We start from the raw sequence: 72,089 nt of genomic DNA on the forward strand, positions 1-72,089 counted from the left end.
AAAGGAACGATGAAATGAACAGAAACTTTCTCAAAGAAGAAATCTGAATGGCCAAAAGACACAGGAAAAAATGCTGCTCATCACTAATCATCAGGGAGATGCAGGTCAAAACAATGAGATACCATCTCACCACATAGACTGGCCCATATCCAGAAGAACAAAAGCAACCAGTGTTGGAGCGGATGTGGGTAGAACGGGTCTTTCCTTCACTGTTGGTGGGTTGCTGACTGTTTCAGCCCTTTTGGAAATCAGTATTGACGCTTCTCATAAAATTTAAAATTGAGCCCCCATTTTACTCAGCAATACCACTTCTGGGAATATACCCTGAAGATGCAAAAAGGTATAGTTGAAATGACATCTGCACTTATATTTTTATTGAAGCACTGTTTACAATAGCCAAAATCTGGAAAAAACCCAAGTGCCCGAGAACAGATGACTAGCTAAAGAACCTTTGAAACATCTACACAATGGAATACTATGCAGCTGTTAGAAAACGTGACGTCATGAAATTTGCATATAGGTGGATCAACATGAATAGTATCATGTTAAGTGAAATGAGTTAGAAAGAGACAGACAGACATAGAAAGATGGCACTCATTTGTTTGTTGAATGTAAAGTAACAAAATGGGAGACTAACACCCAAGAATAGAAGAGGTAAGTACCAGGAGGATTACTCCAAAGCTTAGAAGCCGGCCTCAAATTCTGGGAGAAAAGGCAGCTCAGATACAGCGAGACCACCAAGCAAATGGTGCTAGGAGGGCCCACTTGGGATTGGAGATATGGACTGAAAGTAGACTATAGACCCAACATGATGGCCACTCAATACCTCTATTGCAAGCCACAACACCTAAAAGGAGAGAGAACAAAAGGGAATGCCCTGCCACAGAGGCAGAGTGGGGTGGGGGGAGTATGGGTTGGGGTGGTGGGAGAGATGCTGGGACATTGCTGGTGGAGAATGGGCACTTGTGAGGGATAGGCACTAGACCATTGTATGACTGAAATACAAGCACAAAAATTTGTAAGTCGGTAATTGTACCTCACTGTGATTCACTAATAAAAATATTTAAAAGATATTAATAATAGTTCTTTAGGACTTTAAATGTAGCCATTTTCATTATCAAATTCTTTTTGCATATGTGTGTTTAAAGATGCTTATATCGGTATGAACTTTAATGAAATGAATACCCAGTGATTGAAGATTTAAGAAGTGACTATAAAGAAATAGCATATAATGGGAAGGTCTAATTGGGGATCATACATATTGGGGATTCCTGAAACGTTGTATATAATGGGGGAAATACTGGTATTTTGTATAGAAGGAAGAGGAATTTTGCAAATTCTAGAATATTTTAGAAATGAATTCAAATCAGCCTTCATATCATAACAGAATTAAGACAAACATGCAGATTTGCTGGACTGAAGCAATAGCACAGTGGGTAGGGCGTTTGCCTTGCACATGGCCGACCTGGGTTCAATTCCTCCGTCCCTCTCCGAGAGACCAGCAAGCTATGGAGAGTATCCCGCCCACACAGCAGAGCCTGGCAAGCTACCCGTGGCATATTCGATATTTCAAAAACAGTAAAATCAAGTCTCAGAATCTGTGGGGCACAGCTAAAGCCGTTTTAAGGGGAAAATTTATAGCTCTGCAAGCATATCTCAGGAAGGAAGAAAGGGCCTGCATAAATAACTTGACTTCACAGCTCAAGACCTTAGGAAAGGACCAACAAAACAAGTCCAAACCAGGCAGAAGGAAAGAGATAATAAAACTTAGAGCAGAAATTAACGACATGGAAACCCAAAAGACAATTCTAAAGATCAATGAAACCAAGAGCTGGTTCTTTGAGAAAATAAACAAGATTGATAAACCACTAGCAAGACTCACAAAGAAAGAGAGAAAGAGAACACTTATAAGTTGAATCAGAAATGAAAAGGGGGACATTGCAACAGTAAACAATGAAATTCAAAAGATCATCAGAGACTACTTTGAAAATCTGTATGCCACGAAATAAGAGAACCTAGAAGAAATGGATAAATTCCTGGATTCCTATAATCTCCCAAGGCTGAACCAAGAAGACCTGGAGTTCCTGAATAGTCCTATTAACATCAAGGAAATTGAAACGGTAATGAAAAGTCTTCCCAAGAACAAAAGCCCAGGCCCAGACGGATTCACTAGTGAATTCTTCCAAACATTTAAAGAGAACCTATTGCCAGTTCTTCTCAAGCTTTTCCAGGAAATTGAAGAAACAGAAACCCTCCCAAACAATGTCTATGAGGCTCATATCTCCTTAATACCAAAAGCAAACAAAGACACCACAAAAAAAGAAAACTACAGGCCAATATCCCTGATGAACACAGATGTGAAGATTCTCAACAAAATATTAGCAAACAGAATTCAACAACTCATCAAAAAGATCATACAGCACGACCAAGTGGGATTCATCCCGGGGACGCAAGGATGGTTTTACATTCAGAAATCAATCAACATAATCCATCATATCAACAAAAGAAAAGACAAAAACCATATAATCATATCAATAGATGCAGAGAAAGCATTTGACAAGATCCAGCACCCGTTTATGATGAAAACTCTCGCCAAAATGGGTATAGAAGGGACCTTCCTCAATATAGTCAAAGCCATCTACCACAAGCCTACAGCAAGCATTATCCTCAATGGGGAAAAACTAAGACCCTTCCCTCTGAGAACAGGGACAAGACAAGGATGCCCACTCTCTCCTCTTCTGTTCAATATAGTACTGGAAGTACTTGCAATAGCGATTAGGCAAGAAAAAGACATTAAGGGCATTCAGGTAGGAAAGGAAGAAATCAAGCTCTCACTATTCGCTGATGATATGATATTATACTTAGAAAACCCTAAAACCTCTACCAAGAAACTCCTAGAAACAATAGACTCGTATAGTAAAGTTGCAGGCTATAAAATCAATACCCAAAAGTCCATGGCTTTCTTATATGCAAATAGTGAGAGAGAAGAAAGCGACATGATAAAAGCTATCCCATTCACAATTGTGCCTCAAAAAATCAAATACCTCGGAATCAGCTAAACTAAGGAGGTAAAGGACTTGTATAATGAAAACTACAAAACGCTACTTCAGGAAATAAAAGAACACACGAGGAAATGGAAAAATATCCCCTGCTCATGGATTGGAAGAATTAATATTGTCAAAATGGCAATTCTCCCCAAAGCATTGTACAAATTCAATGCGATCCCTATAGGAATACCCTTGTCATTCTTCAAAGAAATGGAGCAAGCGCTCCTGAAATTCATATGGAACAATAAGCCCCCACAAATAGCTAAAGCAATTCTTGGGGAAAAGAAAATGGGAAGAATCAACCTCCCCAACTTCCAATTCTACTGCAAAGCACTAGTCATTAAAACAGCTTGGTACTGGAACAAAGGCAGAGCAGCAGACCAATGGAACAGGGTTGAATACTCTGACACATCCCCCCAAATATATGACCATCTAATCTTTGATAAGGGAGCAAGAAATGTGAAGTGGAGCAAGGAAAGCATGTTTAACAAATTGTGCCGGCAAAACTGGACAGCTACATGCAAAAAAATGGGCTTAGACCTCCACCTAACACTATGTACAAAAGTCATATCAAAATAGATTAAAGACCTCAACATCAGACCAGAATCCCTAAGGTACATTGAAGACAAGGTCGGCAAAACCCTCCATGACATTGAAGCCAAAGGTATTTTCAAAGCTGACACGCCACTGGCCAAGCAAGTGAAAACAGAGATAGATAATTGGGACTATCTCAAACTAAGAAGCTTCTGCACCTCAAGAGAAACAGTGACCAAAGTACAAAGACAATCTACAGAATGGGAAAGGATATTTACGCAGTACCCATCCAATAAAGTGTTGATAATAAGGATATACAATGCACTGGTTGAACTCCACAAGAAGAAAACTGCCAACCCGATCAAAAAATGGGGTGATGAAATGAACAGAAACTTTCCCAAAGAAGAAATCCTAATAGCTCAGAGGCACATGAGAAAATGCTCAACATCACTAATCATCAGGGAGATGGAGATAAAAACAACCATGAGATATCATCTCATACCACAGAGACTGTCCCATATCCCAAAAAACAAAAACAACCCGTGTTGGCATGGATGTGGGGAGAAAGGGACTCTTCTTCACTACTGGTGGGAATGCCGACTGGTTCAGCCCTTTTGGAAAACAATATGGACTATTCTAAAAAAATTAGAAATTGAGCTTCCATTTGACCCAGCAATACCACTCCTGGGAATATATCCCGGAGAGGCAAAAAGGTATAGTAGAGATGGCATATGTATTTCTATGTTCATTGCAGCACTGTTTACAATAGCCAGAATCTGGAAAAAACAGAGTGCCCCAAAACAGATGACTGGTTAAAGAAACTCTGGTACATCTACACAGTGGAATACTATGTAGCCGTCAGAAACCATGAAGTCATGAAATTTGCATATATATATGGATCAACATGGAAAGTATCATGTTGAGTGAAATGAGTCAGAAAGAAAGAGACACACATAGAAAGATTGCACTCATATGTGGAATATAATGTAACTGAGAAATGCAAGTTGGCAATGATGCAACTTCTGGCAGATATCTCTCTGGACTTAGTGACTAAAATACTAAAATACAGAAACCCCAAACCGTGAGGCTGCTAAGTGTGGTCACTCGACCTCATACCTCTTCATTCTCAGCAATGGAAAACAAATTATCTAATGCTTCCTTTTCAGCAGGTCCAACTTTAGGGGAGAGACTCTCCAAACAATAATGGTGAGTTTTGTTGAAATATTGAATGCAATCAAAGTGAAAGTAAAGTGAAATTTAGTTACACAGGCAGGTGGGGCTAAGGATGCGGGGGACTAGGGGCGTGGGGGTGCTAGGGGTGTGGGGGTTCGAGGTGGAGCTATACTGTGATTCTTGGTGGCGGAATATGTGCACTGGTGAAGGGATGGGTATTCGAGCATTGTATAACTGAGACTTAAACCTGAAAACTTTGTAACTTTCCACATGGTGATTCAATTAAAAAAATTTAAAAAAAAAGAAAAAGAAATACATGGGGGACTGGAGACTGTCATCCAGGGAAGTGGTGCTGATGATGAGCATGTTGCCATTTAAAGCCAACAAGTACAAGCCGAAGAATAATGAAGCATAAAAGAGTTCTGGTTCAGGCTTAGCAGAAAACCCCATGAGTAAAAACTGCTTATAGATAAATAAGCCACAGTCCTTTATTCTTTCCAATCGCATTGGCTCCAAGAGAAGATGCAACTTTTCAACAGAACAATTCTATTGAAAATTAAATCTAGGGGCAGGAGCAATAGCACAGCGGGTAGGGGGGTAGGGCATTTTCCTTGCACACAGCCGATCCAAGTTTTCACATGGTCCCAGGACAACTACAGCAGTCAGGAGAATTTCTCAAGAAAGCAATGCAGTGTCCAGTTAATAATGTTAGTTCCATTCTGTGTCTGTGAAAATAAAACTATACTCTACCTTACCCCATGGGCAAAATTTATTTTCCAGTGGATTATAGGAGAGAAAAGTATCTGTAACGTTTTAAATGTGAATGTCAATGTATTGACCGTGTCCTGTTCCCCAAAATTTTATTTATTAAAGCACCATGATTTTCAAAGTGTTTCATACTTGGGTTTTAGGCATTCAATGTTCTGTCACCAACCTGCCCTCTACCAGTGTTCTCAAGTTCCCTGTCCTACACATTGTCCCTTCTGCCATCTCAACAGGCCCCTTCTAATCTTGGTTACTAAAGTTTGGGTCTCATGATTTCAGTGTTGTTGACTCTGTGGTTTAGATATTTAGCTCCATGGGTCATGTACACCATGTAACACTGGTGTTACACGGAAGACAGGACACTACCCATAGCCTTGACCCTTTTGCCTGTTGCTTGTCATCGGTCTCTTCTCTCCCACCTGCTCCACAGTCTCTCTTTCCTTCTTTTCCCAATACTCTGAGACCAAGGGGATCTAGGCACCCATCCCCTTTAAACCAACATCTTTCCTTGTCCAGTGAGATCATGTAATTTGCTACAACATAGATGGACTGGAAGACATATGAAATGAAGTAGGTCAGAAGCAGAAGCATAAACAGAGGATGGTATCATTTCTATGTGGTAGAGTAAGTACCACAATGATGAGCAAAGATGATGGTTGAAAGGGGGCATGTCGGGATCACCCTTGATCCTGCAGTTCAGGGATGATAAGGAAAGACTGTCATTTTGTAGTTTCAAAAGACTATTCAATGTGTGAAATCATTTTATGAGATTGTCCAGCTGGTATTCTTTTTCTAACATGGACATAATAAATGCCAGGATTTTATTGTTCCTGGAAAACCATTAAAAATTTTTTTTCAGAGGCTAGGAGACACTACAGTAGTTAGGTGTGTACTAGGCAAGTATCTGAGTCCATATCCCATGATCTCCGAGCATTGCTGGGTGGAGCTGGGAGAGCCCTAGAGTCAGTGACACGGCAGGGCAATCCCTGAACTGCAGGGCCCAAGCAGTGCCACTAGTCACACAGACCAGGACCGATCACCAGCACTGTTGGCCAGATAGCTCCAACTGTGACCCCTGGGACACTTAAGCAAAACTTGGGAGGTACCCCACACAACAAAATAAAAGTCTTGGAAATTTTTCCCTTTTGCTTATTTTCTCAGAGCTTGTAAAGTAAATCTACAGTTACTTCAGAGAATACTTGTGGGAACTCTTACTCTCTCCCCTATATAATTTCTGAGTTAATCTTTTTTTCAAAATTGCTTTCGTGCATCCTAATGACAGTCATGTTGCTCAGTTTGGAAATTCATCATTTATTGCACGAATTCTGATAAGGCTGGAAAGAAACAATTGGAGGGTCATTTTTGCACCTGTCATCATTGTTGGTTGGTGTGATTTTTCTTACATAGGTCACGCTCAAGGAATTGCGCTGGATAAAATGACTCAAGCTGGACACAGATGCAGAGAACTTGGAAATATTTTCTACTTCGTTATTCCAAATTCCCCAGTTTTGTTACAATGATCTGAATTCATACTCTCCTTTGAAAAGTTTCCACAGCAGTCATTGATGGGACTTTCACTAATCTGTGTAATTTTTCTTTCTAAAAGATCAAGAAACTCATCAGAGTTACATACACTCAGGTAATTCTTCCCCCAACATTAGGACAAATTGTCAGTGCCACCAGCTGACACTTAGCCAAAGGTCCTGATATTTGCAATCTGCCTTTCTGAGTAAAATTAGCTGGTAGAGAGAAGAAATGCGTCCATTTCAATCCTAACTTGGCCAGAAGAGGTTAGGTTTGAAATTTGCTTGGAGGAGCAGAGCTCCTGGGTCCTTGGGAATTTGGGACTCTGGAAACACCCAAGGGACTCAAACTTACAATTACACTGAGTTTTCTAATGATCACACATAGTTATTTGGTGTGTTAGTTTTGTGTTTATCAGAAAATACTACTGCCAAAAGTTTCTTTGTTAATATATTCAGGAACATAAAATATAAGTTAATTTAAATCTGATAAATCAATGGGATATTAATAAAATCTGATAATATTGTGATTATTAGTAAAATTATTTAATAAAAGGGGTAAATATTAACATATTGCTACTGACAAAATAAAATATTATATTCCTGTTAAACCATGAATCCCAATAAAATTTTACTCTGAAAGAAGTAACAAAATGTCATTTTAAATAAATTTTTGTTTAATGGTGTGACAATTTAAAAAATTTAAATATTATAAAATTATTAGAGTCATAACAGCAAGATTGCCTGATTTTAAAATGTAACTTTTAATTCACCCCATTATCACAAATCACTTAATATTTGGGACTGTCAGTTAGATCTGCCTAGGATCAGATGGCAGCCTGTGGATGTAATAATGACATTCCCACAAAGGTCACCTTGCCCCCAGCTCAAAAGACAGGACTAATTAGCCAATATGGCAACAGGAAGCCTTCAGGCTGAGTTCCAGCTTCCTCACATCCATCCCCTACAGAAAACAGGCCAGACCAACCCCCCAGTTCCACTGCTCTTTGTTCCCTTCTCCCTTCTTCCTGTTCAAGACAACTTAAAAGCCCCCTCAGACTCTACAAGGGCACAGTCCTACCCCAGCCTAGCCCAGGAATCTAGAGCTCAATCCAGGAGAGCACCCCAATAAACTTCTCCTATTTCCTTCACTTCATTCATCTCTGTCCCTCTGTCTGCATAGGATGGGGTTCTCAAATCTATCACTATCTTTTCACAGACGTGAGATTTTCAATTTGAAAATTTGACACAAGAGAGAATTCTCTATGTAACTCTTGACTTTCAAAACCAACTTTCAGGAGCCAGAGAGACAGTTACACAGGGACCAGTGCTTGCCTTGCAAGAAACAGACCCAGGTTCAATCCCCAGCACCTCATCTAGGACCCCAAGCAACAACTGGTAAGATCCCGGAGCACAGAGCAAGGAGTAAACCCTGAGAAAGTCAATATTCTTCTGCCCAGAGCTCCAGCATAATGGGGCAAAAATGGAGCTTGTTAAGATCACACTCTCTCCCAGGAAGGGAGATTTTCCTGAATGTTGGGGAACACTTTTCCCCCAACAAGGGCATTTACACATTGCAAACCGGGTCTGGGCAGACATAGGGTGAAGGATGGCAGACACACGGAGAAGCAGTTTCCAGGAGCAGCTGATGTCTACTCCCTTTATTGCCAAATACACACGCATTTGATAGGGGATTCTCAGCTTAAAAGGATGGTCCAATCACAGAAAGTTGAGCATCATTGGCCTATCACCTCTCTCTGATAGGTCCAACCCTGCTTTGCCCTGGTCCAATCCCAATCAAGGCTAGGTGCTGTAGTTAGGATGACTTGCTAAACATATGTGACAGTATCTGGGTCTCGGGCTCATGTGACCAAGAGGTCGAGTGAGACTCAAGGCTGAACACCTGGTGCTGGCCAACACTCTGTCCTTGCCAACTTTGCCTGTATACTTCCTCTTGCGAGGCGTTGCTTCTGGGACACTTTGCAGGGTTGGGTTTTATCTGTACCACTGTCTGTTACCATGCTCCACACCTGAAAATTTCATCTTCCTCAACAAATAACTTGAGGGAAGGAAGTGTCAGGAGACACAGACAAGGGCAAAGTTGGAGCCAGGGGGTCTGGAAAGAGAGTTCAGGGCTCAGTCTCTCTGGCCCCGCCGGAGGCCCTCCCTGGTTTGACCCACAGCAGCACATAGGTACATGGCCTGTGTTCAGAGCCAGAAGGAAGCCTTGATACAGCAGGATATGGTCCATGAACAACGGTTAGAGCCAGAGATTTTATTCTTGAGTTAAACCCCGACAGACTTGCCACGACACTCCATGTTTCCTATTTCTCCTGTACTGCTCTCAGGCTACTGTGTCCAGCACACTAGAGCTGCATCAATAGTACAGCAGATAGGGGACGTGCCGGGTATGTGGCCCATCCCACTAAAACACAACTAAATTAACTCAGTTTAATCGGGTCTCGAAGGAAGATAACAACAAAAGTTTTAAATGTTGGAATGGACAAGTACAATCCTTTACAAACAGATGATAAATATACATAGAAAGTTAAAGAACCTCTCAATTTTATTGCAATTTATAAAAACAGTTAAGGTCTGTGAAGGAATTTGAGGCCAATAAAGGAAAATTCATGTCATTTCCAAGTACTGACACAAAAGTAGAGTACTTCTAACATACAATTTAGAACTAAAGTAGATATACAGAAATGAACCTACCAAAAATTGTTGTACACTTCATGATACTGAAAATACGTATCATTGATGAGACAATTATGTCTTCTTTGTTTGGGGTTCATTATTTTGCTGTGCTTTAAAGTTAAGAACTGAATCCAGGACCTCATATTGAAGATTTGGCATGTGCTTTATAGTTGGGATAAAGCCATGGATCTGCTTGATGAAAAAAAATCAAAGATTTAAATCTATGAAAGATAGAATCCTGGTGACCACTGGGAGACATTATGTATCTAAGACACAATTCTCCTCTACTTGACTCACTGCCAATTCAAACCAAAAGCTCAGTTTGTATGTTTCAGTGTGCAATGGAATCTAAAAGTGTATGGATATGTCAAGTTTCTACAGTAACTCCCAAGCTGGAAAGACAACAGAGGGAGAAAGTTAGTGCTGATATAATGTTGAGTCTGATATTATAAGCATGAACACTTCAATTCAGCAGATTAAAATCTCCCACATCTATTTTCTTCTGATTCCAGACAAGTTGCTGCTAAAATTTGCAGAAAAAACCCAAATGATTCTATGAATCCTAGTTAAAATGAGTTTTCAGTGAATAAAACGAACCAAGATTCTATAGCACACCCCAGCATATGCTATGCTATGTCCAGTGACTTATAGGATGTGAATGATAAGCAGAAAGTATGAGAAAATGTGAAAATCTAACCTTAAGTATATGCCTTGCTAGATATTCTACTTGTGGCTGTAGTTTATATACATAAACCCACTTTGTTTATGATTTCCAACAAGATTATTGAAATGTATTGCTGGGGGAGAATTGCTTCTAGGTTGTTCTTGTATACTGGCGGTTGATGGCGTCCTCCCATCAGGATAAATGGATTTAGTAGATAATTTGAAAACTAAATGGGAGTTAAATGTAACATATTTCTTTATACCATTTATGATAGATTCTTTTCCATGATTTTTATCACTTTTATTATTTCTATACAAAACATTTTCTTCCCATTTGAAAGCAAACTTTCAGTATACTCACTCTTTTTCCTAATTTTATATGCTGATATATACATGTATGAAGTTTTCCTTTTTAAGGTAATTAAGTCTATGTACCTTTTCCTTCTTTGTGAGTGATCCCTTCCATTTTTAGCAAATGAATCACTTAGTAAAATTTTTTATTTATATATTACTTTATTTCTTCTTTCATTCATTCTGCCCATTTAAAACTGGTATCTCTGAGAAGCTGACCGATTATTACTTAAAATATCCCTTCCTCATGTGTGGCAAAGAGGCCCACTACATTTGAAATGGAAAAGCCAGGGAGATCAAGAGGCCTTACAAGGGTGGCATTAATGTATGTGAACTGAAGCCCAAATAAATTGAAAAGCATGAATGGAGTCAAAGAAGCAATGAGTGCTGATTGTCAGAGAGTTTTGATCAGTTTGTAAACAACATGTAATATCTGAGAGTAGAACAGAATTTACCGAAAATAACTAAGCCTCATATGCGCATTTTTATATCACCTTGACATACAAATCATGAGTCACTAAACTGATTGCTTTTAAATTTAAAAAATCTTATTTATATTATTCTCAAAATTCAATGAAGGAATCTTAATCTGTTGTATTTACAAGTTTAGTTTAGATATTTTTGATATAGTATTACCCAGCAGTATATAAACACAACATTCCCATTCAAATGTCCTTTATAATCACTTTTTACTTACTGAAATTTCCAGTTAGGTTATGTCAAGATTGCCCATAGAATTTAAAATTCTCTCCCAAGAAAGAATACATAAAGGTCATCAATGCAGATATGCTTTATTTTTCTTAAAAACCTTTCTTACAGCTGACTTAACAGCTTTGTTTCTCAGGCTGTAGATCATTGGATTGAATGTTGGTGGAACTACTGTATACATAATAGTGAGCAGAATGTCTGACACAGTTAGAGAGTCTGAATGAGATTTTAAGAACTCAAAGGCACCTGTAGAAAGAAACAATATGACAACAGCGAGGTGGGGGAGGCAAGTGGAAAAGGCCTTGGCTCTGCCCTAAGCAGATGGCATCCGCAGTACAGAAGAAAATATGTGAATATAGGAAAATACAATAAAGGTTAAACTAAGAAATGCCATGAAAGCCAGGAAGACAGAGACACCCACTTCACTGATATAGTCATTGGAGCAGGAGAGTTTCAGGATCTGGGGAACATCACAGAAGAACTGGTGAATGATGCGGGGGCCACAGAAGCGGATGGAGAATGTAGCTGTGGTGTGCATGACTCCACAGATGGCCCCACTGACCCAGACGCCGGTGACTCCATGGACACAGGTTCTGATATCTATGATGACATCATAGCGCAGGGGCAGGCAGATGGCCACGTAGCGGTCATAGGACATCAACGTGAGCATGGCCACCTCTGCACCCGCACAGAGGGTCAACACAAAGCACTGAAAAACACATTCCCAGAAGGAAATGTCTCCTCTATGCAAGAAAGAGTTGTAGATGAACCTTGGGACAGTCACAGAAATGTAGCAGAGATCCAAAACGGAGAGATGCTTCAGGAAGAAATACATGGGGGACTGGAGACTGTCATCCAGGGACGTGGTGGTGATGATGAGCATGTTGCCAGCTAAAGCCAACAAGTACAGAACGAGGAACAGACAAGCATAGAAGATTTCTAGCTCAGGCTTGGTAGAAAATCCTGTGAGGAGAAACCCACTTGTCGTGAAATTAGCCATAGTGTTCTTTAACTTCTAACAGATGTTGGTTGCAAATCACAGGTCCTGAGTGGATGCAGTCTTCCCCAAATTCTCTAGAGTTGCAAAAAGATGGTAAATTAAACAAACAAATAAATTAATATCTAACTTTAAATCTATTTCTTCATAAGCACAAACACATTTAGTATGAGAAAATGCCTAACAAATAATGATGTAAAAGTAAAAATTATATTACCATAATCATTAATTAACCAAAACCCTACTATTAATATATTATATATTTCTTATTTAAAAATAGCTAAAAAAAAAGCTTTGAAATCTATTCTGGGGAGTGTGGCCTCTGGGGCAGCATGCCCGGAAAACAGATCCAGGGAACTGCAAGAACACCCACCCCCTCAGCCAGGGTGCTCCCTAGTGCCCGGCCAGAGAAGTTCCTCCAGCAAGCATTAGGACTCATGAGAAATGGGACTTCATTTCGGCTCGGGCACTGGTGCAGCCAACTCTCTCCCAGGTACAACGTGGCGGGGGTCATGGCCTCCGTGGCGGTGGCCACAGTTATTTTCCCCCTTCCCAGCTCTCGGGACTCACATCTCAATCTCTGTCCTGTACCTAACTCTGAGGAGAATATCCTAACTATCCCAATCACATTAGTCTAATAGTTCGGTAGCCTATTCCAACCTCACCAAAATTAAAGTGAGCACAAGAAACTGAACAAGCCTAATATAAAAGAACACACCCTCTGAAGCTTTAGTAGAGGCCTCACATAAGTCACAGAGGAACACCAAAGAGGAAGGTAGTATTCTAGAAGGGGAAAAGGGTGACCACCATTGATCGAGCTCATCCAGAGTCCTTTCTCGCAGTGAGAGGGGAACAAAGATAGTGAACTAGAAGTTCCCACCTCCATACTACCACAACAACATGAACAAACACTGAAACTCCCCACCACGAGGAGTGGATGAAGAAAAGAGTCCAGAAGCCTCAATAGGTATGACCCACAAATACAATCTCTCTGATAAATAATTTAGAGTTGAGATGCTGAGGATGATTAATGAACTCAAAGAAATGGTGGAACAGACATCCAGTAAATTAAAGGAGGACATGAAAGAAACAGTGGAATGGACACTCAAGAAAATACAGGAAGAAATGAGAGCAGAAATAAAAAAGCTACAAATGGAAGCGTCACTAATAAAGGACTCGGTGGATGAAATAAAAAAAAAAAACTCAGTGGATGTCTTCAACAGTAGAATGACTACACCTGAAGACAGAATCAGAGATCTTGAAGATGAGTTGCAGAAAGCATACAGGCAAGAACAAGCAATGGGAAAGGACCTCAAATTGGCTCTAGGGAGAGTCAGAGAACTAGGGGATGAAATCAAAAGGAACAACGTAAGAATCATTGAAGTAGTAGAAGGACAGGGAGTCAACCCCAATGAAAAAGTCACAGTTACAAGAAATCATTGCTGAAAAGTTGCCAGAGCTAGAGAATGCAGGCACCCAGATTCAAGGATCCCAAAGGGTGCCAGCTAAAAGAGATCCTAATAAAAAGTCTCCAAAGCATATCATAGTTATGATATCATAGTTATGATATAGATATGGTATCATACTTAGAATGATACATACCATGGATAGAGACATAATACTGCAAGCAGCAAGGTCAAAGAAGGAAATCAGTTACAAAGGAGCACCCCTTAGATTTACAGCAGACCTATCAGAGAAAACTCTCCAAGCCCGAAGACAATGGTGGGATATAGTGAAAAAACTTAACGAAATGAATGCCTTACCAAGAAGATTTTTTTCCGGCTAAATACTCACTCAAATTCGAAGGAATGACACATTATTTCATGGATAAACAATAGCTCAGGAACTCATAGACTTAAGACCAAACTTAAAAGAAGGACTAAAGGGGCTACTGTAAGACAAGAAAAACTCCTATATGCACAACAGATCCCTACAGAAAGACGGCATAAAACCCCATGACAATCTCTCTCAATTTCAATGGTTTAAATGCACCAATTAAGAGACACAAAATGGCAAAATGGATTAAAAACTGAACCCAACATTCTGCTGCCTACAAGAAACACATCTGAACAGTCAGAGCAAACACAGACTCAAAGTCAAAGGACATAAAACAATCCTTCAAGCAAACAACTCTCTCAAAAAAGCTGGGGTGGCCATACTTGTCGGGGTCCTGGCCAGTCAACCCCAGCACACTGGAGTATGATCCCCTGAAGATGCCGGACTTACTCCCTATGGGAGAGGGAGTGGTAAGGGGAGAAGCCTCTGCCTGGCCCTCTGCTCCCCGTGGGGTTCCTGCCTCACCACCGCAGAGAAAGAAACTGAGAAAGAAAACGCAGAGCAGAGCCGGGGAGTCTGGTGGTCAAGCAGTCTCTGTTTATTGACTCCTACACAAGGGTTTTTATGAACACAATCTGGGGGGCGCGGTGGCATTCCACACATGTATCATGCTTATCTCACTGAGCTCAGTACAGATGCTAGTTAAGGATTTCTATTCCCCAATCTCAGGGCCGGGTTAATCAGCTCAGGCAAACGTTAACTGTCACACCCCTCATCCCATTGTCTCCTCAGCCAGAGTGCCTGTGTGTGGAACACAGGAGTGTGTGGAATGCAGGGCCCCTGGGCCCCTGTAACAGGGCCAGCTCTTGCTTTCAGGGGCAGGGGGTTTAGTCAAAGTCTCAGGCCAGCTACTGAGACCCCCAACAATCTTTAAAATGAAATTTAGTGAATTTGTCTCATTTATAACATTTAACCAGCTACATTTTAGATTTAAATGATTTTTTTCCTTCTCTTAAATAGTGCAAACATATATATTTATTCATAAACTCAGGAAGGAAGAAAGGGCTCACATGAATAACTTGACTTTACAAGTCAAGATCTTAGAAAAGAACCAACAAAAAGAGCCCAAATCAGGCAGAAAGAAAGAAATAATAAAACTTAGAGCAGAAATTAATGACATGGGGGCTGGAGCAATAGCACAGTGGGTAGGGCATTTGCCTTGCACGCAGCCAACCTGGGTTTGATTCCCAGCATCCTATATGGTCCCCAGAACACCGCCAGGAGTAATCCTGGAGTGCAGAGCCAGGAGTAACCTGGGTGCATCTCCTGGTGTGACCCAAAAAGCAAATAAAAAAAAAAGAAATTAATGACTTGGAAACCCAAAACACAATCTGAAAGACCAATGAAACCAAGAGGTGGTTCTTTGAGAAAATAAATAAGATTGATAAACCACTAACAAGACTCACATAGAGAGAGAGATAGAGAGAGAGAGAGAAAGAACCTTAATAAACCAAATCAGAAATGAATAGGGGACATCACAACAGAAACCAAAAAAATTCAAAGCATCATCAGAGATTACTTTGAAAGTCCATATGCCACGAAACAAGAGAACCTAGAAGAAATGATTAAATTCCTGAAACCTATTCTGAAAAATAAGATTATCTGTCCAATTACTATTGCTTACATAAACAGTATTATTTGTAATCATTTTTATTTATAAAAAGACAAGAGAACTCTGAAGTTCTTAAGTAGTTTTGTATGTAACATATTAAGTCTTTCATACATAATATTCTCATATCATTCAACAAATATTTTATCAGGAAAGTAACCTAAAATATATAATATCATGGTCAAGTTTGTGCATATATTTTGAAGTAGATCAGAATATTTGACTGAAGAAAATTAGTCCGTAAATTAAAAGATGTTTATTTACATATGAGTAACACTTTAATGTATTTAGTGAATAATTCATATTTAAAAACTTAATTAGGACCTGGATGTTTCACAGCTCCAGAATACTGAGGTACTAACTCCCTGAGGTCATGAATTCAATTTTATGCAAAAGAAAAGAGAGAAAAATCCATCTCACAGCGATTTACTTTTTATTGAACCACTGTGAGATAGATCCTTACAAAGCTGTTCACAAGTAGGTTTCAGTCATACGGTGTTCTAACACCCGTCCCTCCACCAGTGCACATCTCCCAGCACCAGTGTCCTGAGGTTTTCTCCCATCACCCTCTCACCACCCGCCTCTCTCTCTGTCTCTCCTCTCTCTGTATTCTTTTGTAATTAGTACAGTAGTAAAAACAGACAAATCCTGAAATTAATTGAACAGAAGATTTTAGCATGCTTGAAAATGATGGTTATACATAGCCAAGGATATTATATCTAGGTAAACACGCATGAATTGATGGAACGGAAACAGACACTAAAAAATTAGAAGGAAAAAAGAACATAGCAAGTAATTAGTTCTCTGAAAAAAAGATATGATTATGTTTATGCTGATTAATAGACTTTCACCCTAAATCAGAGACACAAAGAAAAGCACTGATTCTGCTATTAGTTTTTTAGCACTGGAAAAACTCCAGGGATAAGACTGTACTGGTTTAAACAGAAGTAAATGTAGTTTACTTGTTTTGTTATAGTTCAAATATTTATATTGGGAAAGCATTCAAGTCTCAGTTGAATAAGGAAACTACAGACTCCCAGAACTCAAAAGCACTGCACATATCATATTTTATATTTCTAGAAATCAGTTCACCCTCAGTTTTTTTAGTGTGTATGTGTATGTATGTGTGTGTGTGTGTGTGTGTGTGTGTGTGTTCCACAGGACTCATAAAATAAGAGTTTAAATTAAATTACACTAAAGCATTTAGTTTTATATAGGCAATGGTATAAAAAGAATTCTTAGATAATGCTTCTTAACCTCATGACACATTTACTCACTTGGGCATCCTTCACAGAATTCTTCAACTCACAGGGTCAATTTTTGTAGCCTCCAGAAACTTCTTCCATCTCAATATGTTTGGGAGCACTTTGCTTAATTTTCTAGATGAAAATCAACAGAAATAATTTAATTTATATACATGGAAATGTTGTTCACTTATCCTAAAATATTGTACTTGATCATTAATTAATATGAAGATGAATGAGAAACTATAATGAAAAGAAACTCATTGTCTTTAGATAGGCCCAATTTGGGATGGTAACATCAATTCACTTCAAAATCACAATTCATATCTACATCTTCCATTCAGTGCATGCCTCTGTATTCCTGAAATTGAAAGATCACTGTCACTTTATCACTGTAATCCAGTTGCTCATCGATTTGCTCTAGAGGGCAACAGTAACGTCTCTACTCTGAGACTTGTTGTTACTGTTTTTGGCAAATCGAATGTGCCACTGGTAGCTTGCCAGGCAGTTTCTTGCCAGTATCTCTGCCGTGCAGGCAAGATACTCTTAATATCTTGCTGGGCATGTATATTAGATAATTTTTTTAATTCTTGGTTTCTAATACAGTTGACTACAAAAATAGATTCTTAAGTAAATTGAGTTTATGAATAAAGATGTATATTTGCACTATTTGAGTTAAGGTAAAAAAATTATATCTAAAATTTAGTTGACAAAATTTTATTAATTGGACAAATTGACTAAATTTCATTTTAATTTTAAAGATTATAATTATTTTTTTTACGTTTAAATATTAAGAAAATAAATGTATTGGGGCTAGCACAACAGTAATGGTTTGGATTCATGCAGCTGCCATCCTATGGTCATTCTTTTTTTGGATGAAATTTCAAAATGCCTCCAGCTACCTACTTTCAGTATGAATCCCAAATACTTAGAGTTTACTTAAATCAGTGTTTTCCACAGTGGAAAATACCATCCTCTGGAGGGCAGGAACTGGGGGGTAAGGGGGTTATTAAACTAGAGGGCACTAGTAGCTTTGGTTGCCATTGTGTGCAAGTTCTCTTTAGTCACTTTTAAATTTCCAGGTCTGATTTGTTTTCTGAAAAGGGGTGCTGAGTTTTGTTTGATTTTTTTTTCTGACAATTGATTGGAAAATTGAGTAGGTTTGGGAACTTTCTTCTAGGTGGTTGTGAATGATTTTTAAATATAACCAATGTTTCACAATACACTTAAGAGATTTACCATTATTTTCCTATTTTACTCTCCATTTTAAAAAATATTTTGACCATTCATATATCCATTGCAGGTTTTTTCTTAAATTTCTTTCTGTCAGTTTTCATCTCACCTCCTCCCAAGGTAGAAAAACTCAGAAACCTGAAGTTAATTGATATTAAAAGAAGCCTGATCTCTCATCATACTCTGACAAAGTTTACCTAGAGTTACTTTTGACAAAAAAACATATATATGGTTATTTGTGGAGAAGAAATGTGGTTGCCCATGCATTATCAGCTTTTATATGTGTTCATTTGAATAATACACCTGCAATCTCTAATACGGAAAACATTCAACAAGTGTTGTAATTAAGTTTACAAGCATCCATGAGCATAAAGAATTGAGGAATAACTAATTCTGTGCATTGCTCCACAAATTCACACTGAATTACTTCTTATTTATCTATATAAAGACAGAAATTCTAGGAATATAGGAATTCAAATCCACTGATCATTCCAAAGTAGGTCATTTACATTGTTCTCTTCCAACCACCTAGTTTTCATTGATGTTTCTTAGCTCATGAATTTCCTTTCATTTATCAAGTCAAGGACAATGATATTTTATCTTATCGAGTCAGAAGTTCTACCTTAGAGGCATTCCACTGTTCAACCCACTCTGTCTTTCTAGAACCTCACACTCACCAGAGGACGGTCAGAAGCCTCTTCCCTCAACATAAGGACAAGCATCAGTGTGTGTAATTCGCATGTAGTGAAGTTTTGATCTCTGTAATGAACTGACCTTAGAAAACTATCTTCTGGTGAGAGAAAGAAATCAGTCTTTTTCTATCCCAGTTGGCCCTAAGAGGTTACACCAGGAACCTATCAGAAGCAGACTTCTTGGCCTCTGGACATTTGGAACTCTTAATAAATTCCCTTGGGCCAAAACTTGAAATTATATGGTGTTTTCCCACAGAATATTCTGATGGAGCTGATTTAATGACCATAGTAAGCTATGTGAGTTTTTATTTGTTGCATTAAAGTAATTTTTTGAAAAAAAACTAATTTGTATTTATGATTCAGGAATAGACATTGATTTAATCAATTTATGTGGCTATTGTGGGAAATCACTCAGTCCTGAATGCCCTAAGATATGTGCAGTGTCCTGGGGTAAACAAGCTGACAGGAAACAGTGCTCCTAGGGTTTCTACAGGAACACTGAGAGAGGGAATTTGACACTGGTGCTGGGATTGGTGTTAAAACACTATCTCCCTAAAGCTGACTACCAATAACTTTGTAAGTCACAGTTCTTTAAATTTAAAAAACTTTATAATAAAGAAATACATTTGCTTGGTAAGACACTTGCCTTGCATGCCCATGACCGAGGTTCAATCCCCAGGACCCCAAATGGCCCCTGAGCTCACCAGAAATGAATCTTGAACGCAGAGCCAGGAGTAAGCCATGAGCCATGCCAGGTGTGGCCCCAAAAGTAAAAATAATGATGTGTTTGCTTGAGGGTATGATGCTGACAACAGGTGAACCATGTAGGGCGAGTGCATCAGCAGCCTGAAGGTGTCTTCAGGCTTCCTGAACCCCAAGATTGCCTCTTCACCTTTGGGCAGACACCAACAACTTGGAACCAAGTTTACCAAGAAATTAAGCAGCCAAAAGTCAGGTATGGGGGAGCCATGCCCACAAACCACCTCCGGCTCAGCTGCACAAGCTGGTTTATAGGCCTTATTTCAGAGATCCATAGATAAATCTTGAAAGAGACCAAAAGTCACAGTTAATCTCGGGCACGCACATGGCTGAACAGACTGGGGAAATCGGAGCGGAGAAGGTTGGCCCGTGTCTACCCAGGCAGAGCCCCCAGCAGCCCGTTGCTTCCACAATCCAAAATGTTTAGATGTCCACTCCCCTTCACCATAGACTCAGAGTCCCCTCCAGGACCCTTCTGCCTCCCCTTCTTTCAACTTCCCCTAGAAAGCGCGATTCTGTAGAGCAGTTCCCAGTCTCTGCTGCACGTCCCGTCTCAGACGCTCCTTTCTGATCTCAGGGGAGCCTGACCTTGGACCTACCAAGCACAAGTGGGAGCAGCGTCCTGGTGGCCGTGGAAGACCCTGGCCAGGAAGGGAACTAAATTGAGGTTTCCTTCCCCGAGAGTAAAACTACCTGCATGGACTGAGAAACCGCTACCCGGGAATGACCCTCCCAGGGCCTGTCAGAGGCCACCCTTGGCCCTGAGAAAGCGCAAGGCTGTGCTGTCACTGAACACAGTTCCAGCAAATGCTCTTGGGAGCTGGAGCCAAAACCGGGGAAGGCTTTTTCCACCCCTGACCTGGCCGAGGGCACTTGGGGCGCTGGTCAAAGTCACCGATTTGTGGGTGCGCGCCAGATAAAGGAGCAGTGGGGGCTGAGGCCTGTTGGTTTGACTCTTGCTCACAGCTGATGCCACCGAGCGGGGCTCAGCGCGGGGGAGGCCACGTGCACCACGTCTCCGAGTCCCAAGAACGGGACTGTCTCCGAGTCCCCAGGCAGCCCTGCCTGAGACGGGGGCGGGCGATGGCCTAGAGACCTCCCATCCCCGCAGCCTGTGAGAATTGCAGTTACGAGGAAACCTGATGAGCTGCTCCTTTAGCAGGCCCGGGTTCACTTCGGAAAGAATGAGGCGGGGGCGAGATGGTTATTCCTTCTCCCGCCCTAGGTTGCATCCTGGGGTCAAAGTCAAGATAGCCCTGCTGGCGGGGAGTCCCTCCTGGATCACTTCAGTGGTTGGGGACCAGAGGCACAGGAGGCTGGAGACACTTCGGCTGCTGGGAGCTCCCCTCTGATGAGCACCGAGAAAGGAGTCTTCCACCACCTGGAACCTGAGCCCATGCCCATTCCAGTGGTCCTGGAGCTGCCCTGTCTTGCCTGGACCGTGCTAGGGATGAGAAGTGCTTCCGTCCAAACGCACCTTCCCACCCGCCCCTGAAGATTCTTCTAAGAAGCTTTGGAGTCACCATTCTCTCAGCTTTGACAGACCTGTGATACCCGGAAGCCCTTGTTCCAAGTGCTGCACTTTCTGGGCACAGCCTGGGAGGGGCCAGAGGGGGAGGGAGCAAAGATGGGAGAGAGGCCCCCAGCTTTCTGGCAGGCCGAGAATTACAGACAATTACAAACCCCCCTTGGCCTGGAGCATTCCACCTGGGTTTGTTCCTCCCACCCCCAACCCCACTCCCAACTCTTAGCAGCGCCCCAGGGCGGGGCTGGGGTGTGGAGGGTGGGAATCATCAAAGGGGACATCCCGGTACTTGGGCCATAACTCCCAGTGAGGCCAGGCAACATTGTTGCTGGGAAATTCCTTGCTGTGAGGCAGAATCCAAGGGGCCCTCGCCTGCTTCCAAGGGCAGCGCCCGCCCGAGGAGCTGCTGACAGGCTGAATCCCACGTATCTCCCACCCCTGCAGCCCCTTCTCCGCGGGGGCTGGACATCACCCCAGGAGGAGCCAAAGGCAGTGCAGCAGAAATGCAGGAGGTGCTCTGTCCCCAAACCCTGCCTTTGAAATTGTCTCTAGCATCCGAGAAGAAGCAGAAGCCGGACTTTTGCACAAACCCAAGATGTTACATTGTTTCCTAGCGAATGAAGAAGCCTGATGAAGTGCCCTGAGTAAAAGGCAAAGTCCAGCTTTCTTCTCTGATGTGCAGATCCAAATGGCCGCTTCCTGTGCACAACGGGGGCAAAATTTGCTGCTCTTCTTTTGCTAGAGTCCACTTTAGGAATTTCCTCCTTAGGTCAGAGAAAGAAGGAGTTAGTTATCTATAAAATGGCATTTCCCCTCCCACCCAGCTTCAGGAAGATAGAGTCTAGACTGGGGCTTGGTTTAAACCTTTTGCAGAAGGGAAAATGTCCCAGCTGCTGGCCCTACTCTAACGGGCTTGCACTCCCGGCCCAAAGCTCTTTCAGTTCCTGAATTAAATGCGCCTCTTCTGCACTCCAAGCCTTAGCATAATTGATCTAAGTAACAAGAGGTGGTCACAGAGAGGTTTTCTTCCAGAAACCTGCCAAATGTATCTTTTTTCTACTTCACTATACTTTTTAAATGGAAACAAAAACCCTGGGCCAACTTTCGGCGGCAGAGCTGGCCTCCAAAATAAGGGCTGCCTAGGAGATGCTCGCCGTGTTGTGGTATGTCTACCGCTTCCTCTGTGCCTCAGAAGGCAGGGCTGTTGGAATTTGTAGTGGAGGGGGTGAAAATGGCCCAAAACAGACCCTCCCAGGAGGAATTGGCCCCGAACCTAGGACCCTTTGGCCAGATCTGCTTGCATCAGGAAACAGCAATTTCTTTCTTCAGTAACCGCTTCCATGGGTGGAAAACCATCAGATGCAAAACCAGGATCCGGCTCCAATTCAGACTGGGTGGAAGCACAGAACTGTCACCCATCCACACACCCCAAAACTAGCTTTTCAGTGCTTTATTGTCCACATTCTAGTTTTTCCCTCCCCCCGGATTCAAAGAGCGAAAATCGCCTTATAAATTTGCCCTTGTCTGTCCCTCTCTTTCTCTGGTCCGCAGTCTCCAGTCTTCCCCTGGGTGCCACACTGTGTCACTCCGAAACTGGGTCTGTTTCTGAGTGTGTGGGTCTTGAATGATTGGAATATGAAATATTTGCATAAAATTTCCAGAGGTTTGAGAAGTTATAGTTTTTTTGAGCAGTTCATGCTCATGGTTCTGATGGACTTCACTTCACTACCCCCAATGTTCTCCAGACGGTTTGCCAACGTCCTTCGATTACTCGAAGCTACCTCAGCACTCTGCCACTGTTAATTTTTTTCTTTACTTGTAATCTAAGGCCAGGGGTTGTCATCATTTACTCACTCCTGTAATTACCTTGCTTTTCTATGTACCATTAGGAGTAAGACCATCCACTCATTGTCCTTCTTTATGTCATTTTTGGTTCATAAAAATGGCATTTCTGAGCGTAGAGATACATAGTACAGCGGGTAGGTGCTTACCCTGCATGTGGCCAACCCAAATTTAGTTCCTGGCACTGCATATGGTTCCACAAGCACCACCAGATGTGATCTCTGAGCACAAAGACGGGAGTCAGCCCTGACCACTGCTGGGTATGGCCCAAGAACAAAAGACAAAACAAAACACACAAACAAAAAAAATTGGGAATCCAACTAGATACGGTTTTTAAATTTAAAGTTTGTGTAGATTGTAGTTGAAGGCCATGTGGGGGAAGGGAGTTGCGGGCTGAATGAGGGCTAGAGACTGAGCACAGCGGCCACTCAACACCTTTATTGCAAACCACAACAGCTAATTAGAGAGAGAGAACAGAAGGGAATGCCCTGCCACAGTGGCAGGGTGGGGTGGGGGGGAGATGGGATTGGGGAGGGTGGGAGGGACGCCGGGTTTACGGGTGGTGGAGAATGGGCACTGGTGAAGGGATGGGTTCCCGAACTCTGTATGAGGGAAGTATAAGCACAAAAGTGTATAAATCTGTAACTGTACCCTCACGGTGATTCTCTAATTAAAAATAAATAAATTATAAAAAAAAATAAATAAAGTTTGTGTAGAAAATATCTTTGCCTTTTGGAAAATTTTATGTTTGAAAAAAGTCACATTTCTAAAATGATAAACTAAAACTGAGACTTGATTTGTCACAATGGGATAAATAGAATTTGTTACTCCAAATTGTACCATGTGAGGCAGTGAAGCAATTTTCATAATATTTAACAAATTTCATAGGAGCCAAAGAGTTGATCAAGCTCCCAGATTTATTGTAAATGGTTATTAGTTATTTCCTCATTTAAAATATATTTTTAATTGGGATATAGTGGTATCAAAAGAAGTTATTTCTTTGATTCATTGATACTAACATATTGGTACTTATTCCTTTTTTATATGATACAGCTGAAATCTAAATAAAATCAACTTTTAATCGCCGATTAATATAATATACTCACTTTAAATCTTTTTGCTGAGTACTACTGAATCTATAACACAAATGACGATATTTTAAAATAAATTGGTCCAAATATCACTTAGTAATATTGTCAACCTCTAGGGCTTTAGTCACACACACTGAGGGCACCCTGCAAGTCTTCTTTAAACCATTTAGTTTTTCCCTACAGATACACTGGATTATTTTTGCATATAGGAAAGAGGATTTAAAAGATAATCGACGAGAGCCTCAGACATGTCCAGTTTTAAATGGCAAAATAAGAAAAAGAAGAAATAGAATAATACAAAGAAAAGCTATTGTTATGAGTCATATAAGAATAATAATTGATAACTCATAATAAGTACAAAGTTCTTATATCGATATTCCATGTAATGAACTGATGTGTTCATGGTTATGATATTAAACTCAGTCAATCGCTGCATGCTCATATCTTTGTTATAATAGTATTCTAATTTTTTAAATTTCCTTCTTCAATGTTATTTGAATACTCTAGGTAATTTATTTTACTATAAGAGTTTTTGATTCAGTTCTTTCTGTTTTTGAAATGTACCTGCTAAGATTTTCATTAGAATTACATTAAATATACGCTTCAAGCATAAGAGAATTGTGTTCTTCTCTATATTGTGTCTTCCAATTTGTTTCTAGTATAGTTAAAGCTGGACTTGAGCGATAGCCCAGCGGGTATGGCATTTGCCTCGCACACGGCGGGCCCAGGTTCAATTCCTCAGTCCCTCTCGGAGAGCTCGGCAAGCTACGAGAGTATCCCACCCATATGGCAGAGCCTGGCAAGCCCCCCGTGTCTTATTCAATATGCCCAAAAGAGTAACAACAAGTCTCACAATGGAGATATTTCTGGTGCCACTCAAGCAAATCGATGAAAATGGGGCGACAGTGTGACAGTGCTATAGTTAATTGCATATTAGTTATCTTTAAAAACTTCTCGGAACTTGAAACAGCCGCGGGATACAGGGCCAGCCCCAGCCGGGGCCGGTGCTCGGCTCCGGCCGGCCGGGTTTTCGGCCTGGGTGCCCATGCCTCTGCAGAGCCGGTGGATGTGGAATGAGCGGGAACCAGAGACAGCTTTAGGAATTGGGGTTCCAGCAAGTGCTTGCACCCATGTATGGAGACTGTGAACTAACTTTGGCTACATGCTGTTCCAGGAAGGGAAATGATTCATTTTCAAACTTAAATCTTCGCGGACTTAATTACTATAATACAGAAATTGTAAACCGCGCGGCCGCGATATTTTATCTCTTCATTCTCATCAATGGAAAACTTATTATCAAATATTTCCCTGTTAATAGAGCTGTATTCTTAGGGGATAAATTCCAACAAAAATAGTGAGTCTGTTTTGAAACTCTAACAACAATAATGAGTTATGTGTTGAAATCTGGAATGTAATCAAGGTAAAGAGAAAAGGAAGTGAAATTATCACTCACGTACGGGGTAGGTTGGGGGGTGAGGGGTGGGATGTATACTTCTTTTTGTTTGTTTGTTTTGTTTTTGCTTTTGTTTTTGTTTTTATTGGTGGTGGAATATGGGCACTGGTGAAGGGATGGGTGTTTGAGCATTGTGTAACTGAGATATAAGCCTGAGAACTTTGTAACTTTCCACTTGGTGATTCAATAAAATAAATTAAAAAAAAAAACTTCTCATAAATGAATGTACTTTTCAATGTTGCATCTTTATACAATTTTATATATTTATTTGAAAGTGTATGACTGTATGGTAATGGACTTGCTCAACTTCTTTATGTCATGATTGGAACTTTATAGGTTATTCTAATTTTCTATGTACACACTATTATCTGTGATGAAAAGTTTATATTTCCTCTATTTCAGGATTTAAAACTATTGTCTATATTTCATGTTTATTTGGAACTCTAAGTTGATTTTGAATAGGACTTAAGTTGCAAATTTTTAATTGCAATACTTATATCCTAATCACTACATTAGAATGATCATGGCAATAAAGAAAAATGTCCAACATGTTTCTCTCTCTCTCTCTCTCTCTCTCTCTATATATATATATATATGTATATATATATATATATATATATACAGGACAACGTTAAGTAACTCAAAGGGCAAGTAATTTAGTCTTCACAGTAACATACCTCAATGAATGAGAGAAAGTATTTTCACACAGTACATATGATAAAGAGTTAATATCCAAGATTTTTTAGGCACTAAGATATCAACGATAAGAAATTCAATAGTCTATGAAAAAGAAGAGATGTATAGACACTTCCCTGAAGAAGAGAATGAAAAAGTTTTCATTGTCACTATTACCAGGGAACCACAAATCAAAACAACAATAAGATACATCTCACAGCAGAAAAGCTACACATATTAAAGAAGACTGGAAGCAATGGGGGAGGAAAAGGAAACTTTATTCATTATTGTTGGGATTTACTTCTGATTTTTTCTCAATAGAAGTCACTACAGTTCTCCAAGTAAGAAGGAACAAAACTCCCACTTGACCCAGGAATTCCACTTCTGGAAATCTAACCTGCAAATGCAAAAACATGTATCCTAAATGGTATGTGCAACCTAAGTTCTTTGAAGCCCCTGGTACAACAGTTAGGGTGTGGGAGACACTGGAATATTCAAACACAGATGAGTGGATAAATATGCTGTGGTATATATACCCAATGGGGTTCTATGCTCTTGTAAGAAAGATGGAATAATGCACTTCACTGAAAAGTGGATTGAACCAGAGGGTGTCATGTTAAGTGAAGCTAGTGGTAAAACAACAAATACTAAATAGACAATATGAAATGATGGAAAACATTTGGCAAAGCATCTGACAACCCCACTGTTCCTCATTGTTCCTCATAACAAGCACACAACAAAAAAGGTATAGAAGGAATGCAGCTCACTGTAACAGAGATCATATGCATAGTTTGTGGTTTTGACTTCACCCGCCAACAAACACTCATTCCTTTTTGAAACTACTAATTGGAAGCAAATGCATTTTTATTTTTACTCTTTGGGCCACACCTGGAAGTGCTCAGTGCTTACTCCTGTCTCTGCACTCAAGATTCATTTCTGGTAAGCTCAGGGGCCACTGGGGTCCTGGGGATTGAACCTGGGTTATCGGCATGCAAAGCAAGTGCCATACCAAGAAAATGAATTTCTTCATTAAAAAGTTGTTTTTGTAACTTAAAGAACTGTGATTTACAAAGTTATTGAAAGTGAATTTTAGGTGGATAGTGTTTTAACACCAATCCCAGCACCAGTGTCAAATTCCTTCTCTCAGTGTTCCTGTAGAAACTCTAGGAGCACTGTTTCCTGCCAGCTTGTTTAACCCAGGATACTACCCATATCATAGGGCATTCAGATATAGAGTGATTTACCACCATAGCCACTAAATTGATTAAATTAACTGAATCAAAAATATAAATTAGTCTTTTTCAATAGAGTTTTAAAATGAGACAAATAAAATGAAAACACATAGCATACTATGGTCATTAAAACAGCTCCAACATAATATTCTGTAGGAAAACACCATGTAATTTCAAGTTTTGGCCCAAGGGGATTGATTAAGACTTCCAAATGTCCAGAGGCCAGGAGCTCTGCTCCTGACAGCTTCCCAGTGTAACCTCTCAGGTACAAGGAAGACTAAAATAGATTCATTTCCTTCTCTCTGCGGGAGATGTTTTTCTGAGGTTGGTTAATTACAGAGATTAAACCTTCACTACATGAGAATTACACACACTGATGCTTGTCCCTATGTTGAGGGAAGAGGCTTCTGACCGTCCTCTGGTGAGTGTGAGTTTCCAGAAAGATGGAGTGGGTTGAACAGTGGAATGCTTCTAAGGTAGAACTTTTGACTAGATAAGATATGATATTATTATCCTTGACTTGAAAAATGAAAAGAAATGCATGAGCTAAGAAACACCAATGAAAACTAGGTAGATGGAAAAGAACATTGTACAAAAACTATTTTGGAACAATCAAATGGAATTTAATTCCTATATTCCTAGAATTTCTCTCTTTTTATACACAAACAAGGAGTAAGTTAGTGTGAATGTGTGGATCGATTGACAGAATTTGTTATTGCTCTATTGTTGATGCTCATGGATGCTTGTAAAATTAACTTCCAAACCTTGTGAAATACTTTCCATATAGAGATTGCAGGCATCTCATTCAAATTAAAGAAATAACAAATATAAAAACAAATATAATGCATGAGGAGCCACATCTCTCCACAAATAACCACATTTCCTTCTCTAAGAATAACTGCAACAACTTTGTCAGAGTCTGAAGAGAGATCAGGCATCTCTTCACGTCCAGTCACTTCAGGTGTGTGACTTCTTCTACCTTGGGAGGAGGGGGGAAGAATTCTGACGGAAAGGGATTGTAGCACTGTAGCACTGTTGTCTCCTTTTTTATCAATTTGCTTGAGCAGGCACCAGTAACGTCTCCATTGTGAAGCTTATTGTTACTGTTTTTGGCATATTGAATATGCCACAAGTAGCTTGCCAAGCTCTGCCGTGTGGGTGGGATACTCTCAGTAGCTTGTCGGGCACTCCGAGAGGGATGGAGGAATCAAAACCTGGTCAACCATGTACAAGGTGGAAAGGAAAATTAAGAAAAATCATACAAAGGATATGTGAACAGTCAAAATATTGAAAAATAGAGAGTAAAGTATAAATAACAAAAATAATGGTAAATTTCATAAGTGTATCATGAAACATTGGTTGTATTTAAACATTATTTGCGTCCACCTAAAAGACTGTTCCCAAATCTGCTCGGTGCCAACTATTTGTCAGGAAACAAGCAAAAAAACCCTCAGCACCCCTTTTTTGAAAACAAATCACATGTGGAAATCCAAAAAGTGACACACAGAAACTGGACCCAATGGCAGCCAAAGCTACCAGTGCCCTCTAGATTTAATATCTCCCTCCCAGCCCCTACCCTCCAGAGGCTGGTATTTTCCACTAAGGAAAAACACTGATTTAAGTAAATTCTAAGTATTTGAGATTCATACTGAAAGCAGATAGCTTAGAGGCATTTTGAAATTTCACCCAAGAAGAGAATGACCGATGGATGACAGCTGAGTGGGTAATAGCATGCATCCAAACCATCACTGTGTTGTGCTGGCCCCAATACATTTATTTGTTAAAACTTAAATGTAAAACCTTTAATTATAGTAAATGAAATTTAGCAAAATTTGTCCAGTGGATAAAATTTAATCAACTTTATTTTAGAAGATTTAAATGTGTTTTTTTTTTAATCTTTTTTTGAGTTCCAGTAGTGAAAAACCTATATCTTTATTCCTAAACATTATTTTTTTCAAGAACCTATTTACTTTCTGAGGCCAACTGTAATGAAAACCATGAATTTAAAAAATTATTTAATGTAAGGGTCTTCTGCAAGTTCGGGAATGCAGATGCATGCACTGTCTGGAAGATGTACATATGAATTGTGATTTTGGAATGAATCAAAGTCACCTTTCAAAACTGGGCCTATCTTAAGACAATGAGCTTCTTTTCTTTATATTTTCTTATTTATCTTCATATGAGTGACTGATCAAGTATAAAATTTTTGGATAAATAAGCAATATTTCCATGTATATAAATTCTCTTTGTTAATTTTTATCTGGACAATTAAGCCACATGCTCCCAAATATTCAGAGATGGAGGAAATTTCTGGAGGTTATTGACCTGGTGAGGTGAAGAGCAAGAGAAGAATGTCTAAGTGATAAATGTGTCGTTATGATGGCAAGAAGCGTTATATACAACAGCTTTTTGTACCAATAACTATATAAATGATTTAATTTAATTTAACCCCTTATTTTAAATTAAATAAGATTATTTAAATTAAATAAGATTAAATTAAATAAGATTAATTAACCTGTGGAACACACATGCATAAACGTGTGTATACACGCGCGCACACACACACACACACACTCACAAAACTAAGGAAGATTAATTTCCAATAACATAAAATTTGATATGTTCTGTGTTTTTGAGTTTTGGGAAGCGGTGTCCTTACTCAATTCGTGTTTTCCAAGTATAATTATTTGGACTATAATGAAGCAAGGTACTTACATGACCTTCAGCTTAAATCAGTACAGTCTTATCCCTGGAGTTTTTCTAGTGCTGAAAAAGTAATAGCAGGACCAGTGTTTTTCTTCATGTCTCTGATTTGGGGTGAAAGTCTATTAATCAGCATAAATGTAATCATAAATTTTTCTACACAGAACTAATTGCTTGTTATGGTCTTATTTCCTTCTATATTTTTAGTGTGTTTTTCTGGTCTATGAATTCATAGATTTTGATATACTAAATATAATATCTTGGCTACTTAGAATTATCATTTTGGTTTTTTTGGCATTTTGGGTCACATGTGGCGATGCACTGGAGTTACTTCTGGCTCTGCACTCAGGAATTTCTCCCGGCGGTGCATAGGGGACCATATGGGATTCTGGGAATCGAACCCGGGTCGGCTGCATGCAAAGCAAACAACCTACTCGCTGTACTATCACTCCAGTCCCAGAATCATCATTTTTAAGCATTCTAAAACCTTATGGTAATTTAATTTCAGGATTTGTCTGTTATTTCTACTGTACTAATTTTAAAAGAGTCTGGCTTTCTCTTTTCTCTCTTTTCTTATGTCAGCACATAAGGCTGAACTCAGGGTCTCACTCATTGGAGAGTAACTCAGTACCCTAGCATTGTTAAACACACAGGGCCCTGAAAAAATTCTCTTCAATATGGACTATTTACTAATTACAAGAAAGTGCTATTTAGATGTCAACTACCTAATTTTAAGTTACAGGTTATTTTCTCTTGTTAAATATTCTAATCTTTTTCAGAATATATTCACACACTTGACCATGTTGTTATATACTATAGACTACTTTCCTGATAAAATAGTATTTGTTGAATGATTATGAGTATATTATGTACAAAAGTATTTAGTATATTAAATACAAAATTACTTAAGAACTGCATATTTATCTAGTTTTTCATTAAATTAAAAGTGATTTTAAATGACGACGTATGTGTAAGCAATACTTAATTGGGCAGATAATATTACTGCTCAAAATAGATTTCAAAACTTTTCTTAGTCATTTTTAACTAAGAACTATATAATATTACATTGATATGATTTTGGTTAATTGATGATGATGCTTAATACAATTGTTACTTTACATCATTGTTAGGCACTATCACATATTTAACATTTTTGTATTTATGAAGAAAAGCATTTATAGTTAATTTTTAATTTAGCAGATTGTTTAATTTCCCATTGCTTTACAACTCTAGTGAATTTGGGAAATGCAGCATCCAGGAAAGACTTGTGATTTCCAACCAACATCTGTAAGAAGTTAATGGACTATGGCTAATTTCACGACAGGTGGGTTTCTCCTCATGGGACTTTCTGCCAAGCCTGAGCTAGAAATCGTCTATGCTTGTCTGTTCCTCCTTCTCTACTTGTTGGCTTTAGCTGGCAACATGCTCATCATCACCACCACGTCCCTGGATGACAGTCTCCAGTCCCCCATGTATTTCTTCCTGAAGCATCTCTCCTTTCTGGATCTCTGCTACATTTCTGTGACTGTTCCGAGATTAATTTACAACTCTTTCATGCATAGAGGAGACATTTCCTACTGGGAATGCGTTTTTCAGTGCTTTGTCTTCATGCTCTGTGCAGTTTCTGAGATGGCCATGCTCACGCTGATGTCCTATGACCGCTACGTGGCCATCTGTCTGCCCCTGCACTATGAAATCATCATGAATGTCAGAACCTGTGTCCAGGGAGTTGTTGGTGTGTGGGTCAGTGGGGCCATCTCTGGAGCCATGCATACGGCAGCTACTTTCTCCATCCGCTTCTGTGGCCCCCGCATCATTCAACAGTTCTTCTGTGATGTTCCCCAGATACTGAAACTCTCCTGCTCTAATGACTATATCAGTGAGCTCGGTGTCATTATCTTCCTTGGTTTTGTGACATTTTTTTGTCTTGTCTTTATTGGATTCTCCTACATGCAGATATTCTCTTCTGTGCTGAGGATGCCATCTGCTGAGGGCAGAGCCAAGGCCTTTTCCACTTGCCTCCCCCACCTCGCTGTTGTCATATTGTTTCTTTCTACAGGTTTCTTCGAGTACTTAAAATCTCACTCAGACTCTCCAACTGTGTCAGACATTTTTCTCACTTTTATGTATACAGTAGTTCCACCAACATTCAATCCAATGATCTACAGCCTGAGAAATAAAGCTGTTAAGTCAGCTGTAAGAAACGTTTTTAACAGGAAAAAATCATATTTCTGTCGATGGCATTTATGTATTCTTTGTAGGGAGAGAATTTTAAATTCAATTGGACAATCTTGACATAATCTATCTGGTAATTTCAGTAAATAAAAAATAATTATAGTAAACATTTGAGTGTTTGAATGTTGTGTTTATATACTGTTTGGTAATAAAATATCAAAGATATCTAAACTAAACTTTGTAAATACAACAGATTAAGATTCCTTTATTTTTTTAGAATGTGACATCAATGAAATTTTGTTAATTTAAAAACAGTCAGGTTAATGACTTATGAATTGCATATCAGGGTGATGTAAAATGTGCATATGAGACTTGTTTGTTTTTGAAAAGTTCTGCTGTATTTTTAGTATACATGATGTGTATAAAGTGAGCAAAGCCCCCTGACAATCAGCATTCATTGTTTTTTTTAGAGCTCCACTAATGCTTTCCAACTCTTTGGGCTTCAGTTCACATACATCAATGCCACCCTTGTAATGTGTCATGATCTCCCTTACTTTACCATTTCAAATGTAGTAGACCACTTTGCCACTCATGCGGAAAGGATGTTTTAAGTAATAATCAGTGAGACCCTCAGAGATGCGCTTATAGCACTGTAGCACTGTTGTCCTGTTTTTCATTGATTTGCTCAAGCGGACATCAGTAACGTCTCCATTGTTGGACTTGTTGTTACTCTTTTGGGTAGCCACGGGTAGCTTGCCAGGCTCTGCCGTGCTGACAGGATACTCTCAGCAGCTTGCCCGGCTCTCTGAGAGGGACGGAGGAATCAAACCCAGTCGGCTGCCTGCAAGGCAAATGCCCTGCCCACTGTGCTATTGCTCTAGTCAAGATACTAGTTTTAAATTGGTGAAATGGATGAGGAAGAAATAAAGTAATAAATAAATAAACATTTTCTCTAAGAGTCTCATTTGCTAAAAAATAGAACAGATCACTCACAAATAAGGAAAAGGTATTTATACTTAACTATTTCAAATAGAAAATTTTATGCATGTATTTATCAGCATATAAAATTAAGAAAAAGAATGAGTATATGGAGAATTTGCTTTCAAAGTAGAAAATGTTTTGCAAAGAATGAATGAAAGTATTAAAAATCATGGAAAAGAAGCTATCATAAATGATACAAAGGAAGAATATAACATTTACCTTCCATATAGTTTTCAAAATATCTATTCTATCCATTTATCCATGATGGTAGGACACTATCAATCACCAGTATACAAGAAAAAACTTGAAGGAATTCTGCCCCAACAGCACATTTCAATAATCTTGTTTGAAATCATAAACAAAGTGGATTTTTGTATACAAGATACAGCCACAACTAGAATATTCTTGGAAGGTATATTCTTAAGGCTATATTTTCACATTTTCTAGTACCTTCTGCTTATCATTCACATCCTTTAAGTCATTGGAGATAGTGTGTCCTGGGGGTGTGCTGTAGAATCTTGGTTCATTTTATTCACTGAAAAGTCAATGTACTAGGATTAATGGAATCATTTGGGTTTTTTCTGCAAATTTTAGCAACAACTTGTCTGGAATAGGAGGAGAATATAGATGTGGTAGTTTTTAATCTGCTGAACTGAAGTATTCATGCTTCTTATATCAGACTCAATTTTTCCTCTGTCTTTCCACATTGGGGGCTACTGTAGGAACTTTTTATATCGGTACACATTTTAGATTCCGTTTCACACTGAAACATACAGACTGAGCTTTTATTTTTATTTTTATTTATTTATTTATTTTTTAATAAAAATTTTATTTTATTAAATCACCGTGTGGAAAATTACAATGCTTTCAGGCTTAGTTCTCAGTTATACAATGCTGAAACAACCATCCCTTCACCAGTGCCCATATACCACCACCAAAAAAAATAAAAAATAAAAACCACACAGTACACCTCTCATCCCACCTCCCCACCCCCTACCTTGTAACTGATAAGTTTCATTTTACATTCTGTTTACTTTGGTTACATTCAATATTTCAACACAAACCTCACTATTGTTGTTAGGAGTACCCCACTAGATTCAGACCTACTGTGAAGACAAATAAGTTCGCACGGCCGCAGTAGCGGCTGCGCGGTTTTGAATTTCTGTACTTTAACACTAAGTCCAGGGAGATTTCTTTCAGATATTGGATCATTGCAGGCTTGAAAACCCAATCTGTGGTCGTCTTAATATGGTGGACACCGCGCCCTTCATCCCCAGAGAGAGAGAGAGAGAGAGAGAGAGAGAGAGAGAGAGAGAGAGAGAGAGAGAGAGAGAGAGAGAGAGAGATACCTTTCCCCTTTCCCCTCCTGGGCGGGTACGGGGCCGAGGCTTAGTTCTCAGGCTGGAGACATTCTGCAAGGAGTTGCCCATGCCGAAAGAGGTTTTGCTGGGTCTGGATTCACGCTTGTGCAGCTGCGGAGGGCTGAGCTTTTAGTTTTAATGGGCAGTGAATCGAGTAGAGAATTGTGTCTTAGATACTTAATGTCTCCCAATGGTCACCAGGATTCTATCTTTCATAGATATAAATCTTTGATTTTTTTTTCATCAAGCAGAGCCATGGCTTTATCCCAGCCGTAAAGCACATGGCAAATCTTCAATCTGAGGTCCTGCATTCAGTCCTTGGCATTAGGCATAACAAAAAATGAACCCCAGATAGAGAAAACAATTGTTTCATCAACGGTATGCATTTTCAGTGTAGTGGACAGTGTAATGTACAACAATTTTTTGGCAGATTTATTTCTGTATCTTTAATTCTTAATTGCATTCTAAAATTACTCTGCTTTTGTGTCAGCAATTAGAAATGACATCAATTTTTATTCATTGGCCTTAAATTCCTTCAAAGAGCTTAACTATTTTTATAAATTGCAACAGAATTGAGTGGTTCTTCAACTTTCTATTCTATTTACTGTGTGTTCCTAGAGGACTGTACTTGTTCCAGTCCAAGATTTAAAACCTTGTTAGCTTCCTGTTGAAGGCTCAATTAAACTGAGTTTATTTATTTGTCTCTTAATGGGGTGGGCAGCATATAAGGCAAGTACCCTACCTACTCTCTTATTGCTCCAGTTTTTAGAGAAAACATTTTCTAATTGCAATAGCTGAATCAATGTTGCTAAATAATCAAATAATGATAACAATTATAGCAATAAAGAACTATTTTCACACACATATTCTTCATGTGTAAGTAATGTGGTAAGTACTTTTAAGGAACTATGATTTATTTTCTTAATAACACATTAAGACTGACTTATTAAGTTTAGTCCCTATGAAGTTCCTCCCCAGAAGGGAATTTCCTGTATCTTTCTCTTCTACTTTAGCAATAAACATTTTATTTAGAAAATACTGATGAATTATGCTCTATTCATTATGTGTATGAAGACTGTGATCTGGAGAGGGAGAAGTGATTTTCACTAGATTCATATAATTGTGAAATCTGAAAGTAGAATATGATAGTGCAATGTTGTGCTGCAAAAGTTATAATCCTAATATTTACCCCAGTCAGAGATGTCACAATTCTCTTCAATTTAGTGGAACCCTGAACCTAAGCCTGTACTAATACATGAAAAAAATTCATGCAGAGATATTTTCCTAAAATACTTACATAAGAGAAAAAAAATTTCGGAAAAAATGAGAGGGGAGATCGAGAGTGAGAGAGAGAGAAATTGAGAGTGAGAGAGGGAGGGAGAGAGGAAAGAGAGACATGAGATATAAGTGACAGTTTGATTTGATGTGTTTATAGAATAAAACATATAAAACATTTCTTGAAGAGTCCAAGAGATAATACTGGAGAGATGACAGTGGATTGTGGGAAAAAACTGATCTGTTTCTATATCTCAGGCTTTACTTCTGGACTCACATTGTTTGCTATTGTCTAAATAATGATTTGCTCTCTACTGCCCCCTAGTGCTTTTCAAATACTACTGCTGAATGTCTACATTTATTATGCTGTTTATACTGTTTTATTTCCTTTCTTTTGTCATGCATTTGTCACCAGCTGTTTTACCTTAGTCTTACATAATTCATGTCTTCTTTCATTTGGATAGGAATTTTGTTTTCTTGTATGTTATGATATTGTGCGAGTGGTACTGCCCAGTACAATTACTTCCTGGATAAACTATTTGAAAAGCTAGTTCCTTTGAAGGATGTTGATAACGATATTCTTCTTTCTCCTTTGAGCTAAATATGGGTTCCCTACCCAGACTGTAGACTTCTTTCTTACTCATTCATACTAGGAAATGAGCCTCGGGTTTATTTTTAACTGGAGTAAATAAATTCTGTGTCCCCTCCTCCTCCATTAGTGAGCTGTTAGAAACCTCATTTCAATTCTGAAGTTGAAGAGACATTTCTTTTCAATTTAAATTTGCTTCACTGGTGTGCTGAACACTGTAGCCTAAGAGCAGTACAGGAAGAAACATGGAATCACGGAATGTCGTGACAAGGGAGTCGGGGTTCAACTCAAGAATAAAGTCTCTGGCTCTGAGAGTTGTTCATGAGTGTATCCTGCTGTGGCAGGGCTTCCTTCTGCCTCTGACACAGGCTGTGCACATACATGATGCTGTGGGTCAAACCAGGGAGGGCGTGAGGCAGGGCCGGAGAGACTGAGCCCTGAGCTATCTTTCCACAGGCTCGATTCAGTCCTGAGCAAATCATACAGATAGTCGCAAATATGTCAGTGATTTGTGATAGTGAAGTGAATTAGAAGTTAGGTTTTAAAGTCAGAAAATCTTAATGCTATGAGTCTAATTTTATAATATTTAAAACTTTTAAATTGTCACATCATTAAACAAATATTTATTTAAAATCACTTTTTGTTACTTCCCCATTTAGAGTAAAATTTTGCTGGGATATATGTTGTAACCAGAAGATGATGCTTTGCTTTGTTGGTAGAAATATGTTAATATCTATCCCTTTTAAAATTATTTCACTAATAATAACAATAGTGTCAGATTTTATTAATATCCCATTAATTTATCAGATTTTAATTAAGTCATAGTTTATATTCCTGAATATATTTTTTAAAAGTTTTCCCGAAACATTTTCTGATGTACACAAAACTAACACAGCAAATAACTATGTGTGATGATTATATCAGATCATGCTCTACAAGAAAGCTCAGTAGAATTGTAAGTTTGAGTCCCCTGGGTATATATTACAGAGTCCCAAATTCTCAAGGACTCAGGAGCTCTGCTCCTCCAAGCAAATTTCAAACCTAACCTCAAGTGGCAGAGTCAGGATCGAAATGCACGCATTTCTTTCTCTCCACAAGCCAGTTTACGGAAAGGAGATATTGCAAATATCAGGACCTTTGGCTAAGTGTCATTTGCTGGCACTGACAATTTGTTCTAATGTTGGGGGACAAATTACCTGTGTGTGATCTGGTGAGTTTATTTTTTTCCCTTTTTTTGGTCACACTCAGTGATGCTCAGAGCTTACTCTTGGCTCTGCACTCAGGAAATACTCCTGGCGGTGCTGAGGGGACCCTATGGGATGCTGGGAATCGAACCCAGTTCGACCGTGTGCAAGGCAAATGCCCTACCCCCTGTGCTTTCGCTCCAGCCCTGAGTTTCTTGATATTTTAGATAGAAAAATTACAAAGATTAGTGACAGTCCCATCAATGATTGCTGTGCAAACTTTTCAAAGTAATGTATGAATTCAGATGATTGGAGTAAAAATGGTGAATTTGGGAGATATAGAAAATATTTCCAAGTTCTTTGCATCAATGTTACATTTGAATCATTTTCCCAGTGCAATCCCTTGAGCATGGCCTCTGTAAGAAAAATCACACCAGCCACCAATGATGGCAGGTGCAAAATGACCCTCTATCATTTCTTACCAGAACATTAGAATTTGTACAATTAATGATGAATTTTCAAATTATGCAACGTGACTGTCCATAGGATGCACAAAAAAAAATTCTGAAAATGAGATTGATTCAAAGCAGATGAAGGTCGAAAGTAAAGCTCCCACAAGTAGTTTCTAAAGCAACTATGGATTTATTTTCAAGCTTGAGGAAGTAGGCAAGTGGGAAAAATTTTCAAAACTTTTATTTCCTTGTGGGGGGTACAAATGTTGCCTAAGTGTCTCAGGGGACACTGTTGGAGCTATTGGGACAATAGTGCTGGTGTTTCGGGACTGGTCTGTGTGACTGGTGGCACCATTTGAGCCCTGCACTTCAGGGATTGCCCTGTCGTGTCACACTTGCTCAGGCCTGTCCCCAGCTCCATCCATCAATGCTCGGAGATCATGTTATATGGAGTCAGATGCTTGCATAGTACAGACCTAACTGTTGTAGTGTCTCCTGGCCTCTGAAAAAATACTTTGAAGGGTTTTCCAGGATTCATAAAACCATGGTATTTATGATGTCTATGTTAGAAAAATAACACCAGCTGGCTGATGTCAGAGAGTGATTTCGCCCATTGAGTAGCCTATTGAAACTACAAAATGACAGCGTTTCCTTCTCATCCCTGCACCTCAGGATCAAGGTGATCCAGACACCCCCCCTTTCAACCATCGCCTTTCCTCATCCAGTTACTCTCACACATATAGATGTTATTATCCTGTTTACCTTATGCTTCTGACTTACTTCATTTCACATCTTCCAGTTCCATCCATGTTGTAGCAAGTTGCATGATCTCCCTGGACAAGGAAAGACATTGGTTTATAGTGGTGGGTGCCCAGATTACTCCTGGTCTCAGAGTATTAGGAGGAGAAGGAAAGAGAGCTGGGGAAGGGGTGGGGGAGAAGAGACACATGAGAAGCAGCAGGAACAAGGGCCAAGGTCCACGGGTGGTATTCCGTGTGTACATCTGTGTTACATGGTCTACATGACTCATTGAGCAAAAATAACCAAACCATAGAGTCAACAACACTAAAATAATGAGACCTAAACTTTAACACCAAACTTTAAAAGGTGCCTGTTGAGATGGGAGATGTGGAGAATTTAGGACATATAACTTGAGAAAACTGGTAGAAGGTAGTTGACACTGGGTTTGGTGCTAGAACATTGTATTCCTAAGACCAAACTATGAATAACTTTGAAAATCACGGTGCTTTAAGAAATAAAATTTGAGTAAAAAGGACGAAGCCAATATGTTAACATTCACAATTTAAACATCATAGATATTTTTCCCTCCTATAATCAACTGGAAAATAAATTTTGCCCAAGGTGTAAAGTAGAATATAGCTTATTTTATTTTCAAAGAGGAAGAACGGAACCAACATTATTATTTTTTTGATTGAATCGCCACAAGATAGTTACAAGCTTTCAAGTTTGAATTAAAATCACACTATGATCAAACACCCATCCCTCCAGCAGTGCACATTTCCCACCACCAATATCCCCTGAATAACCCTCTTTCCCACTGTTCCACTGCCTCCATGGCCGACAATATTCCCCATACTCTCTCTCTCTCTACTTCTAGGTATTATGGTCTTCAATGCAGATACTGAGAGGTGATCATGCTTGGTCCATTATTTACTGTCAGCACACATCTCCCCTCCTGACCGATTCCTCCAACCATTATTTTCTTAGTGATCCATTTCCCTCTCTGCTCATGAGGTAGGATTCCAACTATGTTGCCATCTTCCTGGCCCTTGTATTTACTGTCCTTGGGTGTCAGTCTCATGTGATGTTATTTAAACTCCACAGATGAGTGCAGTCCTTCTATGACTGTCCCTCTCTTTCTGACTCATTTCACTTAGCATGACAATGTGCTCATCATCACAACTTCCATCGATGACAATCTCAAGTCACCCATGTATTTTTCCTGAAACATCTCTCATTTTTGGGTCTCTGCTATATTTCTGTGACCTTCCCAAGATTTATTTGCAATTTTTTCATGCATAGTAGATATTTCTCTCAGGGAATGCATCGTGCAGTGCTTTGATTTGGTGGTCTGTGGTTCTGCTAAGCTGTCCATGCTCACGGTGATGTGCTGTGATCGCTATGTAGCCATCTGCCTGCCCCTGCACTATTGTGACGTCACCATGGACGGCAGAACCTGTGTTCATGGTGCTGTTGGCGTCTGGACTCCACGTCGTGGGACCCTCTCTGGAGTCATGCATATATATTTGCATGCTATATATACGGCAGCTACTTTCTCCGTCCACTTCTGTGGCCCCCACATCGTTCACTAATTCTTCTGTGATATCCCACAGCTCCTGAGAATCTCCTGCTCCAAGGACTATATCAGTGAGGTTCGTGGCTCTGTCTTCGTGTCTATTCTAGCACTTGTTTCATCTTTTGCATCCTCCTACCTGCACGTAATTTCTTCCTTGCTGCGGATGCCCTCTGCCGAGGGCAGCGCCAAGGCCTTTTCCGCTTGCCTGCCCCACCTCGTTGTTATCATTTCAATTATTTCTACCAGTACCAGTACCTTTAATATTTTGAAGCCGATTCTGAAACTCCAACTGCTCCAATTGCTCACTATTCTCTAAACAGTTGTTCCTCAACATTCGATCCAGTGATCGATAGCCTGAGAAATAAAACCATAAAAATAGCTGTAAGAAAAGTTCCTAAAAGAAGAAAATCGCTCAGTTTGCGGCACGTCTTGGCTGCGAGTCACATCCACAATATATGAAGCAATGGATAGCCACTCAAGAAATGAAATTGAGAGCACCCCGGGCTTCCCTCCCCTCCGGACTGCCGGCCAGGTGGCCGGCACGCCACCCCCAGCACGTTGACCGCTGTAGGGTTGTGGGAAAGGGGCGTGACCTAACCACCGGGGGGCGTGGCCTAAGAAAAGTGGGCGTGGCCTCATTGCCAGACTCAAAGTCAAAGGATGGAAAACAATCCTGCAAGCAAACAACTCCCTCAAGAAAGCCGGAGTGGCTTTACTAGTATCGGACAACATAGACTTCAGGTTGAAAAAGATTAGAAGGGATAGTGAAGGCCACTTTTTATTAATCAAGGGATGTGTACATCAGCAAACAAAGACACCACAAAAAAAGAAAACTACAGGCCAATATCCCTGATGAACACAGATGCAAAAATTCTCAACAAAATATTAGCAAATAGAATTCAACAACTCATCAAAAAGATCATACACCACGACCAAGTGGGATTCATCCCGGGAATGCAAGGATGGTTTAACATCCGGAAATCAATCAACATAATCCACCATATCAACAAAAGAAAAGATAAAAATCATATAATAATATCAATAGATGCAGAGAAAGCATTTGACAAGATCCAGCATCCGTTTATGATGAAAACACTAGCCAAAATAGGTATAGAAGGGACCTTCCTCAATATAGTCAAAGCCATTTATCACAAGCCTATGGCAAGCATTGTCCTCAATGGGGAAAAACTAAGAGCCTTCCCTCTGAGAACAGGGACGAGACAAGGATGCCCACTCTCTCCACTTCTGTTCAATATAGTACTGGAAGTACTTGCAATAGCGATTAGGCAAGAAAAAGACATTAAGGGCATTCAGGTAGGAAAGGATGAAATCAAGCTCTCACTATTTGCAGATGATATGATACTATACTTAGAGAACCTTAAAACCTCTACCAAGAAACTCCTAGAAACAATAGACTCGTACAGTAAAGTTGCAGGCTATAGAATCAATACCCAAAAGTCCATGGCTTTCCTATATGCAAATAATGAGAGAGAAGAAAGTGACCTGAGAAAAGCAATCCCATTCACAATTGCGCCTCAAAAAATCAAATACCTCGGAATCAGCTTAACAAAGGAGGTAAAGGACTTGTATAATGAAAACTATAAAACACTACTTCAGGAAATAAAAGAGGACACGAGGAAATGGAAAGACATCCCCTGCTCATGTATTGGAAGAATTAATATTGTCAAAATGGCAATTCTCCCCAAAGCATTGTACAAATTCAATGCGATCCCTATAGGGATACCCTTGACATTCTTCAAAGAAATGGAGCAAGCGCTCCTGAAATTCATATGGAACAATAAGCCCCCACGAATAGCTAAAGCAATCCTTGGGAAAAAGAAAATGGGAGGAATCAACCTCCCCAACTTCCAACTCTACTACAAAGCGGTAGTCATTAAAACAGCATGGTACTGGAACAAAGGCAGAGCGGCAGACCAATGGAACAGGGTTGAATACTCTGGCATACACCCCCAAATATATGATCATCTAATCTTTGATAAGGGAGCAAGAAATGTGAAGTGGAGCAAGGAAAGCATGTTTAACAAATTGTGCTGGCAAAACTGGACGGCTACATGCAAAAAAATGGGCTTAGACCTCCACCTATCACCATGTACAAAAATCAGATCAAACTGGATTAAAGACCTCAACATCAGACCAGAATCCCTAAGGTACATTGAAGATAAGGTCGGCAAAACCCTCCACGACATTGAAGCCAAAGGTATCTTCAAAGCTGACACGCCACTGGCTAAGCTAGTGAAAACAAAGATAAATAAATGGGACTATCTCAAACTAAGAAGCTTCTGCAACTCAAAAGAAACAGTGACCAAAATACAAAGACAGTCTACAGAATGGGAAAGGATATTTATGCAGTACCCATCTGATAAAGGGTTGTTAACAAGGATATACAATGCACTGGTTGAACTCCACAAGAAGAAGACTGCCAACCCGATCAAAAAATGGGGTGATGAAATGAACAGAAACTTTTCCAAAGAAGAAATCCGAATGGCCAAGAGGCACATGAGAAAATGTTCCACATCACTAATCATCATGGAGATGCAGATCAAAACAACAATGAGATATCATCTCACACCACAGAGACTGGCTCACATCCCCAAAAACAAAAGCAACCGGTGTTGGCGTGGATGTGGGGAGAAAGGGACTCTCCTTCACTGCTGGTGGGAATGCCGACTGGTTCAGCCCTTTTGGAAAACAATATGGACGATTCTCAAAAAGTTAGAAATTGAGCTCCCATTTGACCCAGCAATACCACTCCTGGGAATATATCCCGGAGAGGCAAAAAGGTATAGGAGAGATGACATCTGCATTTCCATGTTCATTGCCGTTCTGTTCACAATAGCCACAATATGGAAAAAACCAGAGTGCCCGAAAACAGATGATTGGCTAAAGAAACTCTGGTATATTTACACAATGGAATACTATGTAGCTGTCAGGAAACATGAAGTCATGAAATTTGCATACAAGTGGATCAACATGGAAAGTATCATGTTGATTGAAGTGAGTCAGAAAGAAAGAGACAGACATAGAAAGATTGCACTCATATGTGGAATATAATGGAACTGAGAAGTACAAGTTGGCAACGATGCAACTTCTGGCAGATATCTCTCTGGACTTAGTTACTAAAATCCTAGATTACAGAAACCCAAAACTGAGAGGCCGCTAAGTGTGGTCACTCGACCTCATACTTCTTCATCCTCAGCAATGGAGAACAAATTGTCTAATGCTTCCTTTTCAGCAGGTCTGACTTTAGGGGAGAGACTCTCCAAACAATAATAGTGAGTTTTGTTGAAATATTGTATGCAATCAAAGTGAAAGTAAAGTGAAATTTATTAGTTACACAGGCGGGGGGGGGTTAGGGTGGGGGGGCTAGGGGCGAGGGGGGGGGGTTGGGGTGTGAGGGGGCGGGGTGGAGCTATACTGGGATACTTGGTGGTGGAATATGAGCACTGGTGAAGGGATGGGTATTCGAGCATTGTATAACTGAGATTTAAACCTGAAAACTTTGTAACTTTGTAACTTTCCACAATAAAAAATTAAAAAAAAAAGAAATGAAATTGAAATAAAGGCCTGATAATATAGAAGTCTGTCTTTTGGGAAAGCTGTTGCATACATCAAATGCTATCTGAATAATAGAATTATTTTTAAAAATTCACTTACACAAATTTCACTCTTTTGTTTTGTTTTGTTTTGTTTTGGGGCCACGCCTGTCAGTGCTCCGGGCTTTCTTCGAGCTCTGTGCTCGAGGATCAGCCTTGACTGTGGTCCAGGCACAGTATGTGGTGCTGGAGATCTACCCAGGACTGGCCCCGTGCCAGCAACTCACTCACCCCTGTGCTAATCTCTCTGGCTCTAACCAGAGAGTTTAATTTACTCTTTTGAAGGGAAGCAAATTAAAATTCCACCCTAGAAGCAAGCTGTTGGAAATAAGTGAGATTTCTATAATATTTAAGTAGTCAGAAAACTTTCTTATGATTGTTTCTGCCAGCAGAACATAAAACTTTGGCTATGTGATTGTCTTCTCATTTCTCTGATGTCTCAACTACTGGATTTTTACATGATATTCAAGACCTTATTATTAAGTCTTGACTAAATGTACTCTGGCCATTTTGTTCTTAAGTGATATTGATTTACCTTTTTGGGCTTCTCTCATTTATTTCTAAGTTACTCATTATGCCGTTGACTTTTCTTCTTCAGATATACTCTACTACTTTGCCTTTCATGGGAAATAAACATTTTGGGTGGTGACTAACAATTAACAATTTAAAGTTTTGAAGTGACTATCAATTGATATATTTAATTCAGAATCATATTCTTTAAAAATCATGGATCATTCAAATATTAGTCAAATCAACTTTCAGACTAAAATTAAAATTTAAACAATAGATTCGGTGTCTTAAAATGAGAACTAGTCCAGAGTATTTTCTAATTGCAATATTTGAATCATTAATTACTTGATGTAAAATAATTATGGCAAGGATCATAATAATGAATGAATCTCAGGGTGGGCTTTTTACTCTTCTCAATTCCACCTTCAGATTGATTTATTGGTTTCTCACTATTTCTATGAAGAACATGAACTAGGGAAGAGTAAACAGTTTGTTTAAGATTCACATTACTATGAAATGAAAACTAGAACATGATTCTACATGGGTTGGTTCTAGATGCTTAAATCTCAATATTAACATTTACTTCAAAAATATTTCCATTCTTTTAAACTTCATAGAAATCTTCATCCTAATGCTTGAGAAACAAAATATCTGAAGCCAAGGATGCTGATTTCAAATTTAAGTGGATTTGATTTTTTAAAAAAACACCAGAAAGTTAATTTTCTGGAGGCAAAATGAAAGGGAAGCAGAGAGAGACAGAGATTGACAGAGGTAGAGAGAGAGAGAGAGAAAGAGAGAGAGAGAGAGAGAGAGAGAGAAAGAGAGAGAGAGCACATTCTATGCCCTTCCTGAAATTACTCTGAGTTCTTTGTATAAAAATGTGGCTCTTTCCTCTGCCCACGAAAGTATTTAAATTATTTAAAACTTAAAATAAGTGTTTCTTTGATCTCCTGTAAGAAAAATCAACTTGCATCTACTGCAAGTGCAAATCTGATGTAGGCAATATATTTCCGTCTTCACTTCTCTTCTGCGCTTCCTATTGAATGTGCACTGAGAATTCTACTGTGATGGTTCTGCTCATTTATGGATCTCCTAACACATAGTCCTGTTGCATTTTTAACTTTCTAATATGTTTTCCTTTATCTTCTATTTTAAATTTCAACCTTACTTCAATTTCTATCTTAGGTGATTCCATTATTTTTTGCACGTGCAAAAGAGCTTTTCTTGTCATGTATTTTATGGACTTCATAAGGCAGTTACTTTCCATGCCATTTATTTCTTGAAGACAAAATCTTAAATTTTTTTATTAAAAACAAAAATTTTATAAAAACATTAACAACAAAATTAAAATAAAAATTTTTAATTAAAAATTGTTCATCACACAGTTGTTTTAAGCATTGAGTGTTCCAACAACACCAGTGTGACCGTCTCTCTATCAATATCCCCAGTTTGCTTCCCAATCCCAACCTGCCTCCTTAGGCACATAACAAATTTAATTTCTATTGTTTATTCCACCAAAACTTTAAGATATGGCAGATAGAATGATTAGAAAATAAATCAATAAGAGCCAACTTGTGATTACTATATGATTTTGACTTCTATAAATCAGAAAATTAATAACGTTTAATATACTATGATAAAAATACCTATTCTCATTTACATATATAAGTTTTGAACTCTGAAATCTAAAGTACATTAAATGAAAATAAACACATAATAAAATGAAACAAAAATAAAAACAGAGAGATGACAAGAACGGACATATCCATGAAATGGACATATGACTGGCCAAGAAGAATACATAAAAGTGTTCATCATCACATTACTAGGGAAATGCAAATCAAATGGCAATGAGGGATCATCACACACGAGTGAGTGACATATATCAAGCAAAAAACTACAAAAACCAGAACCAATCAGCGTTGGGGAGTTTTAAAAAGAGAAATCCTAATTGAATCTTGGTGGGAATATTGCCTAATTCAGACTCTGTGGAAAACAGTGTGGATATATCATGAAGTTCAATGACAGGTGAACAGGTAAAGAAGTAAAGAAGTTGTAGCATGTCTAAGCAATGGAATGCTCTGTAGCAACAAGAAAAAAACAAAGCTCACAGTTTCTCGTGATTTGGATGGAGCTGAAGGGTATTATGTTGAGTGAATAAGGTGGAGGGAGAAGGTCAAGCTCTGGATGATCTCACTCATCTCTAGTCTACAGATAAGCCGAGAGAGGGTATAAGAATATCAGTTGCTAACAAACTCCCGGTGCACTGATTATAGACTGGAGAGTACCAGGGTATGGGGTGAGTGTGGGGAGAATGAGGAGGTGGACTGGAAGTGAGCAACTCGGTCTGTTGGTGGACGGTCTTGGTGGTGGTGAAGAGGTGAGCTAACTATAACATCAAAATCATACATGTCCATATTATCATAAACACATGACCTAACAATAACAACTAAACATTTTTTAAAGACAATGACTGAAGGTCATTGACACTTTAGTAGTGGTGCAAAAACTTTGTACATCAGAATTAAATGTGGTATTAGTATTCTAACATGTTATTAAAATTAATAAAAACAAACTACAGCAAATATTAATTTTTAAAATAGTAAAACTTGGAAAATATCACTTCAAGCGCTATCTACATTAATGTAATAAATTATTGACTTATTGTTGAGTACAATTTCATCATAGAAGAAAGAATTGACAAAACTTAATCATCTTGAGGGAGGGAAAAAAAACAATAATCTTTAAAAAAAAACAGAAAAGATTAGGTGGAAAAGACTTATACCTCAACAACCTACAGGTTCATATGTGCACATATATGTTTAATATTTTATATTAAGTAATGCTTAATAAATTTTTACTACATTTCATAATTATTAATGCAAAATTATGTGTTTATGACAGTATGTTCCTTTTATGCATTACCACTAAGCAAAGTTAAAATGAATTTTGTGATTGTCATATTTCTATGTTCGATATTACTATAGAACCATTGCTTTTTCAGGCTCAGAATTTAGATGTCATTTTATGTAACATACCACCTGAACATATGCATTTCTTTATTGGAAAGTTTTTTTTAACCTCAAAACTGTGTTTTGCGAAGTTATTGATAGTGAATTTTAGGTTTATAATATTTTAGCACCAATTCCACCACCAGTGTCAAATTCCCTCTAATATTGTATCTATAAAAGCCATAAAGACACTGTTTCCTGTTGGCTTGTTTAACCCAGGATATGCACATATCTTAGGGCATTCAGTTACAGAGTGATTTCCTACAATAGCTACTTAAATTGTTTAAATTATTGTTGCATATTTCCATGTCAAAAATACAAAATTGGGTTTTGAAATTAGTTTTACTATGGCACAGATAAATTATGAAAACTTGCATAACTTACTATGGTCATTAAATCAATTCCAGCAGAATCTTTATTAGGAAAACTCCATACAATTTCAAGTTTTGGCCCAAGGGAGTTTATTAAGAGTTCCAAATGTCCAGAGGCCAGGAGCTCTGTCCCTGACAACTCCACGGTGACACCTCTAGGGGCCAAGGAGGACTGAAAAGAACTCATATTTTCCTCTCTGTAGAAGACAGTTTTCTGAGGTCGGCTCATTACAGACATCAAACCTTCACTAAGTGCGAGTCACACACACTGATGCTTGTCCTTATGTTGGGGGAAGAGCCTCCTGATCATACTCTGGTGAGTCGAGTTTCCAGAAAGATGGAGTGGTTGGACAGTGGAGTGCCTCTAAGGTAGAACTTTTGACTGGATAAGATAAAATATTATTGTCCTTGACTTGAGAAATGAAAGGAAATGCATGAGCCAAGAAACATCAATGAAAACTAGGTAGATGGAAGAGAACATTGTAAATGACCAATTTTGGAATTTTGGAATAATCAGTGAAATTGAATTCTTTTTTTTTTTGCTTTTTCGCTTTTTGGGTCACACCCAGCAATGCACCCAGGGGTTGCTCTTGGCTCTGCACTCAGGAATCACTGCTGCTGCTCAGGGATCCTGAGAATTGAACCCAAGTCGGCTGCACATAAGGCAAAAGCCCGACTCACTGTGCCATCACTCCAGCCCCAAAATTGAGTTCTTATATCCCCAGAATTTCTCTCTTTTTATAGACAAACAAGAAGTAATTCAGTGTGAATGTATGGATCGAATGACAGAATTTGTTATTGTTCTATTCTTTATGCTTATGGATGCTTGTAAAATTAATTGCCAAACCTTGTAAAATACTTTCCATATTAGAGATTGCAGGCATATTGGTCAAATCAAACAAATATAAAAGCTGATAATGCGTGGGCAACCCCATTTTCTTCTCCACAAGTAACCATAGTTCCTTGCCCAAAAGTAACTCTAGGTAATTGTCAGAGTACGGTGAGGGATCAGGCTTCTTTTAATATTGTCAATTCACGCTCTCACTTCTACTTAGGGAGAAGGTGGGAGGAATTCTGACAAAGGAAATTGAAGAAAAATCCACACTAGATATGTGAATGGTCAACATTATAAAACAAAAGAACAAAGTATATGTAAAAAATAACTGTAAACTCTGTAAATATATCATGAAATATTGGTTATATTTAAAAATCCTTAGCATCTACCTAAAAGAGAGTTCCCAAACCTATCCAGATTGCTATTTGTTTTCAGAAAAAGCAAAGCAAATCAAAACAAAACAAAACTAAACAATCCCCCAAAACCTCATCACCCTTTTCAGAGAACAAAAATCATGCCTAGAAATCTAAACGTGACTAAACAGGACTTGCTCCCAGTGGCAACCAAGCTACCAGTGCCCTCTAGATTCTGTACTTTGCTGTCCACTTTGCAAAATTTTGGCTTCAATAAATGCTAAGTGTTGGGATTCCTATTGAAAATAGATAGCTAGGGGCATTCTGAAATGTCACCCAAGAAGAGAATGACCAATGGATGAGAGCTAAGGGGTTAATAGCATGCATCCAAGCCATCACTGTGTTGTGCTGGCCCCAAATACACTTATTTTTTAAAATTTGAATGTAAAAACTTTAATTATAAAATATAAAATTTAATAAATGTTGTCAATGCATCCAATTAATAAATTTAATCTACTCAGTTTTGGAGATTGAAATGCATTTTACTTTCACTTGAGTGCAAATAGTGCAAAAATACATCTGTACTCATCAACTTTAATTTTCTCAGACAATCTAGTTACTTTTTTTTCTTTTTTGCTTTTTTGGTCACACCTGGAGATGCACAGGGGTTACTCCTGGCTCTGCACTCAGGAATTACTCCTGGTGGTGCTCAGGGGACCATATGGGGTGCTGGGAATCGAACCCGGGTCGTCCACATGCAAGGCAAACGCCCTACCCGCTGTGCTATGGCTCCAGCCCCCCAATCTAGTTACTTTTGGTAGTCACCAGTATTAAAAAGGAGAGATTAAAAAATTCTTATGTAAGAGTTTTCTGCAAGTTCAGGAATACAGAGGCATGCGCTGAATGGAAGCACATGTGGATTGTGATTTTGGAATGAATCAGCATCACCTTAACAAATTGGGTCTATCTTAAGACACTGAGTTTCTTTTCATTACATTTTCTTATTAATCTTCATGTGAATGACTTATCAGGCATAAGATTTTAGGATAAGTGTGCATTTTTTCATGTATACAGATTATTTTGTTGTCTTTCCTCAAGAAAATTATGCAATATGCTTCCAAATATGAAGAGATGGGAGAAATTTCTGGAGCCTACAAAAATTAACCTGGTGCATTTGAAAAACAAGAAAAAAATGCCTAAATGAACAATGTGTCATTATGATGTCACAACGCATTATCTTCAAAGGCTTTTTTGTACAAGTATCATATCAAATGCTTTAGTTTAATTAAAACTCTTATCTAATGACTTCTGTGAACATACACATACACACACAAAATAAAGAAAATGAGGGTGAATTGATTTCCAGAAATTGCAAATTTGTTATGCTCTGTGCTGTATTTTTAAGTTCTGGGAGATACTGTCCTTATCCAGTTCAGACTTGATCGCTTTTCCATTATTTTTATTTGCAATATTACACATGCAAGGAAACTCTATTACCTTTATCTTAAATCAGTACAGTTTCATCCTTGGAATTTTTCTAGTACTGAAAAACTAATTCAGGATCAGTTTTTTTCTGTGTCTCCTAGTTATGGTGAAAGTCTATTATTATTCAGCATAAATATAATCATATATTGCCTACACAGAACTAATTGCTTGTTATGGCCTTATTTCCTTCTAGTATTTTAGTGTGTGGGCTGGAGTGATAGCACAGCGGTAGGGCGTTTGCCTTGCATGTGGACGACTCGCGTTTGATCCCTCCGCCCCTCTGAGAGAGCCTGGCAAGCTACTGAGTATCTCGCCCACACGGCAGAGCCTGGCAAGCTACCTGTGGCCTACCCAATATGCCAAAAACAGTAACAAGAAGTCTCAAAAATGGAGACGTTACTGGTGCCCGCTGGAGCAAATCGATGAGCAATGGGATGACAGTGACAGTGATTTTAGTGTTTGTTTCTGTCTGATCCCTTTATGCACTTTTCTATCCTAGGTATAATATCATCATTTCAGACATCCTAAAAACTTATGTTAATTTAAGTTAGAATTTGTCTGTATTTACTACTGTAATAATTTAAAAGGAATTTTTTTTCTCTTTTCTAAGCCAGTGCATAGAATTCAACTTGGGCTTCCCTCATGGGTGAGTAAGTTCAGTACTTGACCACTGTGAAACATCCAGGGCCCTGAACACATTTCTTAAACATGAACGATTCACTAATGATCTGAAGGTGCTATTTAGGTGTAAACTGATTTATTTTAATTTAGAGCAAATATTTCCGTGAAATATTCTGATCTTTCTCAGAGTATATGCACAAAGTTGACCATGTTATTATATACTTCAGATTACTTTCCTGACAAAATAGTATATGTTGAATTATTATAAATATGTGAAAAAGTACTTGATATATCAAGTACAAAATTGAGAATTTTATAGTTCTCTTATTTTATTATTTAAAGCGATTATGAATACTACAAAGTATATGTAAGCAATATTTAATTGTGCAAGATAATTTTACATTTTAAAATAGACTTCGAAACTTTGCTTTTGCCATTTTCAACTAAGAAATATATAACATCAGATTAAGTATAAGATTTGGGTTAATTGATGAGTATGGGTTAATTGGTAAAACATGGATTACTTTGACATCATCATTATTGTTAGGCACTAAAACATAATTAACATTTTTATATTTATGAAGAAAAAGTAGTTGACTTTTAATTAGATGTTCTTTTAATTTTCCACTGTTTTATAACTCTACAGAATTTGGGGAATATTGCAATCATGAAGGAACTGTGATTTGCAGCCAATATCTGTAAGAGTTAATGGAGACTATGGCTAACTTCACGACAAGTGGGTTTCTCCTCGTAGGGTTTTCTGCCAAGCCTGAGTTAGAACTTTTCTATGCTTCTCTGTTTTCCTTTCTGTACTTGTTGGCTTTAACTGGCAACATTCTCATCATCACCACAATTTCCCTGGATGACAGTCTCCAGTCCCCCATGTATTTCTTCCTGAAGCATCTCTCCTTTCTGGATCTCTGCTACATTTCTGTGACTGTCCCAAGATTCATTATCAACTCTTTCTTGCACAGAGGAGACATTTCCTTCTGGGAATGCGTTTTTCAGTGCTTTGTCTTCACCCTCTGTGCTGTTGCTGAGACGGCCATGCTCACGCTGATGTCCTATGACCGCTATGTCGCCATCTGCCTGCCCCTGCGCTATGACGTCATCATGGACGTCAGAACCTGTGTCCATGGACTCATAGGCGTCTGGGTCACTGGGACCATTGGTGGAGTCATACATACGGTAGCTACTTTCTCCATCCGCTTCTGTGGCCCCCGTATCATTCACCAGTTCTTCTGTGATGTTCCCCAGATCCTGAAACTGGCCTGTTCTAATGACTACATCTATGAGCTCGGTTTCTCTGGCCTCATGACTTTGTCGGCATTTTTTTGTGTCATCTTCATAGGGTTTTCTTACGTGCACATATTCTCTTCGGTGCTGAGGATGCCATCTGCTGAGGGCAGAGCCAAGGCCTTTTCCACCTGCCTTCCCCACCTCGCTGTTGTCTTATTATTTCTTTCTACATGTGCCTGTGACTACTTAAAATCTCATTCAGACTCTCCAACTGTGTCAGACATTCTGCTCACTATTATGTATACAGTAGTTCCACCAATACTCAATCCAGTGATCTACAGCCTGAGAAATAAAGCCATAAAGTTAGCAGTAAGAAAGGTTTTTTTGAGAAATAAAGCATACTTGGATTGATGACATTTCTTTATTCTTCGTTGGGAGGGAATTTCACATTCTATTGGGCAATCATGATGCAAACTTAATCAGGAAATTTTAGAAAATCAAAAATAAATGACAGGGACAATTGAATGGGAAAGTTTTGCTCATATACTGTTGGAGTAATGTCAAATCTGCCGAAAAAATAAACTGTTGTAGAAATAACAGATGAAGATTCCCTCATTGAATTTTGAGAGTAATATAAATGAAATTTTGTTCATTTAAAACCAGTCAGGTTAATAACTCATGATTTGTATATGAAGGGGCTATAAAAATGTGAATGTGAGGCTTATTGATTTCAAAAAAGTTCAGCTGTGCTCTTAGATATTACATGATGTGTACAAGCTGACCAGCCCTCCCTGACAGTCAGCACTCACGGGTTATTTGGAGCTCCACTGATGCTTTCCAACTTCCTTGGGCGTCAAATTACATACATTTATGCCACCTTGTAGAGTTGACTTGTGTACACAAAAACAAAATATAACCACAAGTAGAATATTCTATTAAAGTATCAATTATTACAATTAGATTTTGACATTTTAAAAGTAGGTTCTGCTTATCATTTACATTCTGTTAGTCATTTGAAAAGAGTGTTTGCTATGGTGTGCTGTAGAATCTTGGTTCATTTTATTTACTGAAAAGTCATTGTACTAGTATCATTAATTGAATTATATGGGGTTTTTTTCAAGTAAATTTTAGCAACATATTGTCTTTAATCTGATGAGAATATAGGTGTGGGAGTTTTTAATCTGCTGAATGTGTTCCTGCTTATAATCACTGTCACTGTCACTGTCATCCTGTTGCTCATCAATTTGCTCGAGCTGGCACCAGTAACATCTCCATGTTATACTTGATGTTACTGTTTTTGACATATCGAATACACCACAGGTAGCTTCCAGGCTCTGCCGTGCAGGTGAGATACTCTCGGTAGCTTGCCGGGCTCTCCGAGAGGGGCGGAGGAATCAACCATGGAAAGTTGCTTCTTCTACTTTTCAATAAACTTTCAACTTTCTGTAAAAATTACTGGCTTAATTATGCTCTTCTCACTATGTATCTGGAAAATGTGACCTAGAAAGGGAGAAGTAATTTGTCCTATATTCACATAAACATGAAATATGAAAGTAGAATATGATACTACACTGTTGGACAGCAGAAGTCACAAATTTAATATTTAATCCAACTAGAGATCTCACAATTCTCTTAAATTTAGTGCAACTCTGAATCCTAAGCCTACATTAGTATATGAAAAACAATCATGCAGTGAAGGATAACATAGCCTCAGGTAGTTTAGGTTTATTGGGTTACTCCCATTACAGTGCTCCTATTCCTCTTTGTTTATTTGTAGCTTCTTTCTTAGTGTTCTGTTGACTTGTAAATAATGTTTTTCTCTTCTCCTTGAGTCCTTTGCATAGTTTATTTAGAGCAAGTCCTTTTTGTATGGACACAGGAAGACTTAACAAATGTTATGCTTTTGTAACCTGGGAGTCATTTGACTCTACATGATATTTTCCTCCAGGGCATCTGTTCTCTTGACCTAAGCCTCAGCTGCCCTTACTTCCTAGCACCCCCAAAGCAGGGTCCCGACGGGGGAAGAGAAGGACCCAGGGCAAGCGGTGAGTTGTGTGCTACCCTGGCATCGAGATGGGCCTGGCCAAAGTGCCTAATGCTTAACTATAAGTTAAGAGCTTGGTCATGGACAAATGCTGTCATGATCCAAACAGTGATCTGGCCTGAGTGCTGTGGTCTGAGCCTGTGACAAGATGTTGCCAGGAGAGCTGCCTTGCAAGCCTCAACGTATCTCTTGCTATGTCCATACAAAAATAACTAGTATTAAGATGTTAATAAGTGTCTGGACTAAGGAAAAGAAGAAACCTTAAGAGTGAGGAAGGGCTTTGGAATGCCCTGCCCTCAGGAAGGGCTTTCTTATGTTGATTTTGCTACCTGGCTGGGTGTAGCCTAGAGGGCAAGGGGGGAGAGACAAGTAGGAGGAGAGATGAGAGAAGCCAGAAAGAAGCAGCAGTTGATCCAGAGAGAGGATGGAGCTGGGAGTGCGGGAGATGAGAAAGATGGAAGATTGAATAAACGGTAACTAATCAGCAGCCAGCTTGGTCCTCGTTCTTCCTTCGCCTTTCCTTGACCGCCGGCCGTCCTGATCCAGTCCACACACTGCGGTTCCAGAGCACCAAATGCGGGTGGTGAGACAGAGCCGCCCGGAGAGCCCGAGAGTGCACTCACCCTTCGGCGAGCTTTAGTTTTTTACAATGCAGGTTCATTTTTCTAAAATATTTACAAAACAGAAAAAAAGATTCTTCTTTTGAGGGAGAATAGGGAGATAGAGAGTGTATGCGAGAGTGGGAGCAGAGGAGGAGAAAGAAGACATATCAAGGCTTTACCAGATACTTATTGAGTCTATGACAACATGAATTTCTCTAGTTACTGGAAAAGTCCATTAGAAGTACTGTTTCTCTCTAATTTGTTTCTCTTCTCTCTACATTGAATTTCTATTTTGTGAAGCTTAGCCTATTTGTGAGAAGTCTACAGTGGTGATTCTTATTTCTTATTAATTCTATGTGTTTTTGTGAAGAGGGTTCTATGGTTGGTTCTAATGTCTAATGAGGTTACAAATAGGACTACTCAATTCTGGACTTTCTTTACTTCCTTTTGTTTTCTTTTTCTAACTTTCCCAACAACTCTCTTACCTCTGCCTTATGTGATTCCGTGTCTTTTTTTACCTCTTAGGTAACCTGCCTTGCAGTTTTTGAGGTTTTAGGAATAGTCATGGCCCACCATAATTTATTTGGAATAAATATTGTAAAATGATCTCCTTTCTTGGTGCTTAAGAACAACATCCCTCTTCCTAATTCAAGCTGCCCTTTGACAAGCTGCATATCTTCTTGGAAAATGGGTTGATTTTTTATATCTGTGTGTATGTGAGTTTTTTGAGTGTTTTGTTTTTATGGCCTTTAGTACACTGCTAGCTATCTAGTTGGCAAATATTTTCTTCCTCTCACTAATCTCACTAATATGCATTTATTTTTTCTGTATTTTCTTTTATAGTCCAGGCACTTTCATCCTTATGTAATTCCACTTATTTATTTGTTTTTGTTTTATTTAGACAATTGATAATTCTCTTCTAGTCTCACTCACTGCCCATATTCCTCCTCCCTCAGCTCACTCCCACAGCCTAGTTATAGAGAACAGCCCCCAAGGGTTGGGGGTAGCAATTACACACAGGTGAGAGAGCAAAATCAACATTTGAAAGCCCTTCTTCTGGGAAGCTCTTCTAAGACAAAGATCTCCTCCTGCTAGGTGATCAGCTCAAGGGCTCAATTTCATCTAACGGGCTTATTTCTCCTTTCCTTAATTCATAAACACGGAACAGTTACCTTAAGTTTACTTCTTCATAATCTTTCTGGTCATTTTATATGGACACAGCAAGAGATTTGTTAAACTTAAAGGGTGCCTCTCCGGGGAACATCTCACTGTGTTCTATATCATGCCCTATAGATTCTACAGTCCTCAGGCCAGGTTAGTCCTTCCTAACCCTAGCAGGGTCCTTGTCCAGTCACTTCTCGTTGGGTCATGACAGAATTTGTACAAAGTTCTTATATAAATATACCGTATACTGAACTGATGTTTTCATGGTTTTAATATCAAATTTGGACAATCACTGCATCTTCACATCTTTCTTGTAACAAAACTCTGTTTTTTTTTTTTTATTAGGAAAGAAGCTTCGCCACAGAGCCAGGTTTGTCTTGTGTCCCCATGATTGAGGGGTCCCTGAGAATGTAGAGGACATAGAGAATGAGCAAGTTAGAGGGAGGAAGAAGACCTAATTGAAGTCTCTAGAGGGGTGCAGTAAGACAGGGGGTTGTCACCTTTGGCTACTCCAGGCCACAAAGATGAGCACAAAGCCTGTGGAAGGCAGGTGAGAAAGAGAGAGAGAGAGAGAGAGAGAGAGACAGAGACAGAAATACAGAGAGTTATATAGTCAATGATGCTTGGAGGTATCGCTTGCAATGGAAAATGTGAACTGAAAGTAGACAAAGGACCACACATGTGACCTCTCATTATCTGTGTTGCAAACCATAATGTCCATAAGTAAAGAGAGATTAAGAGAGAATTGTCTGCCATAGAAGAAGGGGGAGGGATGGGATTGTGGGGAGGTATACTAAGAACATTGGAGGCAGAAATACCCATCTCTCTGGTGGGGAGATGGGTGTTTGATCATTGTATGACTGAAACTCAAATATGAAAACTTTGTAACTGTACCTCACAGTGACCGAATTAAAAAATGTTTGTCAGACTAAAAATAAATAAATAAAATGTACATTGGAAAAAAGATATGTAAGGCACTGGTTATGTAGATATGTAAGAACATTACAAGAAAAATACATCCAACCCCATCAATAAATGGGGAGAATAAATAAACAAAATAAATACATAAACAGAAACTTCCCCAAGAAATACAAATGGCCAAAAGACACATGAGAAAATGCTCTACTTTGTTAATCATTGGGAAGATGCAAATCAAAACAATGACAAGACGTCATCTCAAAGGAAAAGAAAGGAAAATGACAAACTGAAAATTGGTGGATATTAGCTAAAAAAGCAGTTCCTTACAATAACAGTGTTCTTAAAATAATGTCCTAGGTAGTCATTCTGCAATATGTATATTCACATACATCATCACTTCGTACCCTTTAAATAGTAATTTATATCAATTATGTCATAATAAAGTTGGGGGAATATAAAAAAATTGAAAAAAAAGACAGAGACAGAGAGACAATGAAAGAGACAGACAGAGACAGAGAGATAGAAAGAGTGCAGTAGACCTAGTCTATAAGCAACTAGAGAGATAGAGGAGGAACAAGGCCAGAGTAGAGCAAGAGCAGCGAGTGGCCAAGCTGATGGCGGCCAGGAGTCAGGAGTGGCTGCTCCAAGACCAGCCCAGACAGATGGTCGGGGACAGAACGGCTGCTGTTCCTGTTATCTGGTATTACAGTTGTCCCACAGTCTGAGAGCCCCCCAACCCCCTGAGATAACAAGAACATCCCTGAGACAGCTAGAGAGCAAAGGGGCGACCGTCACCATCTACAGTCCTGAGATCAGGTTAGTCTTTCCTAAGTCCAGAAGGGTCCTATTTCAGTTACATCTATTTGGGCTATGATTGAGTTTGTTTCACGACTCTGCTCTTAACTTATCATACTTCTTATGGTGCTTAAACTGCCCCATTACAATGCAGAGTAGCTACAGCTTGCCTTGGGACCATCCAAATCCAAATTCCTCACTAGGACCCCCATTAGGGGTGTTAGGAACTAAGGACATTTGAGGCTTAAGTCAAGTAAATATGATGGATTGCCAGGAGTAAATATCATCTAAAGTCAGTTAGCTCTCAAGATACAAAAGTATAGCTTTGACTGTCTTCCTGGGTGTATACGAAAAGGACATTGCTCTAAGGTAAATTATGCCAAGGACATAAAGGAAAGTGAAAAGCAAATTTTAACTACATATACAAATCCAGAGCACTCAGAAGATTTGGCCTACAGGTTAGAGAGTCTGATTTGGGGATGTTCTCTAATTTTAAAGCTTCCTTCTTCAATATTATTTGGGCTACACTAGATTCTTTATATTACTATAGGAGTTTTAGATTCAGTTCTTTCAGTTTCTGAAACATACCTGCTAAGATTTTTATTAGAATTACATTGAATGAATACATCAATCATAAGAGAATTATGCTCTTCCCTACACTGTGTCTTCCAATTTGTTACTAGTATCCTTATTTGCAAATTAGTTGTCTTCAAAATTTTCTCAACAATGAATGTATTTTTTAGTGTAGAAACCTTACTAACTTTGTATATTTTATTTAAGAGTGTTTGAAGCTATTGAAAGTAGATTTGAATATGATCTGTACTGGTATCAGTATTTGGAAATACAATTACTATATCACTGCCATCCCGTTGATCATTGATTTATTTGAATGGGCGCCAGTAACATCTCCATTTGTTCTAGCCCTGAAATTTTTTTTTTTTATTTTTTAAATTTTATTGAATCACCGTGAGATAGTTACAAGCTTTCATGTTTGGGTTACAATCTCACAATGATCAAACACCCATCCCTCCACCAGGGCACATTCCCCACCACCAATATCCTAGGTATACCCCCCTTTCCCACCCTCCCCCTGTCTCTATGGCAGACAATATTCCCCATATTTGGGGGTATTAGAGCTTGCAACACAGACACTGAGAGGTCATCATGTTTGGTCCATTATTTACTTTCGGCACACATCTCCCATCCCCAACTGGTTCCTCAAGCTTTCATTTTCTTAGTGATCCCTTCTCTATTCCATCTGCCTTTTCCGCTCTGCTCATCAAGCAGTTTTCCAGCTATGGGGTAATCCCCATGGCCCTTGTATCTACTGTCCTTGGGTGTCAGCCTCATGTGATGTTATTTTATACTCCACAAATGAGCACAGTCCCTCTATGTCTGTCCCTCTCTTTCTGGCTCATTTAACTTAGCATGATGCTCTCCATGTTTATCCAATTATAAGCAAATTTCATGAATTCATCTCTCCTAACAGCTGTATAGTATTCCATTGTGTAGATGTACCAAACTTTCTTTAACCAGTCATCTGTTTTAGGGCACTCGGGTTGTTTCCATATTTTGGCTATTGTGAACTGTGCTGCAATGAATATATAGATACAGATATAATTTCTACTGCCGTTTTTTGCATTCTCAGGATATATTACTGGAAGTGGTATTGTGGGGTCATATGGAAGCTCAATTTCTAGTTTCTGAAGGACTGTCCATATTGTTTTCCAGAAAGGCTGGACCAGTCGGCATTCCCACCAGTAGTGAAGGAGCATCCCTTTTTCCCCATATCCATGCCAGCCCTAGCCCTGAGATTTTAGCTGCCTCTCTTTACTTGTTCTTCCCAGAGGTGCTGCACTGGAGGCTTTTTCAGGGTAAGCGGAATGAGACCTATCATTGTTACTGTATTTGGCATATTGAATATGCAATAGAGAGCTTGCAGGCTCTGCTGTGAGGGCAAGATGCTCTCGGTACCTCGCCAGGTTCTCTGAGAGGGAGAACTAGGCTATAAAAGCTTATAGCTTAAAATCCAGGAGCTTTGTTTTATAGTCTCCGGATCTTGATGGTTGATGAGATTACATGGCTCTAGGGACAGTTTGTGGGTGTGGCTGCCAAGCTACTGGAAAATGGGGCATCTGGGTGGAGGAGGTCCAGTCCAGACCTGAGCAGGCTTGGAGATCTCAGCCCCAGGTCTCGCATACAGTTCCTCTGACAGTTCCTTCATGTGTGAGGCTCATCCGAACATGTGGAGAGTGGCCTTGAGCATGGCTGTGGCTGGGTTTTGGAGTTCTTCGGCTGCCAGGGTTCTGCTAGGGGCGGGGAGGGAAACGCAACCCACCCCCCTTACAGGGGTTCCAGTGGAGACACCAGACAAATGGGCAAGAGACTCTGTGAGATAGAGTTACAAAACTTTCATGTTGGAGATTGAGCCATACGATGACCAAACACCCACCCATCCACCAGGCACACTTTAAACCACCAGTGTCCCCAGTATATTCCTCTCACATACAAGTCCTTACCCTGTCTCCATGGCAGGCAGTCTTCCCAATACTCTCTCTCTACTTTTGGGCGTAATGTTTTGCTTGAATTTTCCCACCATCATTTAAACTTGTCTGCCAGGGACAGATGCTAGATAATTTATTGTTCATTGCTCATTTTGAATATCGGGTGCTATGGTCTTGTGCTTTTAAATTTTAGATTGTAAATGGTTGGGTTCCAGAGACATTTCTGTAGAGCACCAATCAATTTTGAGATTCAATTGAGTGTCTCTGAACCAGGGCTGTTGGTGTGCTAAGGTGGCACCCGGAAGCATATTGTGAGGGTGACAACCAGGCCAATGAGCAGGTGGGGAGCCGGGGAGGGACAGCCTGGCACCTCTGCCACTATACAGCATGGAGAATTAGTCCTGGAACCCACATACCTGGGTCTTGCTTGTGGAAGTTCTTGGTGGCAGGGATTCCATCTGGAGTAGGCAGGGAGACTGCATCTGCTCCTTCTGGGGTGCTCTGATGAAATTGCTCCGTATGAGGGCCAGGGAGATCTCCAGCTCTGTGGTGTCTTCCGGGACTTGCTGCTGTGTCTCTGGCTTTTGATCTCTTTTGAGGTTTATTTATGAGTCTCTGAAACAAGACCAGTAGTAGAGTTTACAGGGTGGCGCTGGAGTTGGTTCATGGGGGTGATTGCCAGAGCTTCCATGTGTATTGGGAAGTTGGGCGAGGTAGCCCACCCCAACTCCGTGAAAACCTGGAGACTTCAGTCACAAAACCCGCATACTTGAATTTTCATCAGATTATATCTCGGTGAAATCCGTCTTGAGACGGTAGAGTCAGGCCGGGGGTATGGAGGCAGTTTTGGATTGTAGAAGCAAGCGGCTGCTGGGGGCTCTGATTGGGTAGACAAAGGCCAATCTGCTCCCCTCCGATTTACCCCGGTCTGTTCAGCCATGGGTGTGCCCAAGATTAACTGTGACTTTTGGTCTTTTTCGAGATTTACCTATGGGTTTCTGAAATAAGGCCAATAAATCAGCTTGTGCAGCTGAGCTGGAGGTGGTTTGTGGGCATGGCTCCCCCATACCTGACTTTTGGCTGCTTAATTTCTTGGTAAACTTGGTCCCAAGTTGGTGGTGTCTAGCCAAAGGCACAGAGGCAATTTGGGGGTGTCAGGAAGCCTGAAGTCACCTTCAGGCTGCTGATGCATTCACACTACAAGGTTCACCTGTTGGCAGCATCATACCCTCAAGCAAACACATCATTATTTTTACTTTTTGGGCCACACCTGGCATTGCTCAGGGCTTACTCCTGGCTCTGTATTCAAGATTCATTTCTGGTGAGCTCAGGGGCCATTTGGGGTCCTGGGAATTGAACCTGGGTCATGGGCATGCAAGGCAAGTGTCTTACCAAGCAAATGTATCTCTTTATTAAAAAGTATTTCAAATTTAAAGAACTGTGATTTACAAAGTTATTGGTAGTCAGTTCTAGGGAGATAGTGTTTTAACACCAATCCCAGCACCAGTGTCAAAATCCCTCTCAGTGTTCCTGTAGAAATCCTAGGAACACTGTTTCCTATCAGCTTGTTTAACCCAGGACGCTGCCCATATATTTGGGCATTCAGGACAGAATGATTTCCTACATTGTAATTAAATTAAAATTTAATTACAAAACTAGTTAAATACTGTTCATATTAGAGATTGCAGGCACAATAGCCACATAAATTGATTAAATCAGTTGTCCATCCTTGAAACATAAGTACAAATTAGTTTTTTTCAAAAAATTATTCCAATGCAACAAATAAGAACTCACATAGCTTACTAAGGTCATTAAATCAGCTCCATCAGAATATTCTGTAGGAAATTTATATATAATTTCAAGTTTTGGCCCAAGGGAATTTATTAAGAGTTCCAAATGTCCAGAGGCTAGAAAATCTGCTTCTGATAAGTTCCTGGTGTAACCTCTCAGGGCCACGGAGGTTAGAAAAAACTGATTTTTTCTCTTACCAAAAGGTATTTTTCTGAGGTCAGTTCATTACAGAGATCAAACCTTCACTACATGAGAATTACACACACTGATGTTCGTCCTTATTTTGAGGGAAGAGGCTCCTGACTGTACTCGGGTGAGTCTGATATTCCAGAAAGACAGAGTGGGTTGTACAGTGGAATGCTTCTAAGGTAGAACTACTGACTCAATAAGAGAAAATATCATTGTCCTTGACTTGAGAAATGAAAGGAAATGCATGACCTAAGAAACATAAATGAAAACTAGGTGGTTGGAAGAGAACATTGTAAATGACCTATTTTGAAATGATCAGTGGAGTTGAATTCCTATATTCTTAGAACTTCTCTCTTTATAACTGTCACTGTCATCCCGTTGCTCATTGATTTGTTCCAGCGGGCACCAGTAATGTCTCTCATTGTGAGACTTGTTGTTACTGTTTTTGTCATATCTATTACACCACAGGTCGCTTGCCAGGCTCTGTCATGCAGGTGCGATACTCTTGGTAGCTTGCCGGGGTCTCTGAGAGGGGCAGAGGAATCAAACTTGGGTCACTCGCGTGAAAGGCGAACACCTTACCGCTGTGCTATCGCTCTAGCCCTCTCTCTTTATATAGACGACTAAGTAATTCAGTGTGAATGTGTGGATCAATGGACAGAATTAGTTATTCCTCTATTCTTTATGCTCATGGATGCTTGTAAAATTTCATTACAAAACTCGTTAAATACTCTATATATTAGAGATTCCAGGCATATTGTTCAAATGAACAAATATAAAATCTGATAATGCATGGGCAACCACATTTTCTTTTCCACAAATTACCATATATATATTTTTTTTTTGGTTGAAAAGTAACTCTAGGTAAACTGTGTCAGAGTATGATGAGAGATTAGGCTTCTTTTAATATCAATTCACTCCAGGTTTCTGACTTTTTATAACTTGGGAGTAGGTGAGATGAATTCTGACAGAAAGAAATTTAAGAAAAATCCTGCAATGAATATATGAACCGTCAAAGTATTTTTAAAAATGGAGAGTAAAGTAGGAAAATAATGGTAAATCTCATAATTGTTTTGTGAAACATTGGTTACATTTAAAAATCATTCACATCCACCTAGAAGACAGTTCCCAAACCTACTCGGTTTGCCAATCAATTGTCAGAAAAAAAAATCAAGCAAAAATCAGCACCCCTTTTCAGAAAACAAATCAGACCTGGAAATTTAAAAGTTACTAAAGAGAAATTGCACTGAATAGCAACCAAAGCTACCAGTGGCCTGTATATTTAATATACCCCCTACCTCCCCTACCTCCAGAGGATGGAATTTTCCACTGTGAAAAACACTGATTTAAGTAAACTCTAAATATTTGGGATTCATACTGAAAGTAGGTAGCTGGAGGCATTTTGAAATTTCATCCAAAAAGAGAATGACCATAGGAAGGCAGCTGCATGAATCCAAACCATTACTGTGTGTGCTAGCCCAAAGACATTTATTTTTTAACATTTAAACGTAAAAAAATTAATTATAATCTTTAAAATTAAACTGAAATTTAGTCAATTTGTCCAATTAATAAAATTTAATTAATTAATTTTAGATTTAATTTTTTTACTTTCTCTTAACTCAAATAGTGCAAACATACATCTTTATTTATAAAATCAGTTTTCTTAAGATTCTATTTTCTGTAGTCAACTGTATAGGAACCATGAATTTAAAAAATTATTTAATGTACGTGCATGGCAAGCTACGAAGAGTATCTTGCCTGCATGACAGAGATACTGGCAAGACACTGCCTGGCAAGCTACCTGTGGCATATTCAATACGCCCAAAACAGTAACACGAAATCTCACAATGGAGATGTCACTTGTGCCCGCTCAAGCAAATCAATAAGCAATGGAATTACAGTGATACAGTGAGTGATTTTTCAATTTCAGGAATACAGAGGCATGCACTGACTGGAAGATATACATATGAATTGTGATTTTGGAGTCAATTGATGTTACCAGTCCAAATTGGGCCTGTCTAGAGACAATTAGTATCTTTTCATTATAGTTTCTCATTCATCTTCATATTAATTAATGATCAAGTACAGGATTTTAGGAAAAGTGAACAACATTTCCATATATATAAATTAAATTATTTTTGTTGGTTTTCATCAAGAAAATTAAGCAAACTGCCCTCAAACATATTGAGATGGAAGAAGTTTCTGGAGGCTACAAAAATTGACTCTGGGTGTGAGTTGAAGAATCCTGAGAAGAATCCCCAAGTGAGTAAATGTGTCATGATGTTAAGGAGCATTATCTAAAAATTCTTTTTATACCATTGCCTATGTAAAACGAAATGCTTTAGTTTAATTTAGTTGTTTTTTTTTTAAATAAATTTATTTATTTTTAATTAATGAATCACCATGAGGGTACAGTTACGGATTTATACACATCTGTGCTTATGCTTCCCCCATACAAAGTTCGGGAACCCATCCCTTCACCAGTGCCCATATTCCACCACCAGTAAACTCAGCATCCCTCCCATCCTCCCCAATCCCATCTCCCCCCCACCCCATCCTGTCACTGTGGCAGGGCATTCCCTTCTGTTCTCTCCCTCTAATTAGCTATTGTGGTTTGCAATAAAGGTGTTGAGTGGCCACTGTGCTCAGTCTCTAGCCCTCATTCAGCCCGCAACTCCCTTCTCCCACATGGCCTTCGACTACATTATAGTTGGTGATCCCTTCTCTGAGTTGCCCTTTCCCCAGAATGTGAGGCCAGCCTCCTAGCCATGGAGTCAACCTATTGGTAGTTGTTTCTACAATTCTTGGGTGTTAGTCTCCCACTCTGTTATTCTATATGTCATAGATGAGTGCAATCTTTCTATGTCTGTCTCTCTCTTTCTGACTCATTTCACTTAGCATGAAACTTTTCATGCCGATCCACTTAAATAAAAAATTTGTGACCTCCTTTTTTCTAACAGCTGCATAGTATTCCATTGTATAGATGTACCAAAGTTTCCTCAACCAGTCATCCGTTCTGGGGCATTCGGGTTTTTTCCAGATTCTGGCTATTGTAAACAGTGCTGCGATGAACATACATGTGCATATGCCATTTCGATTATACTTTTTTGACTCTCTGGGATATATTCCCAGCAGTGGTATTGCTGGGTCAAATGGGAGCTCAATTTCTAATTTTTTGAGAATCGTCCATATTGTTTTCCAGAAGGGCTGAACCAGTGGGCATTCCCACCAGCAGTGTAGAAGGGTCCCTTTCTCGCCACATCCTCTCCAACAGCGGTTGCTTTTGTTCTTTTGGATGTGCGCTAGTCTCTGTGGTGTGAGGTGGTATCTTGTGGTTGTTTTGATCTGCATCTCTCTGATGATTAGTGATGTAGAGCACTTTTTCATGTGCCTTTTGGCCATTCGTATTTAAACTCTTATTTTATGACTCCTGTGGAACACACACACACAGTATAAAAAAAACTGAGAGTGAACTGATTTCTAGAAACATAAAATTTGCTATGTGCTGTGCTTTTGAGTTCTGGGAGGCTGTAGTATCCTTATTCAATTGAGACTTGAATGCTTTCCCAGTATAAATATTTGGACTATAGCAGAGCAAGTAAACTACATTTACTTCAATTTAAATCAGTACAGTCTTAACCCTAGAGTTTTTCCAGTGCTAAAAAACTAATAACAGGATTAGTGTTTTTCTTCATGTCTCTGATTTAGGGTGAAAGTCTATTAATCAGCATAAACATAATCATATCTTTTTTTCAGAGAACTAATTACTTGCTATGTTCTTTTTTCCTTCTAATTTTTAGTGTCTGTTTCCATTCCATCAATTCATGCATTTTGATCTAGATATAATATCCTTGGCTACGCATAACCATTATTTTCAAGCATCCTAAAAACTTCTGTTAAATTAATTTCAGGATTTGTCTATTTTTAGTACTCTACTAATTGCAAAAGAATACAGAGAGGAGAGACAGAGAGAGAGCGAGAGGTGGTGACAGGGTGATGGGAAAAGACCTTGGGACACTGGTGCTGGGAAATGTGCACTGGTGGAGGGACGGGTGTTAGAACGCTGTAGGACTGAAACCTACTGCTGAGGAGCTTTGTAAGGATCCATCTCAGTGATTCAATAAAAATGCAAACCACCGTGAGATGGATTTTTTCTTCTCTTTTGCCAGTGCATAGAATCGAACTCATGGCCTCACGGAGTTAGTACCTCAGTATTCTGGTACTGTGAAACATCCAGCGTCCTGAACAAGTTTTTAAATATGAATTATTCACTAATTACATGAAAGTGTTATTTACATGTAAACTAACTTCTTTTAATTTATGGACTAATTTTCTTCACTCAAATATTCAGATCTACTTCAAAATATGTGCCAAAACTTGAACATGATATTAGATATCTTAAATTACTTTCCTGATAAAATAATATTTGTCGAATGCTATGAGAATATTATGTACAAAAGACTTAATATGTTATATACAAAATTGCTTGAGAACTTCAGGGTTCTCTTATTTTTTTATTAAATAAAAATGATTACAAATAATACTATTCATGGAAGAAATAGTAATTGGACAGATAATCTTATTTTCTGTTCCCTGGCTGAGGGTGTGGGTGTTCTTACAGTTCCCTGGTAGGGGGTGGGTGTACTTGTACTTTCTTGGATCTGTTTTCTGGGCATGCTGCCCCAGAGGCCACACTCCCCAGAATAGATTTCAAAGCATTTCATTAACCAAGTTTAAATAAGAAATATAATATATTAATAGATAGGATTTTGGTTAATTGATGATACCGGTAATATTATTTTTACTTTTACATCATTATTTGTTAGGCACTTTCTCATACTTAACATTTTTGTTTTTATGAAGAAATAGATTTATAGTTAGATTATATATTTGTTGTTTATTTTATCATGTTTTTGCAACTCTAGAAAATTTAGGGAATACTGCATCCACTCAGGACCTGTGATTTGCAAGCAACATCTGTAAGAAGTTAAAGAACACTATGGCTAATTTCACGACAAGTGGGTTTCTCCTCACAGGATTTTCTACCAAGCCTGAGCTAGAAATCTTCTATGCTTCTCTGTTCCTCGTTCTCTACTTGTTGGCTTTAGCTGGCAACATGCTCATCATCACCACCACTTCCCTGGATGACAGTCTCCAGTCCCCCATGTATTTCTTCCTGAAGCATCTCTCCTTTCTGGATCTCTGCTACATTTCCGTGACTGTCCCAAGGTTCATTATCAACTCTTTCTTGCACAGAGGAGACATTTCCTTCTGGGAATGTGTTTTTCAGTGCTTTATGTTGACCCTCTGTGCAGGTGCAGAGATGGCCATGCTCACATTGATGTCCTATGACCGCTACGTGGCCATCTGCCTTCCCTTGCGCTATGATGTCATCATAGATATCAGAACCTGTGTCCAGGGGGTCGCCGGTGTCTGGGTGAGTGGGGCCATCTCTGCAGTCATGCATACGGCAGCTACTTTCTCCATCCGCTTCTGTGGCCCCCGCATCGTTCACCAGTTCTTCTGTGACATCCCCCAGCTCCTGAGACTCTCCTGCTCCAATGACTATATCGGTGAGGTGGGTGTCACCGCCTTCCTGGCTTTCGTGGCATTTCTTTGTTTTATCTTTATTGTATTTTCCTACATTCACATATTTTCTTCTGTACTGAGGATGCCATCTACTGAGGGCAGAGCCAAGGCCTTTTCCACTTGCCTTCCCCACCTCGTTGTTGTCTTATTATTTCTTTTTACAGTTGTCTTTGAGTTCTTAAAATCTCATTCAGACTCTCTAACTGTGTCAGATATTTTGCTCACTATTATGTATACAGTAGTTCCACCAACATTCAATCCAATAATCTATAGCCTGAGAAATAAAGTCATTAGGTCAGCTGTAAGAAACGTTTTTAAGAAAAATAAAGCATATCTGTGTTGATGACCTTTATGTATTCTTTTTTGGGAGAGAATTTTAAATTCTATAGAGAACCTTAACATAACCTAACTGGAAATTTCAGTAAGTAAAAAGTGATTATAAAGGACATTTGAATGGGAATGTTGTGTTTATATACTCTTAGGTAATATTAGATCAAAAATACCTAAACTAAACTTGTACAAACAACGGATTAAGATTCCTTCATTGAATTTTGAGGATAATATAAATGAGATTTTTTAAATTTAAAAGCAGTCAGTTTAGTATGTCTGACATACAGACATAATCTGTATGTCAAGGTGATATAAAAAATGCGCATATGAGACCTATTTATTTTTGGTAAGTTCTGTTCTACACTCAGATATTACATGTTGTTTACAAACTGATAAAACCCCCTGACAATCAGCACTCATTGGTTCTTTGACTCCATTCATGCTTTTCAATTTATTTGGGCTTCAGTTCACATACATTAATGCCACCCTTGTAAAGCCTCTTGATCTCCCTTACTTTTCCATTTCAGATGTAGTGGGCCTTTTTGCCACACATGAGGAAGGGATATTTTAAGGAATAATCAGTGAGCTTCTCAGAGATACCAGTTTTAAATTGGCAAAATAAATGAAGGAGGAAATAAAATAATATATAAATAAAAATTTTTATTAAAAGAGTCATTTGCTGAAAAAGAGATCACTCACAAACAAAGAAAAGGTACATACACTTAATTACTTTAAAATGGAAAACTTCATACCTGTATTTATCAGTGTATAAAATTAGGAAAAAGAATGTGCATACTGAAAATTTGCTTTCGAATGAGAAGAAAATGATTTGTATAGAATGAATGAAAGTGATAAAAATCATGGAAAAGTATCTATCTTGAATGATATAAAGAAATGTGTTACGTTTACCTCCCATTTAGTTTTCAAAATATCTACTCTATCCACTTACCCATGCTAGGAGGACACAATCAACCACCAGTATATAAGAAAAACCTAGAAGCTATTCTCTCCCAGCAATACGTTCCAATAATCTTGTTTGAAATAATAATAAAAGAGGGTTTATGTATATAAATTACAGCCACAAGTAGAATATTCTAGTAAGGTATATACTTAAGGTTAGATTTTCACATCTTCTCATACTTTCTGCTTATCATTCGCATCCTTTAAGTCACTGGAGATAGCGTGTGCTGGGGGTGTGCTGTAGAATCTTGGTTCGTTTTATTAACTGAAAACTCATTGCAACTAGGATTCATAGAATCATTTGGGTTTTTTCTGCCAATTTTAGCAGCAACTTGTCTGGAATCAGGAGAAAATAGATGTGGGAGATTTTAATCTGAACTTTTAATATCATCAATAATACGTATTTTCAGTGTAATGAAGTGTACAACAATTCTTGGTAGGTTCATTTCTGTATATCTACTTTTGATGTAGGTAGGTAGAGAGGGAAAGGCCCTTGACAATAAAACTTAGATTAATAAAGTCTCCGGGAAGGAGTATCCTGAGATTGACCCACCCTGTGGGTAGAGAATACAGACTTGATAAGACCTTCAGCCGACTCTGAGGAGGTTGGACGTTCCTCGAATTCCATAGACCTCTCCCTGAATTGATTAAAATGTGATCCAGCCTAAAGAAGACCATCCCCACTCCCAACCTCCCTGGTAACCTCCTTAGCAACGGACTTTCCCTGGGAAGAAGCCCCACGTGGGGGCAGGTTGAAGAGACCCCATAAAAGACACCGTGAACAAAGGAAGTGCAGCCTGAGCCCATGTGCTGCTTGTGCCCACGTGTCCGAGCACATGCTGTTCCTGAGCACATGTGTCGCCCACATCTCCCCTCTTGAGATGTGTACTTTCATACTGTCATGTCTAGTGCTAGGATGTGTGGAGGGGCTCTCTCCATCCTCGGGGGAGCCCCCGTTCTCTCTTGAGCAAGTTACTCCTGCTGCTTTTCTTTTCCGCTTATCCCTTCCTCCTTCCCTCAAAAACCTCTGAATAAAATCTGTTACTTCACTGCTTGTCTACTCCTGAAATTCTTTTCCTCAAGCGAGACAAAAACCCAGTAACCGTGGGTCCCAGGTGGTAGAGGCGGTTAGAGAGAAAGTGACCGTCTTTCTCCTCCCCGCTTCACGTAAGTCACCCGTGGGCCCACCGACAGCACTTTAATTCTAAATGGTATTTTAGAATTACTCTGCTTTTGTGTCAATATTTGGAAATGACGTGAATTTTGCTTTATTGGCCTCAAATTCCTTCACAGAGCCTAAACATTTTTATAAATTGCAACAAAATCAAGGGGTTCTTTAACTTTCTCTGTATATTTATGATCTGTTTGTAAAGGACTGTACTTGTCCATTCCAACATTTAAAACTTTTGTTGTTATCTTCCTTCGAGACCCGATTAAACTGAATTAATTTAGTTGTGTTTTAGTGGGATGGGCCACATACCCGGCACGTCCCCTATCTGCTGTACTATTGATGCAGCTCTAGTGTGCTGGACACAGTAGCCTGAGAGCAGTACAGGAGAAATAGGAAACATGGAGTGTCGTGGCAAGTCTGTCGGGGTTTAACTCAAGAATAAAATCTCTGGCTCTAACCGTTGTTCATGGACCTTATCCTGCTGTATCAAGGCTTCCTTCTGGCTCTGAACACAGGCCATGTACCTATGCGATGCTGAGGGTCAAACCAGGGAGGCCTCCGGCAGGGCCAGAGAGACTGAGCCCTGAACTCTCTTTCCAGATCCCCTGGCCCCAACTTTGCCCTTGTCTGTGTCTCCTGACACTTCCTTCCCTCAAGTTATCTGTTGAGGAAGATGAAATTTTCAGGTGTGGAGCGTGGTAACAGACAGTGGTGCAGATAAAACCCAACCCTGCAAAGTGTCCCAGAAGCAACGCCTCGCAAGAGGGAGTATACAGGCAACGTTGGCAAGAACAGAGTGTTGGCCAGCACCAGGTGTTCGGCCTTGAGTCTCACTCGACCTCTTGGTCACATGAGCCCGAGACCCAGAAACTGTCACATATGTTTAGCAAGTCATCCTAACTGCAGCATCTAGCTTGATTGGGATTGGACCAGGGCAGAGCAGGGTTGGACCTATCAGAGAGAGGTGATAGGCCAATGATGCTAAACGTTCTGTGACTGGACCACCCTTTTAAGCTGAGAACCCCTTATAAAATATGTGTGCATTTGGCAATAGAGGGAATAGACATCAGCTGCTCCTGGAAAGTGTTACTCCGCATGCCTACCATCCTTCGCCCCATGTCTGCCCAGACCCGGTTTACAATGTGTCCGGGCACTTGTTGGGGGAAAACTGTTCCCCAAAATTCAGGAAAATCTCACTTCCTGGGAAAGAGTGTGATCTCAACAAGCTCCATTTTGCCCCATTATGCTAGAGCTCTGGGCAGAAGAATACTGACTTTCTCAGTGTTTACTCCTTGCTCTGTGCTCCG

At 39.3% G+C, this 72,089-nt stretch overlaps 1 protein-coding gene across 1 annotated transcript; it reads left to right on the forward strand.

The window, feature by feature from the left end:
• The first annotated feature begins 31,657 nt into the window (after positions 1–31,657).
• Positions 31,658–32,647, forward strand: LOC101554637 (olfactory receptor 14J1-like). The gene has a single exon (XM_004622202.2). It carries the CDS (start codon positions 31,658–31,660, stop codon positions 32,645–32,647), a length of 990 nt encoding a protein of 329 aa, XP_004622259.2.
• The last annotated feature ends 39,442 nt before the right edge of the window (positions 32,648–72,089 follow it).

The sequence above is a fragment of the Sorex araneus genome, chromosome 2 (assembly GCF_027595985.1).
Source record: "Sorex araneus isolate mSorAra2 chromosome 2, mSorAra2.pri, whole genome shotgun sequence".
Lineage (NCBI taxonomy): Eukaryota > Metazoa > Chordata > Mammalia > Eulipotyphla > Soricidae > Sorex > Sorex araneus.

What these genes read in the sequence shown, in the direction of transcription:
- LOC101554637 (XM_004622202.2), top strand. Translation starts at nt 31,658, where the DNA reads ATGGCTAATTTCACGACAGGTGGGTTTCTCCTCATGGGACTTTCTGCC.